Below are 50,693 nucleotides of genomic sequence, written 5' to 3' on the forward strand. Positions count from 1 at the left end.
TTTAAAGCTTATAAGAATGGAGAAAAGAAATAATCTCAATTGAGATGATGTCGTCGGACCCGTGTTAAATTAAGGGAACGTAGAATCACCCACAAGTATGTGTGTAAGAATACACTCAGTAATTTAAAGTCCTCAGAAAGAGTCTTGGCACGTTCGAGGACGAACGTAGGTTTAAAAGGTGGAGAATGTAACGACCCGACTTGTCATTTTAAGAATTAACACCATGTTCAATGACATAAGGTCCCAAGCAACTTTATAATATGTATTATGACCCGCGGGTGTGGTCGAGTTTGATTTTCGAAAGATTTAGAATTTAATTGAAAGAGAAATTCTCATTTTGAAGCTTAAATGGAAAGAGTTGACCAAAGAGTTGACTTTTGAACAAACTACCTCGGAATAGAATTTTGATGATGTCAATAGCTTCGTATGGTGATTTCGGACTTAAGCGCGTGTTCGGATTTGGATTTTGAAGTCCGTAGGACAATTCGACGCATTTTGGCGAAAGTTGGAAAATAGACGATTTTCGGAAAGTTCGATCGAAGGTTGAATTTTTGATAACGAGGTCGGAATCCGATTCTGGAAATTGGAATAGGTCCGTTATGTCACTTATGACTTATGTGCAAAATTTGAGGTCAATCGGACTTGATTCGATAGGTTTCAGCATCGAATGTTGAAGTTGGAAATTTCATAATAGACTAAAGTTTCAAGTGAGTTCGCACAAGACCTAACTTCAAACGACCATACCTCTCTTGATATGAATATTTATATGGTGTGTTACCTATAAAAAGAAAGTTCTATGTGTCTAGTTTCCCACCCTTCAAACCGTTCGTTATTTGGACATTCCTACAAGAAGTTATGACCAAATTACCAAAGGCTGACAGAATGCAATTCTGCGACCATTATGCGATCGCAAAATGGTTATACGACCGCAAACTGGTCGCAAAATGGTCCAGAACAGCCCAGTTCTGGGCACCGATTTGTGCGATCATTTTGCGACCCGTACACCAATTGTGCGGTCCATTGTACGACCGCATAACTGAGTTCGGAGGGTTAATTTTTTTATTTTTATAACCTGACCCTATTTTGATAAATAGACTTTGGGGTTTATTTTGGGGCAATTATCTGAGGTTTTTTAGAGAGAAGTGAGAGTGTTCTAGAGAGAGGAAGTAGATGAAGTATTTTGTTCATCAAGATCTTGTCCAAACTTTGAAATCCAACAAGGAAATCTCACAAGTTCTTCATCTAAGAGGTAAGGTTCCATACCCTAGTTTTCAATTTCGAATTTGGGTAGAATATAGTTGATTAGGAGTATGATTCTTGGGTATGAGAGTATTATTTATATATGTATGTACCAATAAGATTTGTGGGAAGATTATTGGGCTAAAATAAGTAAAGATTGGGTTGAGGAGTGAAGGAAATCTTGTAGAAGAACCTTGTAGCCAAATTTGCACACCTAGTGATTGATAAAATGCTCAAATGAGCTGAAACCATGAAAATCTTCCTAATTATGGCTCACTTTTGTTATGTTTCTAAATAGATTGAAGTTGCTAGGATTTCCGGAACCTCGTAGTAACGTAAGGAAGGCTCAAGAAAGATTGGAGCCGCCCGGAGGTCAATTCACGTGAGAAAGCTATTTTGAAATATCGACTTAACTTCAAAAAGGTAAGTATCTTGCTTAACCTCGAGTGGGAGAATTTCCCCTTAGGCATTGAGTCTTATGTGCAATTTGTGTAATTGAAAACCATGTACGCGAGGTGACAAGTACATACTTGGTTTATATGTGCAAATTTTATTGAGTTAAAGTCTTGAGCATATTGTGTAATAAATTGGATAATTGTTGGCATATATTTAATCATCTATTTGTCGTGCCTAAATCCTTGTTGTTGACTCTGTTGTTATATGACAAATTGATGTGATTGTTATTTGATTATTTATGAAATTTCGTGAATTTGCTGGTTTGATAGTTATTGGAATTTAATTTCATTTTAGATTTTTTACTCTGCAAATAATTAATTAAATGAGCTTAAGAAGAGGTGTTTATATAAGTATTGAAAAGTTGGAGTTAATGAAGACTTTGCTTTATGTTGAGTAATTTCTATCTCTGTTGATTATTTTTGGGTGTTGTACACATTGTGTGGATCCTTCGGCTATTTATTGTGAAAATAATTGACTTGGTTGTATCTTTGGAATTTTGGTTGTATCCATTGGGAAAATTGTGATATGAATTAATTTTGTTATGTTGCCGTGATAATTTTCCGTGTAAATTATTGTGTTGTGTTAATTATATTTTGAAGATATAAGGGTGGTATTTTAGCGTTGATATTATGTGGGTATAAGGGTGGCATTTCACTGTGGTTATGGTTGTTGGAATATTGTCTGGGAGGAGCGATAAGGGTAGCAATAGGAGCGATAAGGGTGGCTATTGATATTGTCTGGGTGGAGCGATAAGGGTGTTATAGGAGTGATTAGTGTGACAATAGGAGCAATAAGAGTGGCTATTGTCAGGGACGATATGGGATGATATGGGGTTGTGGGTTTGATGATTTTCATGTGATTTTGTTATATTTTTGTGTTTATTTCTATACCTTGTGCAATTTTTCTTGTTGTTGGTAAATTGATGATGTCACGATCCAAAATCTCACCCGTCGTGATGGCGCCTATCTCAATACTAGGCAAGCCGAAAATCTCAACAAACCACAATTTCTCTCAAGATTGAAAATATAATATTTAAATACAATACAAACACTCCCCAAAACCTGGTGTCACTGAGTACATGAGCATCTAATATGAATACAAGTCTGAAAAATACTCATACTATAATAGTCTGAGACCAAATACGGTAAACAAAGAGATAGAGAAGGAGAGACAAGGTCTACAGAACACAACAACTACCTCAAAATCTCCTAAAAATCAACCGCGCGAAAGGATCAACACCCGCTATGTCCGAAAATATCTGGATCTGCACACGAAGTGCAGGATGTAGTATGAGTACAACCAACTCAGCAAGTAACAATAATAAATAAAGAACTGAAGGTAGTAACGAGCTATACAGTTATGGTTTATTTCGAGTAATTCCAGCCAAGAATCGACATGTTATCAAATCTTGCAGATTAATGTCAAATCAATTTTTATACAGTTCCTGTTCATGTAATCCGTATATCAATAATCTTTCAGAGATTTTCCAACAATGACCGATAGCAACTACGTGCAACAACAAATGGAAATCAAGTACAACCTCTTATGACAACAATCACTCACTGGGCTCCCAGCCCTCATCACTCCCTGGGCTCCCAGCTCTCATCACTCTCTCAATGGGTACCCGCGCTCACTGGGGGTGTACAAACTCCAGAGGGGCTCCTACAGTCCAAGCGCTATAATCTGCAAGGACAACTCACGTGTTGCACGGATAACTCACGTGCCATAATATAAATATCTGGATCCGCACAGCCAACTCACGTGCTATAGTATAATTTAAGGATCCGCACGGATAAAGGTGCCATGAGTAAATAATAAGGATATTGGCACGTGAATTGTCCGTGTAGTTGTGATATGAATTGTGAGCACGGGGTGCTGTGATTAAATGATAATGATATTTGGCATGTGAATTGTCCGTGCAGTTGTGATATGAAATAAGGACACGAGGTTCCGGAAAAATATGATGATTTAATTATGGACACGAGGTGCCGTGAAAATATAAAAAATGGGTTGAGACCCGTGTTTACGAAAAATATGGAAATGTGCTAAGATCCGTATTTTTATGATTATGAAACGAGGTGTCACATGGTGACTTTTTAATTGAAATAATTATATTTAAAATATTTATTTGAAAGGATTTTTATGTAGAATGTATTATATGAAAGAATTATATTTGGAAGGTAATTATTTGAGAAAATTATATTTGAAAGAAAGTTATTTGAAAGAATTATGTGTGAAAGACATTTATTTGAATGATTTGATTTATTGTGTGTAATTGTATTTATTAATTGTTGAGCGATATTAATGGTATTCTTGTTGTCTGTTGTGCATATTACTGGTTATTTTATGTTGCTCTTATTGTTATATGCTTCCTATTATTTTGTGTATTATATTGCACAGGCTATTAGACTAGTGAATGTCTTGACTGTACCTCGTCTCTACTCCACTGAGGTTAGTATTGATACTTACTGGGTACCGACCGTGATGTACTCATACTACACTTCTGTACATTTTTGTGAAGAGCCAGGTATTGGAGTTATTGGACTTGAGAAGAGCTAAAGCGGGATCGTAAGGATTCAAGGTAGAGCTGCTTGGTCGTCGCAGTCCCTTGGAGTCTTTTTATTTCATTGTACTGTTAATTTTTAATCAAACAGTATTGTATATTCGGTCCTCATGATCATTCCATGTATTCAGTTAGAATTCGTGACTCAGTACTACCAGTCTTGGGAGGTTGTACATTCACATTTGTTCGGCTGTTAGTTTTGGTTACTTATTTAATTAAAAAAAATGGCTCCAAAAATGTAATTGAAATCGGCTTACCCAGTCTTAGAGACTAGGTACCATCACGACACCTGTGGTGGGATTTTTGGGTCGTGACATTGAAGAACTAGGTGGCATGCGTGAGCTATTCACTGATTCCATCAAGACTGTGTTACAGGCAATTAATAGTCAACATGATACTAACATTGATGCTAAAGTGTCATTTAAAATATAGTCATTTTGAAAAATATTTTTACCCGATTTATATTTATATTAGCATTCATAAAGCATATGGCCTCAGAAGATCTGCTTGCAGGTTAGTGGCAGTTCTGGAAAAAATGATGAGCATTATAAAGCAAATAACACACAACAATATCATGGCAACAGTGTTAAACAAGTGTTGGGCAGCAACACTAAAATAAGTATTTAAATAATTTTATCCCAATTTGATGACATGACTTACATAGGTTAAACATATTACTAAATTATCAACAAATTATCTACATTATATTACCAATTGTTGTTGTAGATACAGGACATATGTCTGACATTCAAAAAAAGCAGAATGTTCTTGTATCATGTCCTATAGGTGTTGACTTATCTTCCCAATTTCAAGAGGCATTCAAGAAAGAAACTGCAGGTATGATTTAATATATTTTTTTTTACATATTACATTTCAGCTACATGACATTATTTTAACAAATTAACTATAACTTAATTACAATTTATCCATATTTTATTTCTATTAGAACAAATTACCTACAATTCTCTTTCATTGTATACATTTGTTGTCACGGAGAAGAGAACTATGCATGTGCACTCTTCAAATCAGGAAGCAAATATTGTCATACAAGGAGAGCATTTCAATGAAGAGAATGAGACTATGTATTTGCACTCTCCAATTCAAGAAGCAAATATTTCTCATCAAGGAGAGGATTGCAACGAAGATTTTAGTAGTATTAATAATATAATTATAGACAAAAACAACAAGTTTTAAATAATTTACAATTTTTCAACATATCTGATGCAAGCAACATACCATATTATTCTTTTATTTTTTAACTTTGTAGGTAAACCAGTCGACTTCATCAATGTAGCTGACTCGGACAATGATTCCAAGTATGGAGAAAGGGTAATAACACTTGATGATTTTGAGTTGCCTGAGAACTTCTCACAGATAGTTAAGTTCGGCGAGGTTAATGAAGATGAGACAACCCTTGTACAACAAGGAAGAACAAAGGTTCCTGGAAAGTTTGCTAGATCCCTCTTTCTCCCTTATTTCAGTTCTGGTGAAAGCGGTTCTGTTGGATCTCCCCCAATTTTCAACATCAAACATCCATTTACTGGGGTTATTGACAATATTGATCCTGATTTGTTGGAAGAATTCAATAAGTGGTTACATTTAGGTACCGATACGGTTTCAAAGAGGTTAGATTCTGCACTTTTTCATATTATCAAGGGCATATAATTTATGGATTTTCACTTGCAACTATATTTTAATTGGATTTTCTATGTCTTTAAATAGGAAGAAGGCGCCTTATACAGTAAAAGATAACCTGCTCAACCCGTGGTTTGATTTTGGATTGGAGAAAGTTGATAAAAAGGACTGGTTTTATACTTTGGCACATACTGGACAAATCCTGAACAACACGGTTCGCTCATACCCTGGCATATAATTATAAGCTGAAGTTTATGTTCTTTTAGATATCTATAGATATTTTATTTAAAATTTGTAGTTGAATTGTCTGATGTAGTGAGAAATTATGTAATTTATTTTTTAGCAACACATTGATATTATTTTATACTATTTGAGGAAGAGATGAAAGTATGGTCCTGAAAACAGAACTCGATTTACAACCACTGACTGTAGGTTCAAGACTAAAATAGAATAAATTTATGAGAGGTACGTGAATGCACCGGCCGATATGAAGCTTATTGTTATCAAACTCCAGGATATCGTATCAGAATACATATTGGGGTACCAATTACTTGCAAATATTGCATGGAAAAAAGTTGAATTTATGATTATGCCCATCAATATTGTTGATAAATTTTACTGATTGTTGGCTGTATTTGACATTACCGATATGGTTCTATATGTTTATGATTCTATAGTTTTTTCACGTAATCACAAACTTGTTGAATTTATTGTCGACAAGTTTGTTGTTATGATCCCCCTCTACTTGTTATGCACCGCCTTCTATGGCAAGCGTCCAGACGTCAACTACAAGAATACAAAGGCATACATTGAAAAAAGTGTTACTGACCCTCTTGACATTCAATGGTTGGTCGATGAAATGCCCCAACAAAAAGAGGGATCACTGTATGTACTGCTTTTTCTTCAATTTACCCAACTGAATTTTACATTGAATGCTAAAGCTTTTTCCATAATATTTATTGTAGTGATTGTGGTGTATACATGGCGGCTTTTGCAGAATATGTCAGCATTGGACAACTCTCGATTTCAAAGGAAGACTTTTCTTATATTGATCAACCCCGTAGACGCTATAGAGCGCTTCTTTGGGATTATGCTAGAAAAAAGTAAGAGCTTGGTGAAAATTAGTAAAAGTGAGGTTACTGGGAGATTAGCAAGAAGAAAAGGTACACCAGTTGTGAGGGAGATAACAAAAGTCCGAAACAGAAAGAATTAGTTACCTTTTTTCAGTACCTAAATTGTAGTGAAAGTGTTTAGTTGTAGCTTGATTGTATTAAAGTTGTAGAAAAAGTGTTTACTAAGAATAATTCAGCTACAATTTATTTGTAGCAGAATTGTGCTAAAGTTATTTTAGCTTGTATTTATTATTTTGTCCAGAATTCTCCTACTTACATATCAAAACATCTGTAGAATATTTTTTTGTTAAAAGTTATTAGTACTTGATCTCCTTATTGGTATTATAGTACTTGATCTCCTTATTGCTACTATATAATATATATTTTTTGTTGTCTTCTTTTAGCATATTAGATCATACTTAACATATTATGTGAATATATGTTACTCTAAATGTTAGGTCTCAAAACGTTTAGCTTTACAATTAAATGAAATTTCAAGCAACGATACACTGCTACTCTCAGCTAACAATTTCTTTACACAATAACTATAATTATGTCTACAACTATTATACAACAGTACAGTATCTATTCAAATTTAGCAATATTGTTAAAAAAGCTTAAAATTAATAAACAAACACAATTATTAATGAAAAAACAACTACACACCAATGGCATTAAAAGTAAAAATCTGTTCACCAAACATTCGTTATATGAGACAATCTTTATTCAAATTAGCAACACAATTACGACACAAGTATAAATATCCAGAAGAGAACAAATACAACTGAATATGTCTTAAAGATCAGATTATCATCAACAATACTCAGTAAAACAAGAAATTCTTTAAACTACATCAATTCTTATTTCCTTTTTGAAGCATTCCTACAAGATCTTTTGTTATGCCCTTCTTATCCGCAGTTGCCACATGAAACCTTGTACGTCTTTGCCTTTATTTCATCATATGGTTTATATCTTTATTTTTGAGGTCTCCCTGGCTGCCTTTTCCCAGTAGGTGGCAGGACAACTTCTTCTGCTATATGTTGTGGCACATCCCATTTGCTTTCATCAGGTAAAGGGTCCACTGGTATTTCATAAGTCTGCAGAAGGCTCTCCCCCGTGTAATAAAGAGAGCAGTAATTTTCATAAGACTTGTTTTTGTACCTCAAAGTCGCCAAAGCATGTGGACAAGGAAGTTCATCAAGTTGGAATTATCCACAACTATATCTCTTGTGTCTGAAGGCAAACGGTGAAGCACTTCACACCATCTATCACAGTATGGATATAATCTGTTGAAGCCCTCACCTATAATTTTATTACAAACATACAAGAAGTTGTTAGCACTTGATAAAAAATAAAATAACTACAATTGTACAAAAACATATCTATAATTATCAGTATATATTTAGTTTAGTGAAATCAATGATCTGATGTTATGGACGATAACTTACTCTCATCTTCTGTGATAAGCCATGTTGTCCTCCAACTCTTTGTTGTATTTTTTTCCAAGGTAGGTAAATGTACCCTTTGCATTCAATAATATTTTATTAGTCCAACATTCAAGAAGTGTCCTCATGTACTCTAATAGTTGGACTACGGGCAGATCTCTTGCATATTTAGTTACCGTATTCAAGGACTCTGCAATATTTGAGGTCATCGTCCATGTTCTGTTCACCGTAGCATGTACCCGAAACCATTTGCGATAACCAATATCGTATAGGTATTCTTTAACACGTGGGATGCCGGTATAAACTGTTGATGTTGCCTTCAATATACCCTCATTCTTACAATGAATCTACATTACCTGATGCATCCATTATGCTGGCTGTTAGCAAGATGCCCCTATATGCCGACTTCAAGAAGATGCCATCGACTACTACAACTAGCCTACAATGTTCCCAACCCTCGATGGACGTATTAAGAGCAACAAATGCATACAAGAAATAATCATATTCAGTCTTCTGTAATTTCACTACCGACCCCGGATAAGTCTCCTCCAAAACATACAAATAACTCGGCAGATGACTGTAGGATTTAGCAGGATGACCTCTCAAAAATTCCAAGCCTTTTCCTTTGCTCTCCAAGCTTGCATGTATGTTAAGTTCACACCATGTTGCGATAACATATCAGTTTGTATGTCTTTTGGTGTGTATATTATTTTAGGATCCGCATATTTTGGCACGACCATGCTGCCAACTACCATGGCAGTAGCTTTACGTTGCATGTATGTGTTATCCATCAACGAGCATGTGTGCAAGCTGTTAAATTTTCTAACCTTGAACAATGCTGATTCATTTATGGTGGTGCACTTAAAGTGCCACGTACAATTGTCACCAACACATACGAGGCAGTAGCTACAAAATAAAAATAATGATAAAATATTATACAAATTTTAGTTATCAAGACATCAGGCTGTTGATGTACAACAAATTGTTCTAAACAAAGTATATACAATTTATATACATAAAAATTATAATTTATTAACAATATGCTATTGACAAAAAAATGTTCTTACCTTCTTGCACTAGACCTTTTCACCCTAAATTGGAACTTATTCATGATAACATAGTGCTTCATTGCACTGACAATTGTTTGCTTGTCTTGGTAAACTTGGCCTACTTTAATTACTTTTGGCGTATGTTCAGTTGTAGTTATACTTTCATACTTCACAATTGTCGTGGATGTTGGCATATCAATCAACTTCACTGTTACTGATACTTCTCCAAATGAGTTACAATTGCTTGACATTTGTACCACGTTAGTATTACGATAATCAGTAGTACCTGCACTCATTTAAAAGTATAATAATTCAGACCTCTGTATATTCAGGTGTTTAGTATTTGACATAATTTAAATTTGTAGTATACTTGTAGATAATTTATTCTGTGATCATAATTAGCAAATTTTCATCATTAATTACTGTGTAACAGATGCACTACAATTATTTTTAGACATATAACAGTTGCACTACAATTATTCTGTAGTATAGTTGTAGATAATTTGTAGTAAAATTGTAGAGCACTTGAAATTGAAAAACACGAGGACTAAAAAATATAGCAAACCTGCAATTGTGCTCGCATTCGACATACTGCATTTCAAATTGAAATCCCTTACTGTTATACACAACAGATACATTCCTAAATTTTTGTTTTCATTTTTCATCTCTATATACACTCGAACTCCCATATCGTTCCGAATTTTTATTGGAGGACAACATTCGTTCACTGTGTATTTAATCTCGATGATTTTTACAGAAGTATCGATTATTAGGTGCTCTGCAATTGCGGAATTCAACTGACTATAATTTGAATCTTCATTGACTATAATTCCGTCAAAATCAAAATCTATATATCTCCCGAAGCTATCCCACCGACCATTGAGCTGAAGCATTATCGCCAATTTTGATATTATATCCCCAAATTCAATTCAATTATAAAGAAAAAATTACGCAATCCTATAAATTTTTTAGAAATCAGCAATATGTTCAGAGCCGATTGTCAATACTTCACGTTAATCTGCAATTGTTTTCTTCAGAAGGTATTTTTTTTGAATTTGTTGCCTTGTTTATGAAAAATCAGAGGAAATCTGCGTTAGAGAAGGATTCTGCAGAAATTGAGGCGATGATTGCGTATTATGTTTGTTGTAGATTTTTACCGTCTAAATTTTATAACTGAAATATATTATCTCCCAAATATCGCGTGTCTAAAAATGGAAGTTTACCGAAATAAGAAGTCTATTTTAAACGAATGTATGTTTTTTGTAGGGATTTGTGTTTATGGCGGGTAATTTTCAAAATTGGGATAATTTTGATAATAAGATTTCATATAGTGTATATGAAAGAAAAAATCCCTGCAGATATTCGACCTAGACTCCCAGAGTAGTGAGCAAACACGCATTAATTTAATCATAATCATAGATTAGTTGAATCCGTAGCGAAATCATGTTGAAGGAAGGTGGTCAAATATATAAACCCATGTTAAAAAAATATATATATATTTATAATACTATATTTTTTATATAAATCAAAAGTTACTTTTTATACATATATTTTAAATCTCGAACATTTTTAACGAAATCTTATTTTCCTACTGAGTTGAATGTAACGGTATAGATGATAGTCACTACTCTCTTCGGTGCACAATAAGTGATTTTTTGACTTTTTTAATGGTTCAAAATAAATAATTTTTAAATTTCAAAAAAGAATTAATTATTTTTTTTATACACTGTCCTTTGGTAACCTGAAGTTCAATCTTATCATCATCGTCATTCTGCTTTCTTAGGCCGACATGGTTTTGCAAAGTGTCCAATCGCTGGCACATATCCCTTGGTCAAAACATCTAGAGTTTTGAATGTAATTTTTTTCTTACATGAAAAAGCCCCTAATTAAGATTCTACTTTTGGTATGGTTTCACATCTTCGCTTAATTTGATCACTCGCACAAAAAATTCATTATGTCAAATGGCTGCGAACTTTGCAGATAGGTTAAGATTTCAAGAGAGACAAAAAATGGTTGGTCATTTATTTTAATCTATCTAGGTTTTGGTGGTAATAATTATTCGATAAATATATCGGACAAATTTTTCTTAAACATGTCATTCTTAAAATTTGGAATTTAATAATACTCCTAAGTGATTGTGTACTGTTACGAAGTATCAAAACTTTTCGCTGATTTAAGCTAGTAATTTTTTTTTTTTTTTTTTTTTTTTTTTACGTTTAAAAATCCTTTCAATGAGTTCTCAAATAACTACTTTACTTAGTGTAGCACTCAATGGACAAAATAATCTTTTGTGTAAGCAATATATAGTTTATACACATTGTACCATATATGTTAAGCTGCAAACTGTTATGCTTTATTAGACGACACTTCATTTGGTTAACAAAATGAAATCACTATTTTCTTGTCACACGTATTGCGTGGAAAAGAAAACTCACACGATTGGATTCAAAAGTCAAAAACAGACCGCCAAAACGTACAGTCAACTCATACAATAAATGTTACTTGAGTTTTTAAATTTCCAATGCAATTTAAGAATAAAATTCAAATTAAAATCTCCAAGTATCCAACACGTTCCCACTTCCAGCAATAAAGAAACCACCGGAAAACTGCTTCTCAAATCTCTATAAATTGTCAACCAATCACCATTTATGGCAGTCCATTTCCAAAATCTCGAAAACCAATACCTAGAAATTTTTCTTGAACAAAGAAAAAACCAAGTGAAGAAGCATAATGATAAACAGCACAACTGAAAGCAGCGATGTTAAGTACCACCTACCAAAGCGCATAATACTGGTCCGTCACGGCGAGAGCCAAGGGAACAAGGACGACAATGCCTACAGCATCACCCCAGATTACAAAATCCCTTTAACTACACGTGGGATTGAGCAAGCCAACCAAGTTGGGTCCCGCATTCTTGATGTTGTCTCCGACCACGGATCATCAGACAACTGGAAGGTTTACTTCTATGTTTCTCCTTACGTCCGCACGCGCTCCACGCTCCGGGAGATTGGCCGGGCATTTCCGAGGAATAGGGTGCTTGGGGTGAGAGAAGAGTGCAGAGTTAGAGAACAGGATTTTGGGAATTTTCAAGTGGCTGAGCGTATGAAAGTGATTAAGGAGACTCGTGAGAGGTTTGGGAGATTCTTTTATCGCTTTCCTGAGGGTGAATCCGCTGCTGATGTTTACGATCGAGTTTCCCGTAAGCATTTTGTATACTCTCTCTTTGATTTTGCAATATTATGTCTATCATTTGTTATAATACGATGTTTTAGTTCCCCTTTGTTCTATTTTTGTCTAGCAAGAATGTTAAAGCAAGATATCGAATTTCTTTAATATTTAGATACTTCCTACATTCCATTTCTATGTGACACTTTCTCTTCTTTGATCCACTCTAAAATATTGAATCTTTTCTATACTTTGAAATTCTTTAATTTCATTACATTAATTTTACCTTGAAAGGCATGTTCTTGTATGAATGATATTGTATGTTGAAGATGACAAGTTTCATAAGAGTATCTTTTGATATATATATATATATATATATATATATATATATATATATATATATATATATATATATATATATATATATATATATATAGAGAGAGAGTATGTATATCTTTTGTTCTCAGTCTGTGCCTAGTCAAACTAGTCATATAAAATGAAATAGAAGGAGCCTAATCTTAAGATAGTTAATTGTATATTGGTTGCTGGTATGCATTTGTTGAATTTTTACCACAGGAGGTTCATTTCATATGGTGTCTTAATAGCTCTGTGTTGTGATAATTTGATGAGCTTTCTAATGACTTACTGCATCAGCCTATGGAGTGCGGACTTTCTGCTAGAGATTGTGTGAGCAAGTTATTTTGTCCAGTCTACATCTGAAATGCGATCTTTATCTAGGATTTTAAGATACATTTGACTATTTGAGAGCTTTCTGGCATCTTATCTTGCCTAGGTTTTCTTACTGTGGTTGGGATGGGGGATGGTGGTGTTGCTGGTTTTAGAATATTAGAGACATTCTCCTAGAAAAGTACCAATTTGTAGGCTAAGTTGCTCGGATTCGGGTGCGGATCTAGAGGACGGATCCGATCTAAATTTTAAGATTCGAGGGTATGGATCCAGGTACAGATACGGGTGCGGGGATTCGGCTAAAAATAATTCATGTTTCTTAAAATAGAGTTATAAAATATATCTAAATTGTAAGACATTATGTGAAAAACTAAAAAATATTCTAATAAGGAAAAATATTGATCAAAAAGAGAATCTGAGAAGGAGATAAATGGAAAAGGGCTGACATAATTTATTTTTATATATAAGGTATTATGTTTTCTTCAATTTCACCCTAACTTTTGTTTGGATTTCAAAAATCATTGTATCTGTCCCGAATTTCTTTGTCGATTTTGGTCAAAGTACCCAAAATCGGTTGACCATCACACACCACACCCACACCCACGTTGTATCGACACGGGTGCAACATTGAAAGTAAAGAATCCGAGCAACTTAGTTTGTAGGGGAAAACCTCTTTTAGTTGAGTGCATTTTGTTCTAACCAAGACGTTTCTGTTTTGGCTTAGACCAAGATTAGGTCATGATGTAGGTTTTATAGTTAGCATAATGTTTAGGTTGCTATGAGATCCATCGGTTTTCGCCACTCAAAGTCAAGGCGGATTTCAGTGTGTCCTGCTCTTTGAGATTTGTGTGTTAAAATATGTTGGTGGTATTAATCTTGCATTACTGATGTCCACATTGAATTAGTTTAACAGCATCAGACTTTTTGACCTGTATATTATAATGGCAAATCATACTAAAAAGAGGTGCAGGTAAAATCTAGCGTTGCAGCCTGTGCCCATTATGTTGTTCATATTGCTGAACGAAGGCCAAACGTTAATTTGCTATAGCAATTCTTCCTTCGGGTGGCATTACAATTCTTTTAATGGTTTACTTGAAAATTATATTTCTTGGCCTGCATTCTCATCTCTCATATATCTCTAATTATAGCTTTGGGTCTCATAACAACTTCGCTCCGTGTCTTTCTATTTTTCTATTAATTGATCTCAACTATTATTCTGATTGAAACCAAGACACAATCTTCAAATAAAACGTTGATGAAATGGCTAAAGTAACCAGAATACGAATTTATGGTTTAAAAGAAATACTGTTGCAGAAAAGATTTATACCGCCCTTCTAGATATAAAGCTGAATAAGCTTTGGTCCTTCCTCTATTGGCTGGGATAAAAACTGTTGTGCTAATGAATAGTTGTCATGCTAAAATAAGATTAGTATATCAAACTTCTATGCTATGAGTCTCTAATGCCTTTCAAAAGATTATATTGAAGAGATGTTTTATTCAGTCTTTGTGTTAAATAGTACTGTAACTTCCATTATGTCTTCATAAAGTGTAATCGACTTGCTGTCTTCAGATTGTTACCGCCTTGAATGGATAATAAAGTGATGTGCTTCAAATAATTAACTTATACACAATAGTACACAGTAACTATTACTCCATATGCTTACATGCATCTACAAAACAATTCTCAGTTATAGTGCACTGGTGGTTCAGTGCTCTGAATGAGGAAGATGTTTGCATATTCAGCAGCAATCTAGAAGCGTGAAGTTTTAAATCTATGAACTTTTAGTTTGATATTGAGTTTCATGTCAAAACTTCTGTAATGTAGATTTCCTTGAATCTCTATGGAGGGATGTTGATATGAAGCGGCACCATCACGAACCTAATGATGAGTTGAATCTTATAATTATATCCCATGGTCTGGCTAGTCGAGTCTTTCTAATGAAGTGGTTCAAGTGGACAGTTGAGCAATTCGAGTACCTAAACAATCTTGGGAATTGTGAGTTTCGAGTTATGGAATTAGGGGCTGGTGGTGAATATAGCTTGGCAGTCCATCATAGTGATGAAGAGATGCTAGAATGGGGGCTATCCCCTGAGATGATAGCAGACCAAAAATGGCGGGCTAACGCTAACAGGGGTTCCCTGAACGATCATTGCCCTTGGTACCTTGATGCTTTCTTTGATCATCTAGCGGATTCAAATGACGAAATTGGCGAAGATGTGAAATCAAGCACATAGCACTGTTGCTGTGCATTTGTTCCAATTCATTACTTGCTGTTGTATTGTTCGTTTGGTTCACTGACAGAAATGTGTGTAAGATCTTCTCTAGTTTCATGTGGTTGTTCCAGTTTTAGGCTCGCAGAGGTTTGATTCCTCTTGTAGGCATTATCAATGTCAATTTCTTGTAAATTTAAAACCTTCAATTGTATATTTAATAGTATTTGACATCAAGGACGAAGTGTGACAGTTTGTTTTGACTGGTGAAATTATGGTTTTCTAACCATATGGAGATTCAATTAGTATTGAGTGGTGAACTTTACAAATTCTGTACCAGCTTTCACTGCTGAAAGTATTGAGAGCGGTGTTTGTGTTTTAACCAGTTCCATAATTGTCCTGTCCTTCTGCTTCCGAAAGTTGTTTGTTTCTGGAATTCTTTCCCTTGTCAACTGACCCTTGTGATACTTTTGGTGATTGATATAAAGATATTTCATGCTATTACAAATCTTTAAAATTAAAAGATAAATTTTAACTGGAGCATAACAGATATTTCATGCTATAACGATAATTTATGTAGAGCAGTAAAATCGGATCTTTTTTTGAAGTATTTTGGCACGTGAACTAGGAGGCTAATGAATTTGAGCATGAGATAATAGTTGTGTATCAGAATGAGCCAAGTTTTCTGAAATTGAAAAATGAAACTTTATAAATATGACCCCATATATATGTTTTCCAAAGTTGAGCCATGAGTTTTTCTTTTTAAGTTGGAGTTATGAGCTTTTAGACTTGAGTTTCCGAAGCTATGTTGGTCCAAGCCATTCGCCGAAAAATTATACTACGTATAAGGTAAAATATTATTTGTTATTAATTAAAAATAGACTTTGAACACCCTTGCATAGCACACTGACAAAAGGTGTTCAAATTTTGAACACTCTAATTAAATTTTCTGGCTTCGCCAGTGACCCCATATATATGTTTTCCAAAGTTGAGCCATGAGTTTTTCTTTTTAAGTTGGAGTTATGAGCTTTTAGACTTGAGCTACAGCGTACAGGCATTATTGATTGATATTGAACAACAATATCATGAGTATGCCATTAATTTCTTTAAACTTATGTCGAACGATTTTAAATAATTAATATAGTTGGGAAACAAATTTCTCAATGCAATATTTCGCCAGTAAGATCAGATCGTAAAAATTGCACGGAACGCCCTATTTGGTCGCCCCCATTTAACATATACCCATTTGTTTTTAAAAGTTTTAACTTGTACCCACTGTTTAAACAACTTTAACTCCTCCTTTGTTTTCTAAATGCTTAAGAATTCTAATTTTAATTGCTACTGAAACACGAAAGCACGAGTTAATTCCTTGTGCTTTTACTAATGGTCTTGTTTTATATGAGTATTGCTTTTCAAATTTCCTGATAATTCCATTATTCTAAGGCTAAAATATATAATAAATAGTAGTTAGCAACTAGATCTTAATGACAACTTGTTATTGTTGTTTTAGAACTTCAGCTCTAAGAATGCTGAAGTTCAACAAATATAAACAAAAACTTCAGTTCCTAGAATGCTGAAGTTCAGCAAATACAAAATAAACTTCAGCCCTGAAGTTCATCACAAACATAACAAAGTTTCAGCTAAAACATGCTGAAGTTCAGCAAATATAGAATAAAACTTCAGCTAAAACATATTGAAGTTCAGCAAATATAGAACAAAACTTCAACTAAAACATGCTGAAGTTCAGCAAATACAGGACAAAACTTCAACTAAAACATGCTGAAATTCAACAAATATAGAACATAACTTCAGCTACTAGAATGTTTAAGTTCAGCAACACATAATATTGTATTATTGAAATGAAGTTTGCCATTTGCACTATGAACTGAAGTTTGTGTGATTGCCTTTGCAAGTCAGGCCAAACTTCATGCAAAAATATCTGAAGTTTTGTTACACTTCAGGCAAAAACTTTTGCTACTTCAGGCCCGTCTACCTGAAATTACGCAAAAAGTGGGTACGCTTGCAATTTGTTTTACAAAACGAGTATAAATTAAAACGTGATCCAAAAAGCGGGTATAGATGCAAATGCATTGTCGATATTAATATAATTTCACAAACGTAGGACCTGACTCTACTCATATGCTAAATGAAGACCCGACCGTATGGGACGCGGGTCGTCGCTCCTTACAAGATAGCTGGACATCACTCTTGACTCTACTTGACTTGACTTAACTTTCTAGTTAAGTTTAGTCCTTCGTTATTCAAACAAAAGGACATATAAGGAGAACAGACGAAGTTAATTGACTTAATTAGGGAAGTCTTTTGTTTATGACAGCTACAAGTTTGAAATTGTCCTTCTAATTTCATGTGCAACTGTAAACATATGTATAACCTAGCTACAAATTTTACTTACCCAAGTTTACTAAGGACGGACAATTAGATATTCTCTTACCACTCAATTAATAAATTTTAAGGAAGTGATTCCTAGTGTCTGTTTCAGCCAGACCACCCAAGAAGTCCATTGATGGAAGAGAAATTGCCTTCCGTTTTCCTAAATATGCTGCACAGTTTAATTTTTTTCTATCTTTTCAGAAAATGACTTAAAAGATGTAACTTGAATGTTTAAGTGAAATTAACTTTATTACTACAAAATTTTGCCGTTTGTTTAGGGACAGGATGATTCTGCAGGACACGTTAAATCAATATATATTGCCTAGTCCTTTTCGGCAGGTCCTTACGTTGTCTTCCACTAAAGAAATGCGAGGAAGTTTAACAATAAAAAGGAAAAGGACACAAGATGCTAAAACATCATGTGGGAAGTTCTTGGAACGTTACATACTTCGTCTCATTTGTTTTAAGTCAGGCATGTCAACGTACGTAGTTCAGAGAATATTTAGGCAGTGTATTCATTACGATTTACGAGCATGTTAATTTTAGTTCTTATTCGCAAGGTTTTGTTCGATACATTAACTTTGTTTATTGGACGTAAAGTATATCCAGGGTTAATTAGCTAGTATTTCTTTTTTATAGGAACTATTTACAAGGAAAAGACATAAACATCTTCAACTGTTTATAATAGAAATTTACATACAATTCACATATAAATAATTTGATTGTCCAATTACTTTTTACACTTGAACTTAAACTCAACCTATATTATAGGTTTTTCAAGTATCCGATGCTCAGTCCAAGTTGTAGCTTGCACCATCACTTTCAAACTATACCAAAAGCCAATATATATACAACCTCAACGTGTTGCATGATATTCACCCAATAACACAAACAAACAATATATAGACTTCATTACTAGACTTTCTACGTGTTCCCTTTGTATCTGCTCAAATATAATGTCCCTTGGTAAAATTCTAACCAGTGGCACAACTCACACCACCAGCAACAACCATTTGCCCAAACGCATAATCCTAGTCCGACACGGCGAGTGTTTAGCAAATGCTGACATTAACGTCTACGGAACAACCCCAAATCACAAAATTGAACTGACACAGAAAGGGATTGAGCAGGCCAAGCAAACTGGATCCCTCATCAAGAAACTGATCATTTCTGAAAATGCTGTTGAATCTAACAATTGGAAGGTTTTCTTCTATGTTTCACCTGCAGAGCGCACCAGAAGAACGCTGAGAGAGATAGGCCAATCGTTTCCAAAGAGGAAAGTGATGGGAGTGAAGGAAGAGTACAGGCTAAGAGAATTGAGTTTTGGTAACTATCATGATCCTGCAAGTATTGCAAAGGTTAAAGAGGAACGAGTGACGTATGGAAGGTTTTATTATAGAGTACTTGGAGGTGGAACTATAGCGGAGGTTTATGACCGCATATCAAGTAAGTACTCTTTTAACTAATTTTAGAACAAAATCGGATTACACTAGATATATTTAATGAAATTTAAATATTTGGTAAGTATTCGACAAATAAGTTGTAGTTTTCCACTTTCCTATAGTAAAGCGGCAAAAGGATACATGCCGAAGGATAGTCAACGTGTACTTAATCTAAATTGTGACGAAATAAAAGTACACGGTGAATATTGTTTGGAACAGGGTGACTGAAATTGTTGTTGTTGTTTTTTTTAATTTATTTTACAGAATAAAGATGAGCTTTTCTATTTAATCCTTCATAATCAATGAGTATTTGTTACCTTGAGCATTCATTTGGAATGGATACTCAAACTTGATTTGACTAGTGAAGAAAATAATCTGTTTTGACTTTTCTACAGATAGCAAGCTCACAAGGCCATATACCTAAGAAAAAGAGAAATCCTACTAATGTCATCTGCTAGGAAATGAAATTAGGAGGTGGTACTAATGCAATAAGAAATTAGGTTGTATACACGTGTAGTTTAATACAGTATCAATTTGTACTTTAACTTAATGCATAGGTTTTATTTTTATCAGACTACCAATTACAATATATCATAAATATTTACTTGCAATTACTTTATATTATGTAAATACTTTCTAACAAGTGCCAATGCTTAAAATTTTGAACTCATACAATAATGTGCAGGTTTTGTGGAATGCTTAAGCAGGGACATAGAGATGAAGAAGTTTTGTGACGATCCACCTCAAGATACCAACATCATAATTGTTACACATGGACTGAGCAGTCGCATTTTCCTAATGAAATGGTTCGAGTGGACTGTTGAGCAGTTTGAAGATCTTAACAGGATGAAAACTTGTGAATTTCAAGTTCTTCAATTGGGGAACGGAGGGGAATACAGCCTAGCATTTCATCACGACGATAAGAAACTTAGGGAATGGGGATTATCCCTTGACATGATAGAAGATCAGAAACGTAGAGCTTATGGCCCAATTGTTAATTCGCTGGAACTTTGTGATTTATATCCTTACATGGATTGCTTTGCAGAAGATTCAGATGAAGAGAATACTATTATGTAATACTCTAGTCCTCTCAAATGTGTAAGCAAATTAATTAATTAATTAAGGTGTTGGATATCTCAACTAATTAGTATATTATGATCAATAAGATCTTTAACAACTAAACGTCCCTCTCTCATTTGTCTTTTTCCTTTTTTGATGTCTCTCTCTTTGGCATTTTGTTTCAAGATCCTAATTCAATTTGATACCCTAGCGACACCAAGTAGTAAAACTGGAAAATTGTGGGATCATTAATTAAGTTTAATGAGAGTCTTAATTCTCCGAACCATTCAAAATTACAAAGTTTATCACAAAGTAAAAAAATAAAGTCAATATGTTTTGCATGTAAATATTTTAATTTATTTCCCTAAGGTGTATGGCAAAAATGTAGGTTTAGGTTTCAATTTAGTATGCAAAATGTTAGATGTATTTAATTTACTTAGTCTCATTAATAGAATGCTTTACTACGTATGTATAGGGTAAAATACGTTATGACACGTGGCCGTCCGGGAAAGGGACACATAGAACCCAAGATAGGGGGATGGTTGAAGACGGAAAATAACTGTTTCGTTTGTCACGGGGAAGAATAATGCTCATAAAGATATGATAAATGCTCTTCTCCAAGGGCAGATTTATGTAGTGGAGAAGGGGTGCCACGCCATCCGGACGCTCAGGTAAAATTTAATGTATATACTGGTATTTCACACAATAAAATGGATATAAATAAAGGGTGGCAACCCATAGTAACAAAGTGCCGGTAGGTGCCAACGGTCAAATCTCCAGTTTTCAGGCCTTTAGCCCAGGATCGAAACTCATTTTGTACGTAGTGAGACCTTTTTATTCTTTTTGTCCTTTTCTCTTATTTCTTCTTTTCTTAGTTTTTATTTTCGTCATCGTTGTATTTTCTCTCTTTGTTACAACACCAGTTTATTATTTATTTAGATTATGTATTTGCTTCCTTTTTTATTTTCTAGATCTCCAAAGTTTTGTTTGAATATAATTTTAATTATTTTTCTTTGTTATTTATCTAGTGTTATTTTTTTCTTGATATCAAATTGGACCAAATATTTTTAGTTTGGTGATTGCGTATTTATTTATGTACCAAAATTTTGGAAGCCGTATCGAATTAATTCAAGGTATATCGAACCGAATCGAGATATTCAAAATATAGTGAATCGACCAAACATCACTCTTTTTCAATATCCTTGACTGGTGGTACCTTGACATTAAAATTTAAATTGAGCGGGACCCGCAGTCATGAAATCCTGGATCCGCCTCTACTCTTCTCCCGATAGCATTTAATAGGGAATATTCATAGCATTAAGATCAGTTACCCGTTACAAGGAATTTGGCATTTATGTTCACCGTTATATATATCTCCATCAATGTCCCTCATAGTTGACATTGAAGAAGGGCACGACTCTAGAACCTTCTTCATAGCTATAAATAGTGAGCTCAGTTGTCAAGGACACGGATTTTCTGGCAAACTTACACTATATTTTACACAAAGCTCAATCCAATCTTATCTTCTTATTTCTTAATTTTTTTGTTGTTGTGCCCGGAAACCCTGTTCCCGGAATTGTTGCTTATGTTGTTTCGTCTATATCCTAAGGCTAAGTATTGTGCAACTCTTCAATTATATATTTATTTCAGGATCAAATTAATTCACTTATCTAGAAATCACGTATAAATTTAATTGTACCATTTTTTGCATTTCAATTAGCGCATTGCACTTTTCTGTGAAGCTGCTTTATAGGTTTTATATACTATCGTATTTGATCAAGAGTTTATTGATCTAGCCAACAACAACAAATTATAAAACAATATAAATAACGGGAAGCAATATTCATTTGCAACTAATCTAATTGGGAATGAAATATTGAGGCATAGCGGACAATGGAAATGCGTCTATTCAGATACATGTAACGAGATATGTTATGATATAAAAATACCTGAAAGCCTTTAATCATCTGCGTAAACTTGGAACTTGGCTGTGAGATTTCCCTGTTTTCTGCTTCCAATACAGTTCGCTAATGCTACTAGTACGTCTTTTCTTTACATCAACCTTGCTAAATACCCGGAAAATTAGTCCATCAACCAGCTTGTTGTAACCTTCTATCCATCCTTTGGAAACCAAGAGTGGTAGAAATATGATTGTCATACCCACTGCAAAGCCTAATGCAGCGGGTACATAGATGTCGGCCTTACTAATATATAGGAAAATTACTGACATGACACGTGGCCGATTAAAGGAAGGACACGTGGAACACAAGATGAGAATGGTTATCGAACATAGCTGTTCCGCTTGTTACCAGAAGGAATAACGATCATAAATGGAGTATTAAATGCTTTGCACCCGATAATATTTAATATAGAATATTTTGCAGCATTAAGGATGATGGTCCGTTATAAGGAATTTATCATTTATGTCCAACGTTACATCTTCATCAATGGCCCTCATAATTGACATTAAAGAAGGGCATGATCCTAGGACTTCCTTTCCCTATACATAGCTATAAATAGGGAGCTCAGTGATCATTGTAAGGGGACGGATTTTCTGGCTAACTTAAACTACATTCTATGCAGCATTTTAATACAATTTTATTCTCTCGCTTTTGATCTTATCATTGTTGTGCCCAGAAATCTTGTTCCCGGACTCATTAGCTTTGTTGTTTCATCTACATTTTAAGGTTAAGTATTTTATATTTCATCAGTTATTTTATTACTTTTTTGATCAAATTAATTCACTTGTCTAGAAACCACGAACAAATTCAATTGCACTATTTTTCAGGTAAACAGTTTGGCACCCACCGTGGGGCCTAGAAAGTCGTGCAGTTAAATTGATCCTTGCCTTTTTTACTAACGTGTTTGATTATTTTGTCTCAGCAAAAATCACAAAAGAAATGACAGATAACACTGTTAATGGCACACGCAACCCTGAAATTCAAGGGGAACAACCTCATTTCGAGGATTCAATCAGTGACACTCGCAATGAGGGGAACGACGCCACACCGACGGATGATGGGCGATACCCTCGACAGGTTCGGGAGAGGACTCCTGATGATGCTGATGAGGAGCATGTAGCGGGTGCAGTGAGGGTCCTGCAAGAGCAACATGCAATCATTCTAGGCCATCTCACACGGCAGGATTAGGTTATGACGGAACTAAAGCAGGCGCTATCAGGTGCGTCAAATAAAGCGAATAGGCAAGATCCAATTCCTCCAGAGGTTCTCGCAAACCAAACGACGCAGAGAGTCAACAACAACACTCCTAGGGGCGAAGTTGGCTCCGATGGGTCCGGGGGGAGTAGATCCGGCCTCAACAACGATAACGATCCATTCAAGGAGGAACTTTTGCGGTTCATGAAGGAAGTAAACGCCCGCATGGATCAAATCCCGGGGGCACCACCAGTATTGAAGGGCCCGAACTCGAAGAAGTATATTCAGTTACCGTACAAGCCGAGTGCAACCCCAGAATTGATCCCGAAGCAGTTCAAAATACCCAAAGTGCCGAAGTATGATGGAACTTTAGATCCATAGGAGCACATTACCACCTACACAACAACGGTAAAAGGAAATGATTTGGTTCCTCACGAAATTGAGTCGGTGTTGCTGAAAATATTTGGTGAGACTCTCACAAGGGGAGCTTTAACGTGGTATTCATTATTTTCCGAGCATTCCATAGATTCCTTTGAGATGCTCGCAGATTCCTTCATCAAGGCTCATGCCGGTGCCAGGAAGGTACAGGCCTGAAAGGCCGATATATTCAGGATCGCGCAGGGAGAATCTGAGTTATTACGAGAGTTTGTCACCCGATTCCAGAAGGAAAGGATGTTGCTACCATCAGTCTCAAATGAAGGGGCAGCTAAAGCGTTCACCAAAGGTTTAAATCCGAGAAGCTCGGATGCTTCCCGGAAGTTGAAGGAAAGTCTGCTCGAGTTCCAAGCGACGATTTGGGTGTATGTCCACAACCGGTACGAGTCAAAAATAAGGATTGAAGACGATCAGGTTGGCTTTCTATCGTCGACCAAAGGACGGGAGAAGAACAGAGAAAAAATGAAAGATGATATTGACACTTATAGACGAACTTCGACGGGCCAGTTTTTGCCCTACGAGCGGACAGAAGGTCGTGGCAGGAACTTCCGGACAGCAGACAGGTTCACCGTTGATAGGACGATCGATTGTGGCCGAAACTACAGATCGCTGCAAGATAGAGAAATCTCGGGGTCGCGAGATTCTTCTTACCCAAAGTTATCAGAATATAACTTCAATGTCAGTGTCGTAGAGTTGGTGTCGGCCATGAGGAATATCAAAGCGTCACGATTCCCAAGACCTATAAAATCCGATCACAGCTAGAGGGATCCCAATTTGTGGTATGAATACCATAGCACTAACGGCCATCGGACTGGGGACTGTCGACACCTCCTGGAGGAAGTGGAAACGCTGTTAAAGAATGGTCATCTCAGAGAATTCTTGAGTGATCGAGCTAAAAATAACTATGGTCGGAACATGGGCAATGCGGAAACCTCGAAAGCAGGAGAAATACCTTCATGCCAAATGATCAACACGATCTTCGGAGGGAATGAAATTAACGGGGTCACCTTTTCGGCACAGAAGAAGACAAAAGTGTCGATAACTCATAGTAAAAGGCTCCGGGAAGACGATATCACATTTATGGACGAAAATGCAAACGGATTACTACTGCCGCACAATGACGCCTTGGTAATTTCTTTAAATGTGTTAGATTGTAAAATTAAACGTGTTTTAGTAGATCCAGGAAGTTCAGCTAATATCATACAATGGAGAGTACTGGAGCAAGCTAAACGCACCAGAAGCATTATCCCAGCAACAAAACTCCTCACCAGATTCAACCTCGCAAGCGTGACAACCCGGGAAGAAATTTTGCTACTCACGAACGCTGAGGGAGTAATGAAGACAATACCCTTCGAAGTGGTAGATGGAGACATGGGGTATAGCATCATCTTGGGAAGACCATTGTTGTACGAAATGAAAGTCGTGCCTTCAACATATCACCAATTGTTAAAATTTCCGACACCCGAGAGGATCAAACAAATAAGGGGTGATCAACCGGCAACAAGGGAGATGAATGCATTTTCCAGTGCGGCATAGCAATTACTAGAATCGACACCTCCCCCCGAATCGGAGGAAGATAATCCAGGGACAGAAGAGTCGGAATAATATCAGGTACCAAGGTATTTTCAAATACCAGAAGAGACAAATGCGACGAAGTCCACAACAGAAGAACTGGAGCAGGTTGTGTTATTCAAAGAATTCCTAGAAAGGAAATTCAATTTGGGAACAGGACTGTACCCGGAACACAAGTATGCTTTTATTGAATTCCTTAAAATTAACGCCAATTGTTTTACATGGTCGCACGAGGATATGATAGGGATCCCAATGGAGATAGCTGTACACAAGTTAAGCTTGGATCCCAACATACCTCCGGTAAGGCAAAAGAAGTGCCTTATTGCTAAAGCAAGGAATAAATTCGCCAAAGAAGAGGTAACTCGTTTACTTAAGATTGGTTCAATCCGAGAGGTAAGATATCCGGACTAGATAGCCAATGTAGTAGTAGTACCTAAGAAAAATAATAAATTTTGTATGTGCGTAGATTATAAGGACCTTAATAAGGCATGCCCGAAAGACTCATTCTCATTGCCAAATATCAATCAAATGATTAATGCCACGGCCAGGCACGAGTTAATGAGTTTCCTCGATACTTATTCTGGGTACAATCAAATCATGATGAACCAGAAGATCATGAAAAAACTTTGTTTATAATAAATTTTGGTATATATTATTACAATGTGATGCTCTTCGGGCTAAAAAGGTACTTGAGCCACTTATCAACGGCTTGTGAATAAGATGTTCGAAAAACAAATAGGAAAGACTATGGAAGTATATATAGATGATATGATCGTTAAGTCTTTGAATGCAGGTGACCACTTGAAACATTTGCAAGAAACATTCGACATCCTGAGAGAGCATAATATGAAACTCAACCCCGAGAAGTGCGCGTTCGGGGTCAATTCGGGTAAGTTCCTAGGATTCTTAGTCTCACAAAGGGAAATTGAGGTAAATCCCGATAAAATCAAGGCCATAGAGGACATCCCGGATCAATTGTCTAACATAAAAGAAGTCCAGAGGCTCACAGGGAGATTGGCAGCTTTGAGCATGTTCATTTCCCGTTCATCAGAAAAATGTCATCGCTTCTTCGTACTACTCAATAAGAAAAACAATTTCGAATGGACATCAGAGTGTCGGCAAGCCTTGAAGGAGTAGAAGAAATATCGGTCAAGCCCTTTGTTGCTCTCAAAACCAAAATAAGGTGAAACGTTGCTAGTTTATCTCGCGGTTTCAAAAGTTGCGGTAAGTGCAGTTTCAGTCCGAGAGGACGAAGGTACGCAATCTCCCATTTATTACATTAGCAAAATTTAAATGGGATGAGAAATTCGCTACCCACATCTAGAGAAGCTGGCCTTAGCTCTCGTAGTCGTCGCTCAAAAGTTGAGGCCTTACTTCCAGTGCCACCCGATAGCTGTGGTGACTACTTTCCCTCTGAGGAATATACTCCATAAACTCGAGCTCTCGGGTAGATTAGTCAAATGGGCCGTCGAAATGAGCGAATTCGATATAGAGTATAAACCGAGGACTGCAATTAAGTCGCAATTCTTGGCCGACTTCATCGCCGATTTCAGTCCGGGACTATTGCCTCTGGTAGCCAAAGAGGCAATAATGGTGTCAGAATCAACATCGAGAGTTTGGACCTTATTTACGGACGGAGCTTCAAATTTAAAATGGTCCGAGCTCGAAATAGTCTTAATAACGCCTTCGGGGGAAACCTTAAGGTAAGCTATTAGAATGATTTCTTTAACTAACAATAAAGCAGAGTACGAAGCTTTGATTGCAGGGCTCGAATTGGCCTTGGGGCTTGTCTTCAAAGTCATCGAAATCAAATATGATTCGCAGTTGGTGGTAAATCAGGTTTATGGAATTTTTGACACCAAAGAGGAACGTATGCAACAATACATGGTAAAGGTTCAGGCTCTATTGGCACGATTCTGGGAGTGGTCAATAACTCATATCCTGAGGGAAGATAACGCGAAAGCAGATGCATTGGAAAATTTGGGCTCATCAACAGAAATCCAAGGATCAGAATCAGGGACGGTAGTACAACTGATGAACTTAGCCTTGGACACAGATGGTTACTATGAGGTGAATTCGACTAGTTTGGTCTCGGACTAGAGAAATGAAATAATTGATTATCTCGAGCATGGAAAGTTGCGCGAAGACCCCAAAGCATCAAGAGCGTTGCACGCCAAAGCTACACGTTATAGCTTCAAGAAAGGCCAATTGTACAGAAAATCCTTTCAAGGTCGTTGGCCCAGTGCTTAGGAGCATCAGAAGCTAACTATGTCATGAGAGAAGTCCGCGAAGGGATATGCGGCAACCACTCAAGTGCATATTCTTTGGTGCTGAAACTAATTTGGGCAGGGTATTACTGGCCCCGTATGGAACAAGATGCTAAAGACTTCGTACAAAAATGTGGTAAGTGTCAACGCTACGCACCACTTGTACATCAACCGAAAGAACCCTTGCATTCGGTTCTATCCTCGTGGTCGTTCATGAAATGGGGGATGGATATCGTCGGACCACTGCCACTGGCTCCTGGAAAGGTAAGGTTTCTTTTAATTTTGACTAACTATTTTTTCTAAATGGGTGGAAGCAGGTCCTTATCAGAAGATCGGAGAACACGAAGTGGTCGATTTCCTATGAAAAAATATAATTTGCAGGTTTGGAATACCAAAAGTGATTGCATGCGACAATGGGCCGCAGTTTATCGGTGCAAAAGTTACAAAGTTCCTTGAAGACTTGAAGATAAAGAGGATTACCTCTTCACCTTATCATCCGAGCGCAAATGGTCAAGAGGAGTCAACAAACAAAGTGATTATTCAAAATCTCAAGAAAAGGTTTGAAGCAGCACAAGGCAGCTGGCCCGAAGAATTACCTGGGGTTCTATGGGCCTACCGAACAATGGCCAAGTCAAGCACGGGAGAGACCCATTTTCCCCTTGTATACGATGCAGAAGCTCTTATACCGGTGGAAGCGGAGGAACCAACCTTAAGGTATTTCTAGGCGAATGAAGGATCGAACAACGAAGCAATGCTAATTAACTTGGAGCTGCTCGAGGAATGCAGGGACTTGGCGCACGTCCAAATAGGGGCTCAAAAGCAAAGAATGGAGCGATATTATAATCGAAGAGCCAACCTCTAATATTTCAAAGTAGGAGACTTGCTCTTGAGGAAGGTAACTCAAAACACCCGGGAGCTCAACGCGGGCAAGTTAGGCCCAATATGGGAAGGCCCTTACTGGGTTTCAGCTATCACTAGAAAAGGATCATACGAGTTGGAGAACCAAAATGGAGACAAGTTGCCCAACAACTGGAACGTGGATCACCTCAAAAGATATCACTGTTGACGAACAACAGTCAAATGGAAAGTATGTGCTGCACTCTTTTTCCCTTCGTTCAGTTTTTGTCCCAATTGGGTTTTTCTAGCAAGGTTTTTAACGAGGCAGCAACGGAAAGTATACTATTAAGACATAAGTTATAAGACCTTTGATAACAAGGCAAACAAGCAAGTTTCCACTCGGGGATGATTAGATAATCTTTGCTTCGATAGCAAATTTCCACCGGGAAGTTAAGTTTGCTACCGAAAAAAGGTTACCCAATCGTTCACGAGCACAAACCACTAGAGGATTGTTAGGTATTCTTCCGCTCGATAGAATGGGTTCCTAATGGGAAACAAGATATGTTGACGAATGAAGGATTACCTATTAATTCATTGGTGGGATCTTCGAAGATACAAGACTTCCAGTGTTCCAATTCGCATTCTTCGCATTCGAACACTAGGGGGAATGATATGAGGTTACGACAACACTGAATGCCAGGCAACACTGAATACCACGTCAACCGAGGAATAGAAATCCGGAACAAAATACATCATCGGGACCGGGGACTGTGCAGCCAGCCCCGTAGAAACAAGTTATATAAGATAACCACAAGTCATGGCAATTTCTTTATAGCCACAAGTCATGGCAATCCTTTTTCTGCATAGCAAAATGCTTATGTACTTTTGAAAATAGAAGGAATTAAATGAAATGGAATCCTTTTGTTTTTATCTTGTTTCTTGTTTGAACGATGAGTTAATTTTACTATTTGAAAGTTAAACAAGTACTTCAAATGATTGTGTCTTAATGAACAGGAGACGTCCTCTTCAAGAGCACTGTAAACATAAGAAGGCCCTCTCTTATTAAAAAACCCCATGTTAAAGGGTTGGTTCCGAAAGAATCAATGCCCGGAATCCATAATGCCATCGGGGAAAAATACACCTGAAGTTGCATACGGAAAAGACACAAAAAGCAAACTTGTGCAAATACTTATTGAACCTCTCATGTAAAATGGATAATTCTCGGAACCAAAATGCTTCGAAGAAAGAGCATCCGAGATTACACATAATAAAGCGCGAACAGAACAACATCCACAGAATACTTAAGCAAGTACGAAAGTTAAAGACTTGCATGAATATTCAAAACAAAAATAAGACTCAAACGATACTTGAACAAAAAATATACTTTTATTTACAAGGGCGCATCAGAGTTATAAAGGTATAAAATAGAAAAATAAAGAAAAAGCTAAGCTGCAACGTCTCCAGAATCAGGAGGAAGAGAAGTATCCGCATCCCCAGGAGTTGGTTCCACCGATGGCTTAACGTTTTCCCCAGCTTGGTCTTCGGCATCATCACCTTCCGGTCCCTCTTCAGTTTCCAAAAACTCAGAACCGGAATCAAAAAAACCCGGAGCGTCAGACTGCGTCGGGAGTCCATTTTTTGCAGCTAACTCAAGCTCTCGGGCCTTAGCAATTTTGGCATCAATGTCAATGATACCAGTCTTGACCTCTTCCAAGGTTTTTTTCCTCATGCTATACATGGAATAAGTTTTTTCAACAATGAGGGAAGCCGCTCGGCGCTTGAGTTCTTCTTTGAGTTGAGTAATTTTGGCGGAAAGGTTTTTTCGGGTGGACCTAGCAAATTTGAGACTGACATCGAGCTCACGGACAATTGAACTATAAATCCTATTACGCTTGATAGTTTCCTGTACTTCTCTTCCAACTGGGCATGTTTCGTTACCACACAGCGAGCTCTTCACTTTTGGAGTTTAAGGCTACCTCTAAGTTAATCACTCTTTCAGCGGAGGCAGCCTCACGATCGTTTGCAGGAATAATGGCGTTCTGGACTTCTACCTATTTAGTCTTGGCTTCATCAAATCTAACCCTCAGCGGCCCAATCTCTTGGCTAAGGGTTATCACTTCTTGCTCGCTTTGCTGCAAATGGGCCTCCAAAACAACGGCCTCGGTAGCCTTGGTTTCCAGTTCCGAGAGGCGGAGAACAGTCTGGTCCCGTGCCGCCAAAAGCTGATCCCATTCAGAAGTAAGTTCTTCCTTCTCACGAATCAGTCTTTGGAGGCCCTCAGGAGTAAGAAAGTTGGCCTACAAAATAAGAAGAGGTAAAACTTAGAGTACATTTGTTCAAAAGTAGAAGAAATAATAGAAGAAGAAAAGTGCATAACGCTGCGGCGTTATGCATAGCATTGTTCAACAAACACTCTCCTGAGAGTGTCTGAATCTTCTCCCAGACTTTTTCCGAAGCCAAAGGCTTCAAATAGTTAGCAAGCTCCACTTGCCTCGAAAGCAAGTTGCACCCAGTAGAGACCGAAAGGGTAACACTCCTCCTCCTTTGTGGATATTCAGAAGGGGCAGCATAATTTTGCACCAAATTCCCATGAATTGGGGACTGTGGAGGAGGCGCACCTTCTTCGTGGTCAGGCGCGGCCGATGGAGATGATGTAGCAACCTTTGTTTGAAGAGTAGACAAAGATGGAAATGATGTAGCAGTTGCTGGTGATGGTGAATGTGGAGATGAAGCTGATGAATGGAAGAGTGAGAAGCATCTGCATCAAATGCAATGCTGGTTGTTTGATGCTCGCCAACCAAAGACGACATGGACCCGGTACTTAGCCTCGCAGTACCGGTTACAGCAATTGGGGCCCGACAGTGAGAGTTGGCATTAACTACCAAATTAATTTCTCTCCAAAGTGCTGAGACGTCATCTTCAGTTGTTGCAATTGTCTCAACAGGTCGAGCATCCTGTTGAGATGATGAGGATCGTATCCTTTTATGTAAAAAATCTCCCTCATCACTAGCTTCTTCATTATCGTCAATCATCACAATGTCTATGACCGGCCCGGAAGGACGACCAGTCAACATCGCCATTGGAGATAATTCAGGGGAATCAACCTTTGCCCTCTTATTCTTTTCCCCGGCCGCAGAGGAACGTCTTCATTTTGGTTGCTAGTTCTCTGGCCGAGGACTCCGTGAAGAAACGTTTGCTCCCGAAGCAGGCCTGGAGACGCTTGTTCGAGTAAGTGCCTCCTGAAGCAGCCTCACCGCATCAGCAAGGTCAGCCAAAACATCCTCCTCGGGGATATCAACTGACCCCGCAGGTAGACCTAATTTCGTGAATATGTCAGAAGAGTTCAACCAAGTTCTTCATATACAAAAAGTGGAAACGAGGTAAATTAAAGTTACCATGATTTTTGGCTTTCCACCCGTATTTAATTGACAGCTCTTTCCACAAACGGGTTTCGGGCGTTGTGATGTCTAAGATCTTTTGAACCCACCAGTCCAAGCCCTCTACCATTGGTGGGATCCATTGAGTCGCTGAAACAAATGAAGATTGAAGGATCAATACAAGCATGAAAGGATATCTAGTAAGAAAAGGTGTATAAAAGAAAACTTACGAGAGCGGTTCCAAGTAACCGGAAAGGATGAAGTCATTGTTGGAATAATGTCACTGGTGGAGACTGCAACAAACTGTTCCATCCACCCACGGTCGTTGTCTTCATCCATGCTAGACAACAAAGCATGGTGGCCACGCTTGCAAAGGTTTATCATTCCCCCGCGAAAGATTTTGGGGGAATAACGATTCATCATATGAGCTAGGGTTAGTTCCTCTTCAATTTCTAGGCGCAAACGCCAAAGGCAGGCGACTGTCCTCCACACTGAAGGACTTACCTGTGCCAAACACACTTGGTAGCAAAGGCAAAACTCCGCAATCACGGAATCAAGCTCTCCGCTCAAAGAAAACGCACCTAAAGTAAAGGGATACGTGAAAAAATATGTAAACCCTTCCCTGGGAAGGGTCACTCGCTCTGATAGGTCAGGAGCAATGATGTCACCCTCATGACAGCGGCAGTCCTCCTTCACAGCAGGAATACTGGAAGGGCGAATAGACGAAGGGTACCTACTAACAGCCCATGTGCGAGGGATATCAGCAGAAAATTTCTCTTCAAAGTCCTTCGAAGTACTAAGCCTTCTTGGAATGATGGAACTCACTGTTGGAGGAACAGAATCCTCAGTTTTGTTCTTGCCCTTTGAAGAACTAGTACGTTTTGAAGAGGAGGCCATTGAAATAAAAGGATGGAAAATTTCTAGTTCGAAGAAGATCAGAGAAAAGTTGGGAAATAAAGATGCAAATTAGAAGTTTGAGAGATTATGAAGTACATAAGAGAAGGATGGTGCGTATAAGTAAAATTTTGGCAGCTAAATTCATGGCCATGATTACCTCGATATACGGCAAAAGCTGTGATGAATCGTGAGATGGCGCGTGTTCGGGGCATTAAATGCGGAGAGACGTGCATCTAATCAACTGTCAGAGAACTTCAAAGGGAGTTATAATAATTCCCGCCAAAAAGGTACTTTCTATCAACTTCTCGGTAACTCAAGATTGTGTCACCGGAAAGCAGGAGGACTATCTGTATAGGAAAAAATACGACATGACACGTGGTCGCTTAAAGGAAGGACACGTGGAACACAAGATGGGGATGGCCATCGAATATAGTTGTTCCGCTTGTCACCGGAAGGAATAACGATCATAAATGGAGTATTAAATGCTTTGCGCCCGGTAACATTTAATACAGAATATTTTGCAGCATTAAGGATGATGGTCTGTTACAAGGAATTTAATATTTGTCCAACGTTACATCTTCATCAATGACCATCATAATTGACATTAAATAATGGCATGATCCTAGGACTTCCTTTCCCTATACATAGCTAAAAATAGGGAGCTTAGTGATCATTGTAAGGGGACGAATTTTCTGACTAACTTAAACTACATTCTATGGAGTATTTTAATATAATTTTATTCTTTCACTTTTGATCTTATCATTGTTGTGCCCAGAAACCTTGTTCCCGGACTCATTAGCTCTGTTGTTCCATCTACATTTTAAGGCTATGTATTTTATATTTCATCAGTTATTTCATTACTTTTTGGATCAAATTAATTCACTTGTCTAGAAATCACGAACAAATTCAACTGTACTGTTTTTCGGGAAAACAACAAAACATTTGCTCGTCTTCGGATGCTGGTTGCACAGGTGATATTCACGTAATTTCACAAAATTAGAACCTGACTCTACTCATACGCTAAATGAAAACCGTGTGGGACACGGGTCGTCGTTCCCTACAACATATATAGCTGGACATCACTCTTGACTCTACTTGACTTGACTTAATACTTAAGTCTAGCCCTTTGTTATTCCAACAAAAGGACATATATAAGGAGAACAAACAAAGTTAATTGGCTTAATTAGGGAAGTCTTTTGATTATGACAAATTTGAAATTGTCCTTATAATTTCATGTGGAACTGTAAACATATGTATAACCTAGCTACATATTTACTTACCCAAATTTACATAAGAATATAATTTAACAGAAGGAAGGACAAGTAGATATTCTCTTACCACTCAATTAAGAATTTTTAAGGAAGTGATTCCTAGTTATCTCCCATGGGTGGCCTGCCTGATTGATGGAAGAGAAATTGCCTTCAGTTTTCTCAAATAATAACTTTAAAGATGTAACTTGAATGTTTAAGTGAGAGTAACTTTATTACAAAAATTTGCCGTTGATGATTCTGCAGGACACGTAAATCAATATATATTGTCTAGTCCCTTTTAACAGGTTCTTAGTCTTCCGCTAAAGAAAGAGGAAGTTTAACACAAAATTAAAGAGGAAAAGGACAAAGGATGCCAACATGTGGGAAGTTCTTGGAATGTTACGTAAGTAGTTGATCAGACTTCTGAGAATATTTAGGCAGGGTATTCATTAAGAGAATGTTAATTTTAGTTCTTATTCGCAAGGTATTGTTCGATATTAACTTTGTTTTATTGGACGTAAAGTATATCTAGGGGTAATTAGTTATCTTTTGTAGGAACTATTTACGAGTAAAACACATATCTTCAACTGTTTGATAATAGTAGAAATTTACATACTATTCTCTTATAAGTAACTCGTTCAAATAATTTTTACAGCGTCGAGCAATATTGAATTATACGTTTTCTAAGTCTCCGATGCTCAGTCCAAGTTATAGCTTGCCATCACTTTCAACCTATACCAAAAACCAATATATATACAACCTGAACTTCCTACATGATCATCCAAAATAACACAAACAAACAATATATAGAATTCATTACTAGACTTTGTACTTATTCCCCTTGTATCTGTTCTAATATAATGTCTCTGGGTAAAATGCTAACCAATGGCACTACCCACACCACCACCAGCAACCATTTTCCCAAACGCATAATCCTAGTCCGCCACGGCGAGTGTTTAGCAAATGCTGACATTAACCTTTACGGAACAACCCCAAATCACAAAATTGAACTGACACAAAAAGGGATTGAGCAGGCCAAGCAAACTGGATCCCTCATCAAGAAACTGATCACTTCTGAAAATGCTGTTGAATCTAACAATTGGAAAGTTTTTTTCTATGTTTCCCCTGCAGAGCGCACGAGAAGAACGTTGAGAGAGATGGGCCAATCGTTTCCAAAGAGGAAATTGATGGGAGTGAAGGAAGAGTACAGGCTCAGAGAATTGAGTTTTGGTAACTATCACGATCCTGCAAGTATTGCAAAGGTTAAAGAGGAACGAGTGAAGTACGGGAGGTTTTATTATAGAGTTCCTGGAGGTGAAACTGGGGCTGAAGTTTATGACCGCATATCAAGTAAGTTCTGTTTTAATCAATTTTAGAACCAAATTGGACCATACTAGATATGTTTTAATGAAATATAAATATTTGGTAAGTATTCGAAAAAGATGATGTAGTTTCCACTTTCTTAACAGGGAAATGGCAAAAGAATACATGTCAAAAGATGGTCAACGTGTATTTAATTTAAATTGTGAACGAAAAGTAGAACAATTGTTTAGACCAGGGTGATTGTAATTATTGTTGTTATGCGTTTGGACTTTGGAGTGCTGTCTTTTTTCATTTAATCTTTCTTGAGGGAGTATATGATACCTTGAGCATTCATTTGGAATGGATTATTCAGTAAACTTGAACTTGATTTGACTAGTGAAGAAAATAATAATCTGTTTTGGACTTTTCTACGGTTTGCAAGCTCACAAGGTCTTCTCCTCCACTGTCCCCTGCCACCTCCCAAAAAAAAAAAAAGAAAAAAAAGAGAAATGCTACTAATCTCATATGCTAGGAAATGAAATAAGGAGGTGGTATAAATGCAAAAAGAGCCTAAATTATATACACGGGTAGTTTAATGATTTTTTATGGTATCAATTTGTACTTTAACCTAATACATAATTTTTATTTTTTATCAGGTTACCAATTGTGATTTATCATGAATATTTACTTGTAATTATACTTTCTAACAAGTTGGCACCAATGCTTAAAATTTTGAACTCATACAATAATGTGCAGGTTTTGTGGAATGCTTAAGGAGGGACATAGAGATGAAGAAGTTTTGTGACGATACATCTCAAGATACCAACATCATAATTGTTACACATGGACTGAGCAGTCGCATCTTCCTAATGAAATGGTTCGAGTGGACTATTGAGCAATTTGAGGATCTTAATAGGATGAAAACTTGTGAATTTCAAGTCCTGCAATTAGGGCAGAGAGGAGAATACAGCCTAGCATTTCATCACAACGATAAGAAACTTAGGGAATGGGGATTATCCCTTGACATGATAGAGGATCAGAAACGTAGAGCTTATGGCCCAATTGTTAATTCGCTGGAACTTTGTGATTTATATCCTTACATGGATTGCTTTGCAGAAGATTCAGATGAAGAGAATACTATTATATAATACTCTAGTCCTCTTAATGTGTAAGAAAATTAATTAAGGAAGGTGTTGGATATCTCTACTGATTAGTATATTATACTTATATAAACAATAAGATTTTTAACTAAAAGTCTCTCTTTTTTTGTCTTTTTCTTTTTCCTTTTGTTATGTCTCTCTCTTTGGTATCAAGTATGCTACTAAATTTTGTTTCAAGATCTTAATTCAATCTGATACTCTAGTGACACCAAATAGTAACCTGGAATCATTTATTAGGTTTAAGGCGTGTATTAATTCTCGGAACCATTCAAAAATACTAAGTTTATCACAAAGTTAAAAAATAAAGTCGTTTTGCATGTAAATATTTTAATTTTTTCCCCTAAGGTGTATGACAAAAATGTAGGTTTAGCTTTCAATTTAGTATCCAAAATGTTAGATATCTTAAATTCACTTGTCTCATTAATAGAATGCTTTACTACGTACTTTTTTCACTTATTGAACCGCAGCTCAACTCCTTATTCCAATAAAGAAAATGGAGTAACATTTTGGGTTGGATTCTTATTCCCAGAATCTAAATTCTCTGTGAATTGTGATCTATTACTATAAAGGACTTCTTTGGATCATGAATTCACTTAACATGGACCTGACAAGTATGAGTGGAAATTTTTGTCACCTGTGCTCACCAGACGTCTGTCGAAATGCCTGAGCACAACTTTCTGGTAACGAAAGAATGCCCTTGCCAGCTTAAGATAAATGACATGCTTCGCGATAACTATGATGCATTTCAATTAGCACATTGCACTTTTCTGAAAAGCTGCTTTATAGGTTTTATATACTATCGTTTTTTATCAAGAATTTACTGATCTAGCCAGCAACAAACAAAAAGTACTACTATAAATAACGGGGAAGCAATGTTCACTTGCAATTAATCTAATTGGGAATGAAATAGTCAGGCATTCCATGGTCGCCGTAGCGGCCAATGGAAATGCGTCCATTCAGCTACATGTAATGAGATATTGTATGATATAAAACGACCTGAAAGCCTTTAATCATTTTCTTGAACTTGGAATTTGGGTGTGAGATTTCCCTGCTTTCTTCTTCCAATATAGTTCGCTAATGCTAGTAGTGCGTCTTTTCTTTACATCAACCTTGCTAAATACGCGGAAAATTAGTCCATTAACCAACTTGTTGTAACCTTCTCTCCGTCCTTTTGAAACCAAGAGTGGTAGAAATATGATTGTCATACCTAATGCAGCGGGTACATAGATGTCGGCCTTATTAAACATTTGCTCGTCTTCAGATGCTGGCTGCACAGATGCTTCTTCTCTGTCCTTATATATTGCAAGCTTTGTTCATTGGGAAGCCGCCCTTGTTTCCCATGAATGATTTATCATCAAAGGTTTGAATTCATCATTCCAACAAGTTCATTGTATGATAAATTTAAGAATGAAAGATGTGGGATGCCTCAGAGCTTCTCTGGGACGTGCCTTAACTTATTGAATGAAAGGTCTAGCGACCCCAATTGCTTCAAATTTCCAATTGCAGGTGGGATTTGGCCAGTGAGAGCATTGTGCGATAAGTTTAGAAGATAAAGAGATTTAAGTTCTCCGACTGTCTCAGGGATTCCTCCAACAAAACTATTGTTCGAAAAGTCAATTGAGTTGAAGGTAAACCAAATCTTTGGCACGGACATTTCTTGTCCCTTAAGAGTAAGAGTGACTGTATCCTGATAGTAAATCTCTACTTGTGCGCTTGAATCATCTCCAAAAAACTCTATTGGCAGCATACAGGTGATCAACTCGTGATATCGCTGAGTCAATCTTCATAGCTTCCAGCTCCAAGAATAAATTTCTTGGCAGAATGCCACTAAAATTATTGGAAGCTAGGTCAATGATTTGGAGAGCAGGCCAGGTATAATTGACTCCAGAGCAATCAATGTTGCCATTGAAATTATTGAAGCGTAACACAAGTACATGGAGATTTGACAACCTTCTCAACCAACAGGAAAAGGAATCACTTATCTTGTTGCTCCCCACTTTTAACACCTTTAGATTGCTGCAATTGGATAAAGACCGAGAAATCTTCCCTTCCAAGAGATTATGGCTTAGATCTATTGTCTCCAAGCGACACTCCTCTGAAAAGTTTCCAGGCATATTACTTCTGAGATTGTTTCCTCCAAGGTTCAGTACTGTCAGGCTTTGTTTAGCTAAGCATGATGGTATACTGCCGCTCAAACTATTGCTGGACAAGTCAAGTACTTCAAGATAGGTCGCACTGCATATTGAAGAAGGCATTTGAGAGGTGATTGCTGAAATCAGGTGAGATAAAACCATCAAATTTATTGCTAGACAAGTCCACATATAGTGCTGTAGGTGATGGTAATGGGACTTCACCGGTAAGCAGGTTTGCATGAATATCAAAGGAATTTAGAAAGCCAACTCTAAAGGGTGCTTGTAAATGTGAGAATTGATTATGAGATAGATTCACTGAATGGCTCTCTCTGTGAAAAGTTCCCATATCCAGCTTGGTATTTCACCTCTGATTTGGTTGTTCGATAGATCCAACAATGCCAACCCAGTTTGACTTGACCTGGATATTAAGTAAAGAGAAAAATACTCCTACTAATAATGAGACCATATTCTAAAAGCTCAATTCTAACTCTTGTAGCATAAATACAACTCTCACCTGCCTAGTGCTGAGCAGGTGGTTGTGGAAATGCTTCTTCGAAGTTGACCTGAGGTAATATTATTTTCTTTTTTGGCTTCTGACAATGCTATGCTTTGATTTACTTTTTGAGAGCGTTACATGAATATCCATTAGGACATTCTTTCTCTACTTGCTGCAATAAAAGTTTTAAACTGTTTATTTAGATGGATTTTTCTACAAATCATTCACTTTCAGGGGAAGAACGTGCTGGTGCCGGTTTTACTTTGATTAAGTCAGTATAGTAGTTATCAGGTTCGTTATGACTATGCACTGATGTTTCCTACAATTACAAAGTAGAAAGCAAGATTGCGTCTTTTTAAATTTAAACTTTTATCTTATGGGTTGACAAACTACTTTGCTATCTAATAAGTAGCAATCAAAATGAATGGACCAGCAATTACGAAACACTGATAACTCACAGTGGAAACAATTATATACTGAAGTATTACAAGATGGAGGAATGTACAAGGACTGTTTCTTTATTCTGGCAAAAAAGGACTGCAATTGCTTCAAAAAAATAGGAAGGACTTCAGCTCAAAACTGTTATCTTGCCATACAGAGTCCAATAGAATAAGAAACATAAACCTTTCTCTGCAATCATTTCGTGAACCTAATGACTACCTGTTGATTTCCGTCTTCTTCCAAGATGGTTCGCTAATGCTCTTACTCGTTATCCCATCATGATCTCGTTGCTCAAATATCCTTAAAATCCATCTGTCAACTAGTTTGTTGTACGACTGGTTCCATCTTTTAGAGAACAAAAGTGGTAGAAAGATGATCCCAATGCCAACAGCAAATCCTAACATAATGCTTACATAAATCTCCGTCCTTGAAATTAAATTCTCCTCCTCAAATTCTGGCTCTGAAGGTGCTACTGCTGAAATATTTTTGCAAGTTCTATTCAGCTGAAACCCGCATAGCCCCTTGTTTCCTCTGAAACTTTCCGCAAAGGTATCAAATTGGGTACTTCGTGGTATCACTCCAACCAGTTCATTATATGATAAATTTAAGAAGGAAAGAAATGTGAGGCTAGCAAGCTTTTCTGGGATATTTCCATCTAACTTGTTGAATGACAGGTCCAGTGATCCCAATTGCTTCAGATTTCCAAATGCTGGAGAGATTTGACCTGTGAGATTGTTGTGTGAAATATTGAGAAGATAAAGTGATTTGAGATCTCCAACTGTCTCTGATATGTCCCCCACAAAATTGTTACTTGAAAAATCAATGGAGGTGAAGAAGACGGGGATCTTTGCCAATGTCATGTTTTGTCCTTTAAGAAAAAGACCGACTGTATCCTGATAGTAAATTGGCCTAACAGATACAGACTCAAAATGCAAGTGATCAAAGCGTGAATGGGCTATAGCTGGATCAGCAGTCATTGCATTTAGCTCCAAGAATGAATTTCGGGATAGAATGCCCCTTAAATTATTGGAAGCTAGGTCAATGATTTGAAGAGCTGTCCAGTTGGAACTCATTCCAGAGCAATCAATGTTCCCATGGAAACGATTGAAGCGTAATGCAAGTACGTGCAAATTGGATAAGTTCCTCAACCAGCAGGGGAAGGTATCCCTGATCTTGTTGTTTCCCAGATTCATTAGCTTTAGATTTGTGCAGTTGGACAAAGAACGAGGAAGCTGACCTGATAAGAGATTCTGACTGAGATCAAGGCTTCGTAACTGACAATTATGAGAAATATTTCGAGGTATATTTCCTGCAAGTTTGTTTTTTCCCAGGTTCAATACTTTCAGTGTGCTGCTCGTTTCTGCCAAACATGGTGGTATTGTGCCATTCAATCTATTGTTAGACAAATCAAGTACTTCAAGATAGCTGTCCTTGCAGATTGAAGAAGGGATATTGCCAATAACTTTGTTGTTTGCAATTGAGAAGAACCAAGCAATTTCAAGATAATTGCCAAAGTCAGGCGGCATCAAAGTAGCAAAGTTATTGTTGGAGAAGTCCACGTATTTAGCTGCTATTGGTGGTAGTGGAATATTTCCAGTGAGCATATTTGAATGCAGATCAAGGAAATCTAGAATGCCAAATCTATAAGGCTCTTGAAAATGCGTGAATTGATTGCCAGAAAGATTCAGAAAACGTAGATTTCCATCATTGATTTCCCACAACCAGTTTGGTATTTCACCAGTAAGTTGGCTGCTTGAGAGATCTAGCATCTGCAAGCTGGATTGGTTCTTGAGGAAGGAGATATTCTGCAGGTGGCACGACACCAAGAATAAACCACCAAGCTGGGGGAGCAAGGCAAAGTCTGATTCACTTATATTTGTGTCAATTGATAAGCTGTTGTGGGATAGATCAAGGCTTCCAAGGTTATTGAGCTTTGTAAACTTCTTCAAGTGCACAGTTCCACTGAAATTGTTGGATGAAAGTGCAAGAGTTCCGAGATCGTGTAGCTCAAAGAAAAACTCAGGTATTGGCCCTTCCAATTTGTTGGCACTCAAGTCAAGAGTTACTAGTGGAGAAGTTACATTTTGTAATTCAGTTATTTGCCCAGAAAATTTGTTGTTGGCCAGATATAAACTCACAAGTGAGGGTAGGTGAAAGAACGATGATGGAATGAGCCCAGAAAGTGAATTATTACTCAAGTCAAGATACTCAAGATTCTCATGGCCTTCCCAGTCCGATGATATTCCTGTCAAATTATTCCCAGCAGCAGTTATATAGGTGAGGTTCTTGGACAGCTTAAAAGTTGGAAAAGAACCGGTGAAGCTATTCCAGTTGAAATCCAGATAAGAAAGCTGGGTTAGATTTTCCATAGAAGATGGAATTGAACCTGTAAAATTACATAACCTAAGGTCAACATGCGACAACATCGTAAGGTTCTCGATGGACGTGGGAATACTTCCTGAGAATCCTGTATAGCTCAGATCCAGAGTGTGTAGAGATCCATTTGAAGGAAATTCAGGTAAAGAACCCCAAAGTTCATTTTGTGATAAGTTAATAGTCTGCAGAGTTGATACCTGGAATATCTTCTGAGGCACTTCTCCTATCAAGTTGCAGGAATATAGACTCAAGACAGTTAGATTGGAGAAGTCTAAAAAGAAGTCTGGAATTGGAGCAGATAAATTGTTCACATCAAGACGGATAACAGAGAGAAACTTAAGATTTGCTAACTGGTTGATACTGCCGGAGAACGATTCATAGCTAAGGTCAAGACCAATAACTTGCCCTGCATCATTGCAGGTGATGCCCTGCCATTGACAGCAGTCAATCCTCTGATTCCACTTAACCAGCTTGGTGGATACTTCAGAATCATAAGTAAGATTATTTTTGAACTGCAGCAGCAACACCTTCTGATCCTGAAGACATTTGCTGGAATTAGCTGCGGCCACTACATAACTCATTCTACAGCAGATGGAGAGTAGCAGGATCAAGAAAAGCTGGGAAAACATAATTTGACTTCTCATAGAGAGTGTGACCTGAATGGAAAATTGAAGCTTCAGCTGATGTGAGACGTAAAAATAGCAAAACCTTGTATGAGGCACATGGGATGATAAAAAATATGGATTCTTTTTTTTTTTTGGTTGTTGTATTATATTATGGCTAACAGATCAATAATTTGCCTATTTTAAGTAGAACAAGAAATGCATGGCAATAAATTTTTATTTTAGATACCTTAAACCGTGTGGGACTGTGACCAGAAAGGAAAGTTGAAGCTTCGAATAGCAATACTAATTGTCTGAGGCATGTGGGATATCGATCATCATCCTCGTGAAAATAAGTAACGTGATGCTTTTCCTGATATTAATTAGTCGTTCTTTATTATCCTTTTGCTAGCAGTACTATGATTATATTATTTCACTATCTATAGAGTGGAGGAAACAGACTACCTACTACGACACAAGGAGTCAAAGTTGGAATGCTTCATTTTCTTCTCTTTCTTGACTGTTTAATATTTAATTGCCATATGATTCCACTGAATTATTTTAAATTGAGACTTGAGAGGTTTCGTCTTTTCACACCTGCTTTACTTGAGAGATTTTCTTCTTTTTTCCTCTTTTAAACTTGTTTGCTTGGATTTAAAATTGTATTTTGGGTAATATATTATGTGAACGTTAGCTGTGATTACATTCGTATCAGGTGGTCACTGGCCAGTCTCCAGGAACCAAAACAAGTCTTTTAGCACGTCTGTTTATTTAATATTTTTTCTATTTTGCTTAATTTTGATACTTTTAACTTACTTTTGGCTTGTGGTATCCTTTGAAATAATATTGTCTTTCAACTCCTTTTCCCTTTCTCTCTGTCACTTGTCACTATTATTTCATTTTACCTGCTTGAACCCTCATTATTTGATTTCTGGTCTTTTTATTTGTTGCTCTCTTAATGCCATTTAATTAAAGGTGAATTCGACATAGTACCCTCCAAAAATATAGTATACTTACACTATTCCTCAAGTTCCTAATGGGACAAAAATCCCCTTCCACCATAATGGTTTGGTGTTGGATATTATAAATTCAACGATAACTAAGCAAAATTTGTTAAAAGAAAAGAGGTTTTCTTAAGTTTCTTTTTCTTTTTTAAAATTGTCAATACATAATATTAAATAGTTTGTATATTTCTGTGCTACCTTACTATCTTTCTTCTAACATCCACACCATCTCAACCATACTCAATTCAGGCTCAAGCACCCATCCAACATCTCTCTCACACCTCCAACATACATATGTGAAAATTTTAACAAGTCCAAGTCATACTTTGGCACATCGTATCATTAAATGCATGTAGAGGATAAATAATAAAGTAACGGGCTATTACATAATCGCATGTAGTCAATTGTTCAAGTGGCTTGGCCCATATTCTATAGTCCGCTTGTAGAGGTCTAATTTGCCTTTTCAAATTTCAAATCAAATTGAAAAAATAAGAAGAATTATCCCAAATAGTTATCTACCTAATCTCTTAAACTAAAAATAACCGTCAGATGTATAATATATGCATAGTAGTGTTTAATTAATATATAATTTATATATACCGATTAGAAAATATAAACATTGAATCTGACGGCTATTTATGTAACAATCCATTGAATAATCTGTAGTGTTATATATGTGTGCGCGCACACATGCAGGGTTTTGGGAGGGGAGTAGGCGGGAGGGGGCCAAAAAGTTTAGGGTGAGTGAATAATGATATTGCTTCTGTTTCGAACCTATTTTCTTTTTAATTCGTGCAAAAAAGAATGACCGCTTTCCTTATTTGAAAATAATTTAACTTTATGCAATGATTTATAGTCACACAAAATATATGTGTCTCATTTTACACTATAATTTTAAATTTTTTTTTTTTAAACTAAGTACCCAGTTAAATGTGTTCACATAAATTGAAACGGAGGAAGTATGACTTAAAAAATGGGCGAAGCAAAATCATAAACTGTAATAGGTCCATTCAATAATATAACTACTCTAGCTTCCCCACAACCACATTTCCCGGTTTTGATTAACTTTAATTCAAATGTGATTACTTCTAATACACCTATTCTAGTGTTTGAATCATGATCAAATACTAGCTTTACTACTTTCATTAAAAAGCATGGACTTCTTCTTCACTACATAATGTCTCCGATTTTCTCTCTACACAACTGTTCTAGTAATGTTGCATCTGCAAGGAACCCCATAAATTTCGTTTCTCTCCTTTTTGGGATCTGAGTCACTTTTACTTTCCCTAATAATAACTCAAAACACCTCAGCGGACATTTGGTTTTTGATAAGCCTCTCTGTCTCATAGAATATTGAGCTTACTACTCACTACAATCACTTTGTGCTTTATAAAGTCTTTTCCATTTGGTGGTTCACAAGGCATTTATATATCCATTTTGTTAAAGTGGGTTTTTGTTCAGACTTGCTCAAATGATTGAGTTTGAGTTAAAGATAACGTAATAAAGTTTTTATCTCTTTTGACCCAGGTATGAAAAAATGTAGTTTTTTGGATGAGATGTGAAATTGGGTTTTTCAGATTTGTTCTTTTGTTGTCTTCTTGTAATTTCATTTTGAAAGTAAAAAGATTTGGTTTGTCCTATTTGTTTGTTTCTATTTCCCTGACAAGTTGGGTTTTTGGAACTTCTACTGTTGTTTTAGGGGCACTTTTTATGGCTTACCCATCAGACCAGAGGTCCTCTGGTAGGGGGACAGTGAGATTTGTTATGGTTCTGGTGGGTTTGTTTCTGGTTGTTTACATGGTCAGACCGCCAAGATTGCGCCCCTCTTCTAAGGCTGTGGGTTCATGTCCTCCGTGTTTCTGTGATTGTGAGGAGGAATCCATGCTCTCCCTGCCTTTAGGTCAGTTCACATCTTTCTTTGGATGCTAAGTCTTGCTTATCTACCAAATGCTTGTTAATGGACCAAAAAAAGTATAGGTTGTGTACTTATATGTTGCCTAATTTGATCCTAATGACTAAACATAATGCCTGATTATATATTGAAGCATGTAGCATTCACCAGTTCATTTAATTAAAGTTGAAATGCTGCTTAAGTGATATGATATTGTTTAACGCCTTCGCTTGTACCTGCTATGCCTTTAATCTATGTTTGCACTCGTTTGATTCAGTTTTGTGAAATACATGTGGAATTCTCTGGGGACGTGAATTGATTCTTTAAACGGAAACTCTTAAGCCTTCTTGGGAATTTTTTCTTTCTTTTTGATAAGGTAATGTAGATGCTTTCATGGGGTTGGCTTGTCATCAAATTTGGTGAGTTAATGATTCATTTTTCTATTGAACTGAAAAAACTGGTCGAATCCTCAAATTTATATGACCTCGCTTGTTAGTTGTTACCACTTATATAAGGTGGAGAATAAACTAAAACTAGATGTTAGAAGTAATTTCTGTGACTTGAAACCTTGGAGGTACCATATGTTCCTATTTGAGTGTGGCAAGAGAATAATCATGACAGAAGTAAGTTGAAGGAGTGAATTGTGCTATATATTCAAAGACTATATCGTCCTTGTATAAAACCAAATGCTGTGTATAGTTATACTTCCAAATTCGTAACCAGGAGTTCAGGCAGTTGATCTTAAGTTATGTCTTCTGGGAAATTGATTTGTTGAGAACCGGTGCAGATCTCAAGTTTTAAACAAAATGTTAGCGAAAGGCACTATAAGTGAAATTTCTAATTCAAGGTTCATATGAGAATTAGTGTACTGAAAGAGGAACTATTGCATGTTGCTGGCACATGAGAGAAATTCTTTATGCCAGTCAAGCTTCTTTAAAAATGAGAGCTTTTTGATAAATTTACATCAGCAAAATGCAGTACAAGAGAGGGTTCAAGAAAGAGTAGTTCCAAGAGTTTGCTGAAATGATTTATTCCCTTGGCCTGATTGGAGAGACTGAATGCCTTCAAAATCAACTAAGAGTAGAGGTACTCTACTTTTGAAGAGGAGGAGGATTGTTTACATATAAGTGATGATGCTTAAATCAATATATCTTATGCTTCAAATATTTAATACTATGCTACAGTTTTAATTCTAAATCAACGTGCAAGGTATTTGAATCTTATAGCCTTCTATTTAACTGGTAGAAGAAAATGTTAAGGTATATCTTTATTCAGTAGTTCCGCTTTTCTCTTGCTGTTTGATGTTGGAAAAACAGCATAACTGTCGGAAATACATTTGTCCGAATTGACATCCTTGATATTCTCTGTAATTGTTTTCCCCCTCTTTCCTGCTGATTCTCATCTCCTATTATGTGTTGTTTTGCAGACATCTTAAACAGCTCATTGGCAGGTTAGTTCACTGCTTCATTTAGTCCCTGAAAAAGTTAAGGAGTGGTTTAACTTGGTTTTCAAATCTTTGCATTATTTTGTTTGTTGTGGATGCAGACTGTGGTAAAGACGATCCTCAAATGAATGAAGAGATGAAGAAGGATATTGCAACTTTACTGTCAGAGGAGCTTAACTTGCAGAAGAATGTTACTAATGACGTTCTGGATCGCACCAAGGTTCTAATTATGAGCGCCAAAAGAGCATCTTCACACTATCAAAAAGAATCAGAGAAGTGCAACATAGGGATAGATACATGTGAGGGAGGTAGGGAGAAGGCTCAAGCTGCACTGATAGAAGAGCGTAAGCTCTCTGCACTGTGGGAGACACGAGCCATTGAGTTTGGATGGAAGGACTAGTAAAGAGTTTATTCAAAGGAAAATAACTATTTAAATTTTGTTGTGCGGTAGAGAATAGACATGCACTTGTATGCTTCTTTCTGTGTACACCCTTTTTTTGTGAATATAGTTTATGCTTTTGGTCTTAGGTTTTCATTCTTTGTACTTCAGATTGTGTTGAATTCAGTTTATTGGTTTATTAAAGTTAAGTGGTGTTAGTACAATTCATATCTTAGTGAACATATGTGTGGTTTTCAATTTGGAGCAGCATACTTGTGACACGAAATTTCATGACTTAGGGACAACATTTGATTTGATACAATACATGCCAATTTTGGTCATCTTGCTGCCATGTCATGAGTACTGTTACGCGGCGCCTTCCTGAAGTTCCTTGGAAGGGCGACGTAAGGCTAAGCAACCGATGTCAGTGTGGTTGCTATGCGCCAACCGAGGTCCTCGCCGTACACTAGACTAGATTGTCAGTGCTGTACGGAAAAACCAATGTCGTGAGCAATTGAGCAGCGGAAAATGAGCAATTGATGATGAAAGCTGATGATTGTATTGATGATAATGAAAGCTATTACAAGATGCAATGCGGTGTCGGGGGGGAGAGACACCAGTACAGAGAATTGTTTGAATGCTTGAATGTTTGAATGCTTTGGTCCCCCTTATCCCGTATGTTTAGCATGAGTGCGAAAAATTAACGCACGTAGTCCCGCACCGACCTGGTGTGGCGGAGTTCACGCAACTTTCTTCGTGCATTGTATTCCACGTTTTCGGGGAAGAACTGCAGGCGTATGGCGGCCTTTAGTTCTGCCCATGTCTGGAGAGTATCTTCACCGGCCCTGATGGCTTCGTATTTGACTCGCCACCAGAGTTTTGCATCGCCTTGAAGATACATGGCAGCAGTTGCTACCTTCTTGGATTCCTCCAACTGTCCAACGGCATTGAAGTATTGTTCGATGTCGAAGATGAAGTTTTCCACTTCTTTAGCATCCCAGGCTCCGTTGTATGGCTTGGGCTCCGGAATTTTCAGATTTTGTGGCATGGGGGCAATGTTCATGGCACCCCTGATGTGGTTTTCGCCTCCTTTGAGCAGGCTTTGAAGGGCAGCATTGACAACATTGAGCTGGCCTGTCAAGTTGTCTATGGTTTGCTGCATGACGGTCAGTCTGTCTGCCTCTAGTTCCCGATAGGCTAAATCCTCGGCACGCTCCTGTTGGAGGTCCTCGAATTTGCCATGAATTTTGGTTGCCTCGACGGCAGCTGTTTCCCGGTCTTCCTCAGAGTCTTGACTGATGTTTGTTATGTCAATTTCTGCCTGGATGAGTCTGCGGTCCAGGTCGTCCAACCTTTGCACTAGGCTGGTCTTTAGATCGGGCACCATTTCCACGATGGGCCGTAATGCGTCAACCGTTCCCTCAAGGGTCGCGATGCGATCCCCATAATTCACCATGGTCAGAAATAGTGGTAATTACAATGTAATCCCTCGTCCGATGTCGAGCCTAGGCTTTGATACCAACTGTTACGCGGCGCCTTCCTGAAGTTCCTTGGAAGGGCGACGTAAGGCTAAGCAACCGATGTCAGTGCGGTTGCTATGCGCCAACTGAGGTCCTCGCCGTACGCTAGTCTAGCGTACGGAGGGGACCTCAGTTGGCGGACGGCAACCGTACTAACATCGGTTGCTTAGCCTTACGTCGCCCTTCCAAGGAACTTCAGGAAGGCGCCGTGTAACAGTACATATTGCACTTTCGAGAGTCCAGTAATGGAATGATATTTGAGAAATAAACTGTGCGATATACCAACTTAATAATTACAACAACAATAACACCGTGGGGTTTGGGAGGGTAGTGTGTACACAGACTTTACCCCTACCTTTAAGGATAGAAAGGTTGTTTCCAATAGACCCTCGGCTCAGGAAAGCACAGCACCACATTAATGAAAAAAATACACAAGAAAGGACAATACCAAAAGCAGAATAGAAACAACAAGACAGTAATGTGATCAACAATGAAAGAAAACAACGGCTAGTCATAAAAACCTACTACCAACAGAAAGCGAGACTGCATGCAAATACTATTGTTATGAACACTCTAGACTACCTACTCTACTACCCTAATCCTCGACCTCCATACCTTTCTATCAAGGGTCATGTCCTCGGTCAACTGAAGTTGTGTCATGTCTTGTCTAATCACCTCTCCCCACCTCTTATTTGGCCTAACTCTACCTCTCCGTAGGCCCTCCAATGTCAACCTCTCACACCTCCTCACCTGGGCGTCTGTGCTCCTCCTCTTCACATGCCCAAACCACCTAAATCGCGCTTCCCACATCTTGTCCTCAATAGGGGCCACATCCATCTTGTCGCGAATAACCACATTTCTGATCCTATCTAACCTGGTGTGCCCGCACATCCATCTCAACATCTTCATCTCCGCTACCTTCATCTTCTGGACATGCGCGATCTTGACTAGCCAACACTCAGCCTCATACAACATTGTAGGTCTGACCACCACTCTGTAGAACTTACCCTTAAGTTTCGGTGGCACCTTCTTGTCACACAAAACACCGGAAGCGAGTCTTCATTTCATCCATCCCACCGCAATGCGATGTGTGACATCTTCATTAATCTCCTCATCCCCCTGAATAATAGACCCAAGGTACTTAAAACTCCCTCTCCTAGGGATGACCTGTGATTCCAGCCACACCTCCCCTTCCCCTCCTTGAGTCCCGCCACTGAACTTACACTCCAAGTATTTTGTCTTGGTCCTGCTCAACTTGAAACCTTTAGATTCCAGGGTTTGCCTCCATACCTCTAACTGCGCATTTACACCGTCTCGCGTCTCGTCAATCAATACAATATCATCTGCAAATAGCATGCACCACGGCACCTCCCCTTGGATGTGGCGCGTTAGTACCTCCATCACCAGAGCAAACAAAAAAGGACTGAGTGCCGACCCCTAATGCAACCCCATCATAACCGGAAAATGGTCCGAGTCCCCACCCACCGTCCTCACTCGGGTCTTTACCACATCATACATGTCCTTAATCAACCTAACGTAGGCAACAGGTATACCTCTAGCCTCCAAACATCTCTACATCTCTCAGAACTTTATCGTACGTCTTTTCTAAGTCGATGATCACCATATGCAAGTCCTTCTTTCACTCCCTATACTGCTCCATCAATCTCCTAACAAGGTGGATGGCTTATGTAGTCGAACACCT

General features: G+C 37.5%; 5 protein-coding genes across 6 annotated transcripts; 4 read left to right on the forward strand and 1 right to left on the reverse strand.

Annotated features, from left to right (window-relative positions):
- Positions 1-12,043: 12,043 nt before the first annotated feature.
- Positions 12,044-15,823, forward strand: LOC107820344 (phosphoglycerate mutase-like protein AT74). The gene is made up of 2 exons (XM_016646609.2): positions 12,044-12,698; positions 15,177-15,823. Exons 1-2 carry the CDS (start codon positions 12,230-12,232, stop codon positions 15,584-15,586), a joined length of 879 nt encoding a protein of 292 aa, XP_016502095.1. The 5' UTR covers positions 12,044-12,229; the 3' UTR covers positions 15,587-15,823.
- A 2,992-nt stretch (positions 15,824-18,815) lies between these two features.
- On the forward strand, positions 18,816-20,577 carry LOC107820343 (phosphoglycerate mutase-like protein AT74H). The gene is made up of 2 exons (XM_016646608.2): positions 18,816-19,399; positions 20,081-20,577. The coding sequence occupies exons 1-2, from the start codon at positions 18,910-18,912 to the stop codon at positions 20,470-20,472; spliced, it is 882 nt and encodes a 293-aa protein (XP_016502094.1). The 5' UTR covers positions 18,816-18,909; the 3' UTR covers positions 20,473-20,577.
- Positions 20,578-34,923: 14,346 nt separating this feature from the next.
- On the forward strand, positions 34,924-36,800 carry LOC107820342 (phosphoglycerate mutase-like protein AT74H). Its single transcript, XM_016646607.2, has 2 exons — positions 34,924-35,594; positions 36,303-36,800. Exons 1-2 carry the CDS (start codon positions 35,018-35,020, stop codon positions 36,692-36,694), a joined length of 969 nt encoding a protein of 322 aa, XP_016502093.1. The 5' UTR covers positions 34,924-35,017; the 3' UTR covers positions 36,695-36,800.
- A 2,970-nt stretch (positions 36,801-39,770) lies between these two features.
- Positions 39,771-43,145, reverse strand: LOC107820341 (receptor-like protein 54). 2 transcript variants are annotated; one of them, XM_016646606.2, is made up of 2 exons: positions 43,004-43,145; positions 39,771-42,807 (listed from the first exon to the last, which is right to left on the reverse strand). In XM_016646606.2, the coding sequence occupies exon 2, from the start codon at positions 42,793-42,795 to the stop codon at positions 39,991-39,993; it is 2,805 nt and encodes a 934-aa protein (XP_016502092.2). In that variant the 5' UTR covers positions 42,796-42,807; positions 43,004-43,145; the 3' UTR covers positions 39,771-39,990. The 2 variants fall into 2 exon arrangements, with proteins under 2 accessions (XP_016502092.2, XP_075094586.1); XM_075238485.1 differs by lacking the exon at positions 43,004-43,145 and having other exon boundaries at positions 39,771-40,499; positions 41,013-42,953.
- Positions 43,146-44,788: 1,643 nt separating this feature from the next.
- Positions 44,789-47,699, forward strand: LOC107820340 (uncharacterized). Its single transcript, XM_016646605.2, has 4 exons — positions 44,789-45,284; positions 45,457-45,657; positions 47,075-47,098; positions 47,194-47,699. The coding sequence occupies exons 2-4, from the start codon at positions 45,468-45,470 to the stop codon at positions 47,490-47,492; spliced, it is 513 nt and encodes a 170-aa protein (XP_016502091.1). The 5' UTR covers positions 44,789-45,284; positions 45,457-45,467; the 3' UTR covers positions 47,493-47,699.
- The last annotated feature ends 2,994 nt before the right edge of the window (positions 47,700-50,693 follow it).

The sequence above is a fragment of the Nicotiana tabacum genome, chromosome 19 (assembly GCF_000715075.1).
Source record: "Nicotiana tabacum cultivar K326 chromosome 19, ASM71507v2, whole genome shotgun sequence".
NCBI classification, from domain to species: domain Eukaryota; kingdom Viridiplantae; phylum Streptophyta; class Magnoliopsida; order Solanales; family Solanaceae; genus Nicotiana; species Nicotiana tabacum.

Coding starts and splice junctions, on each gene's coding strand:
- LOC107820344 (XM_016646609.2), top strand. CDS start 12,230: ATGATAAACAGCACAACTGAAAGCAGCGATGTTAAGTACCACCTACCA. Junction 12,699..15,176: donor TGTTTACGATCGAGTTTCCC/GTAAGCATTTTG, acceptor TCTGTAATGTAG/ATTTCCTTGAATCTCTATGG.
- LOC107820343 (XM_016646608.2), top strand. CDS start 18,910: ATGTCCCTTGGTAAAATTCTAACCAGTGGCACAACTCACACCACCAGC. Junction 19,400..20,080: donor GGTTTATGACCGCATATCAA/GTAAGTACTCTT, acceptor AATAATGTGCAG/GTTTTGTGGAATGCTTAAGC.
- LOC107820342 (XM_016646607.2), top strand. CDS start 35,018: ATGATCATCCAAAATAACACAAACAAACAATATATAGAATTCATTACT. Junction 35,595..36,302: donor AGTTTATGACCGCATATCAA/GTAAGTTCTGTT, acceptor AATAATGTGCAG/GTTTTGTGGAATGCTTAAGG.
- LOC107820341 (XM_016646606.2), bottom strand. CDS start 42,795: ATGAGAAGTCAAATTATGTTTTCCCAGCTTTTCTTGATCCTGCTACTC.
- LOC107820340 (XM_016646605.2), top strand. CDS start 45,468: ATGGCTTACCCATCAGACCAGAGGTCCTCTGGTAGGGGGACAGTGAGA. Junction 45,658..47,074: donor CATGCTCTCCCTGCCTTTAG/GTCAGTTCACAT, acceptor GTTGTTTTGCAG/ACATCTTAAACAGCTCATTG. Junction 47,099..47,193: donor CTTAAACAGCTCATTGGCAG/GTTAGTTCACTG, acceptor TTGTGGATGCAG/ACTGTGGTAAAGACGATCCT.